Source organism: Limanda limanda, chromosome 4 (genome assembly GCF_963576545.1).
Source record: "Limanda limanda chromosome 4, fLimLim1.1, whole genome shotgun sequence".
NCBI lineage: Eukaryota > Metazoa > Chordata > Actinopteri > Pleuronectiformes > Pleuronectidae > Limanda > Limanda limanda.
In genome coordinates this window covers 28,819,398-28,891,486 of record NC_083639.1, presented here as the reverse complement: position 1 = coordinate 28,891,486, position 72,089 = coordinate 28,819,398, and the positions used below count along the sequence as shown (strand labels likewise).

Below are 72,089 nucleotides of genomic sequence, written 5' to 3'. Positions count from 1 at the left end.
AGCTTCTCCTGCATGAACATTGAAAGTGGATTCTCTCCTCTGTTGCTCTTCTTGAGGATTCTTCCATTTTTTTCCCCGTATAAAAGTATTTTTCTCGTTCAATTTAAGGGTCTGAGCAGAGATGATGTCACGACACGGTTAAAAAGACTGTAAAAAACCCTCAAGTTAAATTTGGGAATTGTGATACAGGGCTTAATGAACAAAGTCATTGTTCTTTTCTGGATTAATACCTCATGCTTAAGGGACTGCTGTTTATGAGTGAGTGTGGTGTAGATACAAATAAAAGTCCAATTCTAGTAAATGTGTGCGCTCCGTAGATCACGTCTATTCTTATTCAGAGGGACGGAGAGTTTACTGAGACACGGAAAAGATTCAAAGCTGCAGCTTCGTTACATTTTCATCTCGGCACCGAAACTGTTGAATTTGAGGAATCAGACGCTTCCAGAAAGAGACAAAGCTTTCTGTCCCCAGCCCGGATCCCACAGTGACACCTCGTCGCTCCTCACGCCCTCTGTTGACCTTTGTGGCGCTCGAGTCGTTCATCTCCTCTAAGACACATCAGCTACTCGCAGGTCAAACTCTGCCTCATCGTCAGTTTTAAAACTTGGATGAATTGTTTTTTTAAAGCGTGAGTCACTGAAGAAGTTGATTTCTTTTGTGAAGAATGTGTTTGTTGTGCCTTGTGACGCACATATCGACCGACTGTCTGATTAATGAGAACCGGTGTGCGCTCTGATACGGTAACCGATCACGTGTCAAATGACCAATCGCTCTGATATTGAATCGTCTGAGGATAAATAAGATAGATTGATGAAGTCCTTAAGATAAAAAACGTTCTGAAACCTGCGTAAAAAAAGGAAAGTTATTCAGCAAAGTTTAAAAATACACAAGAGTTTTACTGAACATCTGTTTTTTACTGCGATAGGAACGAACACAATCGGCTTTCACTCCTCAAATTAATAACAGACTCTGATTTCAAGAGATGGGAACGTAACATCCAAATTCTCTATTTTGGTTTTCTATCCACTGATTCGGACGTTATGGTGCGTATAGAATTTTCGGGTGTCGGCATGTGTGCAGTATTTTTATTTTCCACATCTTGGGAACAGAGCGAAACAGCGTTTTTGTGTCTTCGTGTTGTGCGAGATGCAAGAAGAGCAAGACGAGGGGAGAGAGAGCTTCTCAGTTTCCTGCACGTTCAAATCGCCTTTTTTGTGGGTTCACATGCATTTAAGTGTATCCCTGCTCATTTTTATGTAAAAGAGGTTAAATGCAAAATACACTTTTCACTTGTTTTAGGGTTAGAGTTCCAAACAAGACTTTATACACAGTTTCTTGGTTTTGCATTATTCCACAGGACAGTGAAGGACCAAGTTGAATAGTGTGAATCGTTTCTTTTCCACCAGCTTGGAGAGTGAGAGGGGAGGAGAAGATGACCAATCGCTCTGATATTGAATCGTCTGAGGATAAATAAGATAGATTGATGAAGTCCTTCAGATAAAAAACGTTTCCGAAACCCTGCGTGAGAAGGAAAGTTAAAAAATACACAGAGTTTTACTGAACATCTGTTTTTAACTGCGACAGGAACGAACACAATCGTACAAAGGACTCTGATTGCAAGAGATGGGAACGTAACATACAAATTCTCTATTTTGGTATTTTCGGGTGTTGGCGTGTGTGCAGTATTTTTATTTTCCACATCTTGGGAACAGAGGGAAACAGCGCTTCTCAGTTTCCTGCACGTTCACGACAACACATTGACGTGGGAAGACTAAAAAGGAAATATCGCCTTTTTTGTGGGTTCACATGCGTTTAAGTGTATTCCTGCAAATAAAGATGTACAAGAGGTTAAATACAATTCTCAGACTTTTCACTCGTTCTCATCTTCCTGGTCTGAAAGCTCCCAAACAAGACTTTAAACACAGTTTCTTGGTTTCGCATTATTCCACGGGACAGTGAAGGAGCAAGTTGAATAGTGTGAATAGTTTATTTTCCACCAGCTTGGAGAGTGAGAGGGGAGGAGAAGGTGGGAAGTGCGATCATTTATTCCAGTGGTCCACAGAGCAGAGAGACAGGAAAAAGGAAGCGGTCTTCGTCCCTTTCAACAACAACAATAAGCGTCTTAAAAACACGATGACTCATCTCTTCAGTCGTGACTCTCGTCCTCCTCGTCCCCAGCTTGTGTTCGGGCCTCGTCAGCGCACTGGGGGGGGGGGGGGGGGGGGGGGTGAAACAATAGCAGGAGCAGAATCCCCTTAAGGGCACGCACTGACATTTACAACCACAATCCCCTCAATGATTTTAGCTTAGCTTGTTCCGCCGAAACCCGAGCGAGGGCTCATCCCTCCTTTAAAACAGATCGGAACGTTTACAGAAAGACAAAGTGGGGAAAGTGGATAACTGTACGGACAAAGAGGGAAAGTGAAAATCCTCCACTTTGTTTACAGTGTCGCCTAATCTGTTAAGCGCGTGGCTATTGTCTGGCTATCATCGAAAGAGGATGGCATGGTTGTCTCCTCCCCTCTTCACCCTATGCTGCTCTTATTTAGCGCCACAAAGGAGCTTAGCCTAAGCAGTTAAAGAGGCCGCGCTAAGCCGTAAAGTGTGTCTTCATACGATGTCGTTAAAGGGATATTGTGTCAGTGAAGTGTCCGACGCGCTCAGGGACGGCTGACCCAAAAACACTCCTATTGTGTTAAGCCGTATTTAACCTCGTCCGCTGAGGCCGGAGTGAGTCCGCTCAAGTTTGTGTGTGTGTGTGTGCTGTTGTCTGAAAGTGAAACTCAAGTTTGAAGACTTTCCGTGCACACTGGTTCTCACGCAGGCTTGTGTGAACTTTAATCTTCTCGGCACGTGTGATTCTATCACAGCCTGCATCCTGGGGTTGATTTCAAGTATTTGTGTGCTTGCGCTAGGTGCTCGCAGCTTCGAGCCTTGTTATGACCATGATTGTGTTTATGTGTCGCGTCTAAGCTTTCTCCCGTCGCTGCAGCACTCTTCCTTAAGAGCTGAGAGTGGCCCATTTGTCACCTCACCCAGTGTGTGAGGAGCAGATTGCTGCTGAAATGGTTTCAGCGTCTGGCAGAGATAGCTCTGTGGGGCACGGCGGCTGCTTCAGGAGGCCGCGAGCTGAGAGAGAAAAAGGGAATGTGAGGGACCAGGAATGTTTTCAGCTTTAAAAACACACGCTGTAATCTCAGAGTGGTGAAGTAGACCTGATAGAAAACAGTCTACGCGCAACAGAATGTACTCACATGTCGAACCAGTGTCATGCGTCGCTCTGTGATTTGGTTTGCGTCTCATAAATCAAGACTCATAAGAGTATCACTTGTTTCTAATGGGACACATATTCCCCAACATGAATTATAGAATAAAGCTCTAAATAACTTAATATATAGCGTTAAAAGTAGACCTCTCTCGACACGTCAAACCAGTGTTTCCAGTTAACTACTGTATATAGACTGGGATGCCCCGTCATATATGATGTCATGAATTTTTATACTCCTCATAATTTCATCATAACAACAGAGATCTCTAACTTTGTGTTTTGTGTTTTGCTGCCTCTGTAGCTGAGCATGTTCGCTTGCGCAATCAAAGTTTTTACACTTTTAAAAGTTTTTACTGTCCACGCAGACAGTCCTTAAAGTTCAAGCTGCAGTTGTGCTCTCACTCTTTAGTCATGCACCTCTCACTCGGAATTTGTTGCATGTGAGAGCGATGATCTAGTGAATCCCCTCTAAATAGATTGAATGAATTCAAACAAGTTCCTGCATTTCTTTTCTTTATTCTGTTTGATATTAGTTTTCATGGACAAACCTTCCCCCAAAATCTCTCTTTTAAAATGCACCAAAACAAACGGGTCCGATCTGTCGGGGCCAAAGTGAGACATTAGCAAAACATTGCTGGTTTTGCTGTAATTGGCGGCGATACATCACAATCAGAGCAGAATGGATGGCTTGTTGAGGAGAACACACAGATCTCACCCGACTAAAGAGACCTTTAGTAATGAGAGCGCTTTGATTTTATTATTCCTCTGCTCTTTCTCCTCACCTCTGTCCTGCTTGTTTTATCCTGCAGAGGGAAAAAAAGGGATATCCGGGGGAGGAAAAAGTGAGAGGAGGGGTGAGGGGAGATAAAGAGAGGTTCAGCTGAAGGGAGAGGGAGTGAAGAATGGAGGGATCAGGACAATAAGGTGTGAGCAGTGCAATTCTCTTACTGGGTCCGGTCACGCTAAAGCCACACTATGATACGTTTGCCGAGCAACAGCGCCCTCTGCAGCCAAACATGATTAATGCTGTTGGGCTCCGTGCTCAGGGTGGAGCTCTGACTGTGTCGTCCCGCTGACAACTGACCGCTGGATATTACCCATGATGATATTACCCATGATCCTCTGCTTCATGAACCAGAGGAGCTGCGGCTGCAACAAATCCACCAAACTCTGTTTAGATTCTTCATATTTTACGAGTGTCCTGGTGAATATTGGCGATGAACTCTGGTTCTTAATTACTTTAAATCATCTACAGTTCAGCCTTCTCGATCTTGATCTTTCACATCTTCCTCGTTTGGTCCGGATCAAACTTCTCTGTAAAAGTGTTAAATGAACATTAAAAAAGGAAAGAGTGCTTTTCTTAGCAATCTATTCAGAAAAGTTAATGAGTACCAAAGCCCAGGAGACAAGACGTCAGACGCTCGCCCCTCTGCAAACCGAAGCTGCTGTTGTTAAGCCTAGTGTTGCTTTATTTAGAAAGCAAATATCCCAAGTCTATCAAAGATCACATAAACATCTGGTGCATTTGTTCTGTGTGTTGCTACATCGTCTATAAAACGACATCTGATCTCAGGCTTCTTACATCTGTCGTACATCTGTTGTTTTCCTTCTCTCTGCTCTGCCTGTGCTGCGCCTGGACTCGTAATATGCAGAAGGAGCTGGTGCAGGCGTCTACAGACACGATGATGATGGGGGCTGATGATGCTCCGTCGGCTCTGAATGGCTCAACTGTAGCTTCATCGCGAGGCTTGCTGGAGAACAAGGGGAAGTTAGGACCTTCACATGAGGGTCTGGCTGCTCAGATCGTTTCAGTGGAGATTCACGGCTGAATCCACGAGCATTAACGTGTTCACAGGTAAAACATCCAGATGCAGGTCTCACATTAACACCAGGTTAAATACGTATAAAGAAAGAGAGCAGCACTCATTAGAGCACAAACCCCCATCGAGGAGTAATAATCCCACATGTCACTACACAGCACCACAGTAGCTCCTAAAATAGACAAAAAGATCAGCTATGAACATAGATAACAACATTTAACAGGTCTTTCTCTGACCCTTTCAATTGTATTTGTGCGATCTTGCTTACGATCAAACAAACCAGCTGAAAAACAAACGTACAGGGGTTCAAACATAACCTCCCTGGCAAAGGAAACACGAAACACCTCAGTGTAAGAAACTACAGAATCTTGCTCCTTTGTTTAGAAAGAAACAACGAGAAAGAAAAACGAGAAAGAAGCCATAATAAAACTCTTTATATATATATAAAGAGTTTTATTATGGGTTATATATATATATAAAGAGTTTTATTATGGGATATTACTTGTTCTTTCTCGAGCCGATGCTCCAACAAGTTTGGTGGAAATTGGTTTGGTGGTTTTCCATTAATCCCGTTGACAACAAACCAACAGACAGATGAGAAAACACTTGTCACATTAACCATTTCAAGCCGATCCACCAGACTCCACCAGAGCCTCATTGTTTCTCACCATTTGTAAAAGCAGCCATTTCCTTTTCATTCTAATGCTTCAATCAGACATGATGAAATCCACGTGAAACGCCGCTCCGAAGCCGCTCTCACTGATTAACGACCGCCGGCCGCACCTGGAGACCGAGGACGATTTCACACGGTGTGAACGCAGTCTTCAAAGAGCGTGGCCGTCTTTTTAAAATACCTCGTATATTTGTTTTGATGTTTTTGTAAATAGAGACTTTAGCTGTAAGTTGCTGCTAATACTCAGCACATTCTGTTGAATCCCTGGTGGGATGAATATCAACCGACAGATTTCAAGGAGCAAAACCTTTTCCCTGGCTGAATACGAGCCTTTGAAAGGATGTCATTAATTCTTTAAACTCAACACACGGAAAGGAGAGAAATGGGGTTTTGGGGTGAGGATATATGAAGGGAGGGAGGGAGGGAGGGAGGGAGGGAGGGAGGGAGGGAGGGAGGGAGGGAGGGAGGGAGGGAGGGAGGGAGGGAGGGAGGGAGGGAGGGAGGGAGAGAGGGAAGTGACGGCAAACATTTGTGAAAGTGATGATATTTGAAGCTCAGTTCATTACCAAGAAAAGGGAAAGAAGCAGATTTGAAGAATGATGCATGTTACCAGTGCACATTTGTCTTTGTTATGCCAATGACACGGACCTAGATTACACACGTAGTGTTTGAGGCCGAGCCAAAGAAAGTGTGGAGGCACAAAGACGCCAGATTCTCATTCACACACACGCACACACACACACACACACACACACACACAGAAAGTGTTGGCAGTCGCTCATTCTGGCTCAGATCCTCTTAGAGGGGAAGAAATAAGCCAAACCTTTCATCTTAGTAAACATTTGCTATTTTCAAAGTCAGCTATTTGCATACTGTGCGTACGTGTGTGTGTGCGTCTGTGCGTGCGTGTGTGTGTGTGTGTGTGTGTGTATTAGAGAGCATATTGTGTCAGGAGGTTTCAAGAGAATGATATTCGAGGTGGAAAAGTTAATCCCAACCTCAACTGTATTAGACACACTCCTTGCGTTTCACACACACAACCACACACACAACCACACACACGTGCAAACACACACAACCACAGAGGGCTTTGCTCAGGTGACTCTTTGTTGCCCCCTCCCGATCAGCTCGGTGCGGCCTCACAATGCTGCAGTCTGTCAGGGAGCTCGCTGCTCCGGCTGGAAAGCTCCTCCCCCTTTGTCTCTCTTAGTGCGCCGACATCCTCATTAAACAAGCTGCAGCCACCAGAGGAGCAAGTTGTCATTAAAACCAAATTAAAGACACAGAATTTTGGGCACGTTGGTTGACATGTATCCTCCTTTCGGCCCCAGAGCGCTGATGTGAGGTCTGCCAAGCTTTGAAAAGCTGGAATTCTCTGGTGCACACAAAATATTCAACCCTTCGACTTGTGAAAAGACATCAAATACTTTGATCGTGGCTGTGAGCAGCTGAGATGTTTCTCCATGAAAGAGAAAACAAATGGACTCAGTGATGGAGACCCTGGTTTCTGCACGGTGGGGATGAGGAGCTTGTAGCGATAATGAAACGTTTTCTTGACAGTACAAGACGTAGAGGCACATTATGCTTCCTCTAAGTGATTGGTGTCTTGGCCTTGTACCTGACACATCTCCTCCTTCCAGCTGGGGTCTGTTCACCGTGATAGATGGAGCCGCACATCAGCCTCGGCTTCGGGGGACGTGGAGGATTAAGTCCTCAGGAAGACGGAGTCTCTGTAGATTCTGCTGCTGCAGAAGCGTTGGGTGCTGACGGAGGAGATGAGTTTATCTGTGGTGGGACGTCTCCTTTATTTAACCTGTGGCCTGCAACAAGCTTTGTTTGTCCGTTCAGAGCGACTGGATCCACAAGAGGAGCAGACGTACGGTTGCAATTTCAATTTGTGCTTTTATAGACTTGCCCGTGTGACTAAACTCTTCATTATTCTGCAGAAACTTAATTGAATTTGCAGGAAACTAATTATTTAGCACGTTGAGGTATTTGCACACGGCTCGACATTGTGGTGTTTGCTCTGTGCAAACTTTGGGAAATATAACTTACCCAATTTTGCTTCTTGACTTTCAAGCTGCCTCCTGAGAATTAATTTTTTTGTCACATTTCTCTAAAGCACCTCGAACCACCTCTGGTATTCTGACGTCTTCAAAACATGATTTTCTCTGGTTGGGAAACATTTTGTCCATATTCTCAGTTTCTCAGTTGGTCTTTTGCATTTGTTTTTTGTTTTTTTTAATTGTGGATTCTAAAATGCTGAGTATTCAATTATTAATATACTTGATAGAGAGATTTTGATGATTTTAAACTGCATCATCATGCACGGATTGAACCTTTGAGATAAATAAAACCAGACGGTGCGGCACAGTCACATCTCCTAATTTTCATTTACAGTTTTTCACAATTGTTAACACACGTTTTTCAAAACAATAACGGCTTTCTCAAAAATGCACAGAGAAAACTCAAAACCTCACACACAAAATCCTAAACCTGACACTCCCTTTGCAAGATGACTCTTTGCCATCAAAATGGAACTCGTGTTTTCATTTGGTACACACAGCCATATTTTCAAATGACACACACATACCATTTATTGAGTGCACACAACTAAGCATTTGCTTGCACACTTCCAAGCATTTACAGCACACTGAAGTGCAAAATTGAAAACACAATCATCAAAATGGAACACACCATATGAATGACAATGACTGGAGAATTAGCCATTTCTCCTTTTGTAAACTGTTTCAGTGTAGGCCTACTTTTTTCATAGTTAAACATAAAACAGCACACAAATATGCATCAAAAAAGGTTTATTTCGGTACACACAGAGAACAGTTCAGTGCTGACACAGACAGCATGAGAATGCAAGTTCAACACAGTGGGCTACAGTGAGACCCTGTAGAAAAGGAACAATATTGGATTACAGGTACAATACATGCATGTGTCAGTGCTGAATGTTTGGTACTAACAAGCACAAACTCTCTCACTAACTCCTTGATGCGTCTGTGTTCTGTCCGAATGGGACCCTGTTCACTTGTTTCATCCGCATGGCATTCCTATGAAGAATACGGTCCAATGTAGAGAGGATGGCGGTCTGGACGTTTCTAAATGTAGCATGGTCAACCAGGATCCTAGTTTTTATTTGTCTTAGTGTGATAGAGTTGTTCTCACAAACTATATCTACAATTTCAGTCTCCTGTTCGGCTGTGAACATGCGTGTTCTTCCTCCACGGTGTGGTTCTCTTTCAGTCCTGCAAAATATAAATACTGAGAGCACATTGTATTCTATTCTATTCCATTGTTCATCAAACAAAACAGAGGCTGAAGGCACTTTTATGCTGCAATCCTGATTGCAAATTGCTCAACAGACCTGAATGTTTAGAGATTTGAGTATTTGTGTGTTGTAGGTTGATGCTTTGAGATTTTAGGGTGAGAAGTGTGTGCAACAACTGAACATTGTGTGTAGTGTTTTGACAACAAGGTGATGTGTAATTTACATCAGAGTGTAAAGAAGGAAAGTCAGAGTCTAATGCGGTAAGGGAGTGTGAAGTAGTGCCCTTTTTGTGTGTTAACAACTGAGAAAAACTGTAAACATGAAGTGCTTTAAGACGGTTTAGTTCAAATACTTTGAGATTTGCATAAAGTGCAAGTTTCAACACATATGAAACAAACATGTATATTAATAGGTCAGTTGTTTGTGAGAGTTTTCACAGGTCAAATTATCTGAACGCCACCTCTCTCTCTCTCTATCTCTCACACACACACACACACATACACACACACACACACACACACTGCCATCTGTAGAAAACAGCCAAGAAACTGAGTTATGACCCCATTAAAGGCCAAACAGGCCAATAAACACACACAAATAGTCAAACAGATGCGCACACATACGCACACTATATATATATATATATATATATATATATATAACTACCACAGATAAAAACCTTTATTCTCATTGCTTGTGCGGTGCTGTAGGTGTGAACAATTATTTATTAGGGGATAACCTGGTTATGGCAAAAAATAACCCAGTGTTTGCTACCATGTAACAACAGACACACACACACACACACACACACACACACGAAAGCAGTGTTAAACACTAAACGTTCTATCATCTCTGTTATTGTCCCGATATGTTCCTGTCAAAGTGCAGCTGTTGTGTCACATATTTGTGTTAATGTTGTTAGATGAGAGCAGGATTGCGTGTTGTCAGTCTCATGCAGATGTTGCACATCAGAGACACGACAGATGAAGTCCTGATGGTTATTATTCACAGAGACATGTGCAGCCATAATTATTTAACGAGTACGAGAGAGACAAGATGATCATTGTCCTCTTTTTAAAGGATGCGCAGGCATGAGGAGGGACATCGTGTCCAGGACTAAAAATAAAGATGGACGACGTGACAGCTCCCCAAAACGTACAAAGACAAAAGACAAAGTTCACAAGGTGCAGGGAGGAAGAGGGGAATTGTTTGGTCACTTAATATTTATTGTTCCTTAGTTTATCTACCTCTGTTTTTGATATAAATAACAATGTCAATATGTGTATATTTTTCATTTTGGTTATGTACTTGTATGAGTTTGTATATATGTATTTATGTATATAAATATATATCACCTTATTTTTTTATAATTTAAATTGTCGTTATTATTACAAACAATATAGAGGACAGGGAAATTACATATTTATAGATATAAAGTAAGCTGGTTAGGTATAAGATCATTATGACTTGTATCAGATTTAATCAGTTTATGTAGATTAAAATATTCAACGTTGGATTTTCTCTTTGTTTATAATACTATTTTCTGTTTATTTTTCTTTCTCTTGTTTCTTTCCAAAATTTGTCTTTTTTATATAAATTTTCTAAATAAATAAAAATAAATGCAACACATTCGCTCAACAATCATCTGCTTCCTTTTACAGCCGACAATAAGCAGGCGGCCACATCAATTAGCTCCTTTTAGCACAGAGGCCGTCAGGGAAAGCAACAATGGCCGGTGCTGGGAGATTAGTGCTTTTTCCGGCTTAGCTTCCTCAGTCGATTCTGTTGGGGAGATGCTAACTGGACACTAAAAGGCAGCTAACCCCAGAAGGCTGATCATACCAGGGTGATGCGAGCCCCATTACAGTAATCCAAATGCTAAGACTATTGTGGTCATGCAGCAAAGGACAGGCCATAAGAGAGAGGGAGCTTGGAGAAAATGCAAAGAGAGGAGAAGTTGGAAACGGGACAGAAAAAGAACGAGAGGCAAAAGTGAAAATGGTCAAGGGAAGAAGGGAATGATTGAAAACAAGAGACCGGGTGAAAAGAAAACAAGATGCAGAATGATAACAAAAAGGAGCAGTTGGAAATGGTGGTGATGAGAAAATAGAAATTTAACAGGGAAAGATGAGAGGAGAAGGCCGAGGCTGAAAAGAGGTCAGGAAAAAGAAGACTGAAAGAAAATGTAATAGAGGAGAGATGGTCAAAAGACGGGAATAAAAAACAAACAAGTTAATATGAAAGAACAGGATATTTGGAATAAGAGAATAAGAAATCACATCGCTGCCCCTTTGCTTGGCTTTAAACTCTTTTCTTCCTTCCGTAAAAACTCCTGGATATGATTTAAATATTTACTTTGTGTAACAATTCTTCAGTAAAATGTCTATAAACCAACAGACCTATGTTATATACTTTGTTGACTTGTGTTCTCTGACAATCCAGAAAGTTTCCAACAACGTTCAAACCCAGACAACAAGTTCTATGATCCCCTGCTGCTTTACGACATCATCAACCTAGGTCTTGCCCCATAGCAGCTGAAGTTAAATATTGTGTATTTTAATAAAGACTTAAAGGTCTTTACAATATTCAAATGATGACACTCTAATGGTGATTCCTGATTTTAGTGTAAAAGGCCTATTGGCTCTGTTCTAGCTGATGGACAATGGGATGGAAATTGTTGCACAACTTGGCTTTTCGTCGGCTCCAAAAAGAAGAGGAAGGTAAGATTAGAACAGTATCCATAGTCGAACAACTTCAAACCGCTTTCCTGTGTTTACCAGCTCATACATGATCAGTTTACACATTACATTTTTAGAATTTTAGAAGGATATATGTGACAAAAAAATCCTTTCGGCCAGAACATCCTTAGCAGAGATGGCAATGAAAACCACATCGAGAGCAGGAGACGGCAGGAGCTCAGAAACAAATCCTTAAAAAACTTGTATGGGGGGTAGAGAAGGTTGACGGTAAAACATAATGTCACTGGAATTGCATTTCCTCCTACATGTATCTACTGTACGATTAGAGGATTGTTGCACATGAAAGTCATTTGCAGGAGCTTTGATTGATGGTGATGAAATATAATCAGGACGATTAAGGATTAAACTGAAAAGCTTCATACGTGTTTTCTTCAATCTCATTCCTATTGGTCCAATTGCAGCATTTCCCCTGGAAGGTCATTGACATTTCCTCTTACCTGAGTGATAATGCGTCTTAGTGCGGGGTGAACTCAACCGACGACCTTCAGGGCTGAAGATCCCACTCGGCTGGTTGTCTCCGCCATGGACAACAACACAGGTTTTCACTGATGAGAAAAAAAAAGGAAAGGTACAACAAAAATTTGAAATTGGGCTAATATTTAATCAGACTTCCAAATTTGTAGTTAGTACTTTTATGAGACTTAATCAATAAATTGGCTATCTTTCCCCCTCCTTTGAAGGGCGGTGCCTCGAGGTAACTTTAATCAATTAGGTTAATATTTAATATTAATATTCGTGATATTATTATTTGATATTTTATTTTGATAACCAAATTTATTGAATACCGAAAGGCACACCATTTTATGGTATCACGTTTAATGCATTATTGCACAACAAACTTCTCTCCTGCACAGAAAACACTGACGCCCCTGAAACACCTCCAGGAGTAAGTCATTAGTAGTTTTAAAAATGGAGGTAGACTCCTCTTGAACCAGAGAATGAAGAGAATGCGCAGGTGCCTGAAACCAATATTCTCTGGAACGACCAGCAGAGGGCGTCTCAACTTGATTTATAACTTCAGGAAGGATTTGGTCAATACAGCATTATGCTGTTAATTTAGTAAATGATGGTGCTAATTGATTGATTGACCATAAAGCACTGCATATATATTTGGGGCATGGACACTGTGTGATTTACAGATTGGAGAGTCCATTGACTGCAGGTTGCAGATGTAGGTGGGCATAAAGTGTCACAGCCAGGCTCCACCCCCCACTCCTCCAACTATGGTAACTACTTGTTAGGACCAGGTTTTCCACCTCTGTGTTGTGCTCTGTGTTTCCCCAACAAGTCCTTAACATAGGAACAATGGATTCATAATGCTCTTTTTATGTATTCATGTATTGTAATGATGTGTATGGGTTGTGTGTGACCAGGGGCGTCGTTAGGCCTGTTTTAGGGGGGCCCCCCCAAATAATTATTGGGATTAAAAAAAAATTAAAAAAAAAAAATTAAAAAAAAGAAATAAACTATTGTTTTACACATGGACAAGTTATTTATTTTTCTGGTTTGTATTTTTTCTCCCCCTTCAAATTACAATCCAATAGCCTCTCATCATACTTAACAATAAAAGACCGGGCACTAGGACCTTGGGGAGTCTGTATCGCTGCTGCGCTGGCTTTCTCACTCTGTCAAGTAACGTCTCTCATCAAGACAGCAGGATTACAGCCAAGGAGTTTAGCTCATAGTAAATGATGCACGGAGTGAAATTGTAAGTACAGGTGGTTACAGAATGTGGCTATCTGTAGTTTCTAACGTTTGTTACCTGCTTGAATTTAGGTTTACTTGAGGCAAATGAAAGGGAATATTGTAATGAGCTATGTTAACACTAAGCTAGCTAGCTAGCTATTTTGTTAGAAAATGTCTCCAGTGAGCAAGAGTGTGAACGAGCAAATTTGAAATGTAAGAAATAACTATCGACAGCTCTTTATTCTTTGCATTAATATCTATCTCTAGTATTTTAAAACAATAATATCAGTGCCTATAGAATGTTGATGTTTATAATCAGTTAATGCTAGTCAAAACTAGTATATCCGTCCTTCCTTAACAAGCAGGAAAATTATTTCTCTCTATTTGAGAAAAGTTCATATTTGTGTTGTCAAATTTCACAATGACCCTGAAATTCTGTCTCTTCTGTTATCTTATACTGAATGAATGCAAGCAAAGATACAGACAAAAAAAAAATCACAGTCTTTCTGATTGAACCAATCTATGAACTGTCTGAAACAATGGATATCCGCAGCCCCAAATGAGCTCAAAAAAAATTGGCGCGAGCTGTGAGCGCAAACATTCAACATCCTTAGGGGCTAAGCCCCCCCTTTCTTTCAATCCTAGAAACGCCCCTGTGTGTGACTACTGTTTACAAACCAAATAGTCGGGAACAGTAAAGACGACCTTAACCTTAACTTAACCTTTATTCTACTTTGTTAGTTTTTCATTCTTCTATGAGAGGGTTTGATTTTGTTATTTTTGCAGGTTCTTCTTTATTTGTTCTGAGATGTGCTTTATAAATAAAGATGTGATTTATTATTATTATTAAATGCATCTATTTGTGTGAGTGAATAGGCCGCTGTTAAATGCAGTAAAACCTGAAAAGAAAAAAACCTTCTTCCTCAAACTCAACCAGCTCCTCCCAGTCAGGACATGTCTGTGTCTCCTCCCTTCACAGGCGTGTCAGTGTAAGGACCAGTGAACAACATGCTGTGAACTGTGGGAGATGAGTCACTGCAGGAAATGAACGAGAGGGGGAGGGGCAGAGATCTGTTTCTGCTCAGAGGGAGTGACTCTGTTGTTCAGTCTCTGGCAGCAGCTGAAATGGCGCAGCAGGCAAATCAACTGGACAGACAAAGATTCTCCTGTCCAATCTGTCTGGAACTACTGAAGGATCCGGTGACTACTGGCTGTGGACACAGCTACTGTAAGAGCTGTATTAACAGCCACTGGGACGAAGAGGAGGAGAGAGGAAGCTACAGCTGTCCTCAGTGTAGACAGACCTTCAAACCGAGGCCTGTGCTGGTGAAAAGCACTATGTTAGCTGATTTAGTGGAGGAGCTGAAGAAGACTGGACTCCAAGCTGCTGAACATAAAGACCACGACACAGTGTCAGCTGTAGCAGAAAGGACTAAGAGGCAGACAGAGCTCGGGCTGAGGAGACAAACAATCCAGCACAGAGTCAAGGACACAGAGAACGACGTGAAGCTGCTTCAACAGGAGGAGGAGGCCCTCAATTGCTCTGCTGATAAAGCAGTGAAGGACAGTGAGAAGATCTTCACTGAGCTGATCCATCTTCTGGAGAAAAGAAGCTCTGATGTGAAGCAGCAGATCAGATCCCAGCAGGACACTGAAGTGAGTCGAGTCAGAGAGCTTCAGGAGAAACTGGAGCAGGAGATCACTGAGCTGAAGAGGAAAGACCATGAACTGCAGCAGCTCTCAGACACAGAGGACCACAACCAGTTTCTACACGACTACCCTTCACTGCCACCACTCAGTGAATCTACACACTCATCCAGCATCAGGATCCGTCCTCTGAGGAACTTTGAGGATGTGACAGCAGCTGTGACACAGGTCAGAGGTCGACTACTTGACATTCTGAATGAGACAGGGACAGAGGTTTTACAGATTGTGTCTCAAGTGGATGTCTTACTGCAACAACCAGAGCCAGAGACCAGAGCTGACTTCTTAAAATATTCACAGGAAATCAGATTGGATCCAAACACAGCACACAGACGTCTGTTATTATCTGAGGGAAACAGAAAAGTATCACATATGAGAGAAGATCAGTCTTCTTCTGATCACCCAGACAGATTCACTGGTTGGTATCAGGTCCTGAGTAGAGAGAGTTTGACTCGACGTTGTTACTGGGAGATGGAGCTGGAGGTGGGGGTAAGGGTGAAAGGAGGAGTTGGTGTAGCAGTCACATACAAGAATATTAGCAGAGCAGTGAAATCACGTGAGTGTGAATTTGGATCAAATGATAAATCTTGGTCATTATATTGTTATGAAAACAGATATGAATTTTATTACAACAGCATCATGACTCCAGTGTCAGGTACTGTGTCCTCCAGAGTAGGAGTGTACCTGGATCACAGTGCAGGTGTTCTGTCCTTCTACAGCGTCTCTGACACCATGACTCTCCTCCACAGAGTCCAGACCACATTCACTCAGCCTCTCTATGCTGGAGTTAGGGTTTATAATAGATCCACAGCCAAGTTGTGTCAACTCAGCTGTCAATGTATAAACTGAACAGACATTGCTGATGAAATGATCAATGACCTCAGAGCGTCCACATGTCCAACAGGTCAACTTCACTCTGGTTGGAAGCACAGAGCATCAGTGTTATGGGATCTTTGGTCACATTGTAATTGTGGAACCTGATTTGTTTTCATCTAGGCTCATCTCTGTAAAGTGTGAATCCACTCGTCCTCATTGTATTTACATATTTAGTAAAGGGGCATATTTATCTGCTGCTACGTAGGTTTCTGTTCTTTTTGAATTTCATGATCTGAACTAGCAGTTCCATTGGAGATTGTCCTGATCGAGTCCCTCTGAGGGTTTGTTCTGCAGCTCTCATCACATGTGTATCTTTTACATGTGTATATACATTTAAATCTCTTATATATGTATACAACATAACAACAATGTAACGTGTGATGGAGCTGAAAGATGAAATAAAGAATAAATCCAGTCTGTTTTTTTGTCTTTATTTCCAGGAAATTTATTCACCTTAAGGTTGTTTTTGTTTGCTGTTTTTTCATTAATGTTGCATATGTGAATTTTGCCAACATCTACACTGTCAAGAACTCTATATCCTTCAACTAAGCTAACTATCTAGATGGTAATTTTGATTATAGTTATTAATTTGATTGTTATTAATCAGAGTTCCAAATTTGTTGTTAGTACTTGTATGAGACTTAATCAATAAATAGGCTATCTTTCCCCATCCTTTGAAGGGTGGTGACCTGAGGTAACTTTAAAGTTATTATTTAATATTAAAATTTGTGAATGCCGACAGAAACACAATTTTATGGTATCCAAGGACTAATGGAATGTTAGTGTTCTTTTTAAGTATTCATGTATAGTTATGATGTGTATGGGTTGTGTGTGACTACTGTTTACAAACCTAATGGCCCCTCTGTAGCGGTAAAGACGACCTTAACCTTAACTTAACCTTTAATCTACTTTGTTAGTTTTTCATTATTTTATGAGAGGGTATGATTTCGTTATTTTTGCGAGTTTTTCTTTATTTTTTCTGAGATGTGCTTTATAAATAAAGATGTGATTCATTATTATTAAATGCATCTAATTGATTTGACTTTAATTGTTCCTGTATGTTGTGAATGAAGGAAAACACACTCTGCCTCTCACTGAAAGCTGCTCATAACACCAAGTGTGAATAGGCCGCTGTTAAATGCAGTAAAACCTGAAAAGAAAAAAACCTTCTTCCTCAAACACAACCAGCTCCTCCCAGTCAGGACATGTATGTGTCTCCTCCCTTCACAGGCGTGTCAGTGTAAGGACCAGTGAACAACATGCTGTGAACTGTGGGAGATGAGTCACTGCAGGAAATGAACGAGAGGGGGAGGGGCAGAGATCTGTTTCTGCTCAGAGGGAGTGACTCTGTTGTTCAGTCTCTGGCAGCAGCTGAAATGGCGCAGCAGGCAAATCAACTGGACAGACAAAGATTCTCCTGTCCAATCTGTCTGGAACTACTGAAGGATCCGGTGACTACTGGCTGTGGACACAGCTACTGTAAGAGCTGTATTAACAGCCACTGGGACGAAGAGGAGGAGAGAGGAAGCTACAGCTGTCCTCAGTGTAGACAGACCTTCAAACCGAGGCCTGTGCTGGTGAAAAGCACTATGTTAGCTGATTTAGTGGAGGAGCTGAAGAAGACTGGACTCCAAGCTGCTGAACATAAAGACCACGACACAGTGTCAGCTGTAGCAGAAAGGACTAAGAGGCAGACAGAGCTCGGGCTGAGGAGACAAACAATCCAGCACAGAGTCAAGGACACAGAGAACGACGTGAAGCTGCTTCAACAGGAGGAGGAGGCCCTCAATTGCTCTGCTGATAAAGCAGTGAAGGACAGTGAGAAGATCTTCACTGAGCTGATCCATCTTCTGGAGAAAAGAAGCTCTGATGTGAAGCAGCAGATCAGATCCCAGCAGGACACTGAAGTGAGTCGAGTCAGAGAGCTTCAGGAGAAACTGGAGCAGGAGATCACTGAGCTGAAGAGGAAAGACCATGAACTGCAGCAGCTCTCAGACACAGAGGACCACAACCAGTTTCTACACGACTACCCTTCACTGCCACCACTCAGTGAATCTACACACTCATCCAGCATCAGGATCCGTCCTCTGAGGAACTTTGAGGATGTGACAGCAGCTGTGTCACAGGTCAGAGGTCGACTACAGGACATTCTGAATGAGACAGGGACAGAGGTTTTACAGATTGTGTCTCAAGTGGATGTCTTACTGCAACAACCAGAGCCAGAGACCAGAGCTGACTTCTTAAAATATTCACAGGAAATCAGATTGGATCCAAACACAGCACACAGACGTCTGTTATTATCTGAGGGAAACAGAAAAGTATCACATATGAGAGAAGATCAGTCTTCTTCTGATCACCCAGACAGATTCACTGGTTGGTATCAGGTCCTGAGTAGAGAGAGTTTGACTCGACGTTGTTACTGGGAGATGGAGCTGGAGGTGGGGGTAAGGGTGAAAGGAGGAGTTGGTGTAGCAGTCACATACAAGAATATCAGCAGAGCAGTGAAATCACGTGAGTGTGAATTTGGATCAAATGATATATCTTGGTCATTATATTGTTATGAAAACAGATATGAATTTTATTACAACAGCATCATGACTCCAGTGTCAGGTACTGTGTCCTCCAGAGTAGGAGTGTACCTGGATCACAGTGCAGGTGTTCTGTCCTTCTACAGCGTCTCTGACACCATGACTCTCCTCCACAGAGTCCAGACCACATTCACTCAGCCTCTCTATGCTGGAGTTAGGGTTTATAATGGATCCACAGCCAAGTTGTGTCAACTCAGGTGTCAATGTATAAACTGAACAGACATTGCTGATGAAATGATCAATGACCTCAGAGCGTCCACATGTCCAACAGGTCAACTTCACTCTGGTTGGAAGCACAGAGCATCAGTGTTATGGGATCTTTGGTCACATTGTAATTGTGGAACCTGATTTGTTTTCATCTAGGCTCATCTCTGTAAAGTGTGAATCCATTCGTCCTCATTGTATTTACATATTTAGTAAAGGGGCATATTTATCTGCTGCTACGTAGGTTTCTGTTCTTTTTGATTTTCATGATCTGAACTAGCAGTTCCATTTGAGATTGTCCTGATCGAGTCCCTCTGAGGGTTTGTTCTGCAGCTCTCATCACATGTGTATCTTATACATGTGTATATACATTTAAATCTCTTATATATGTATACAACATAACAACAATGTAACGTGTGATGGAGCTGAAAGATGAAATAAAGAATAAATCCAGTCTGTTTTTTTGTCTTTATTTCCAGGAAATTTATTCACCTTAAGGTTGTTTTTGTTTGCTGTTTTTTCATTAATGTTGCATATGTGAATGTTGCCAAAATCTACACTGTCAAGAACTCTATATCCTTCAGCTAAGCTAACTATCTAGATGGTAATTTTGATTATAGTTATTAATTTGATTGTTATTAATCAGAGTTCCAAATTTGTTGTTAGTACTTGTATGAGACTTAATCAATAAATTGGCTATCTTTCCCCTTCCTTTGAAGGGTGGTGACCTGAGGTAACTTTAAAGTTATTATTTAATATTAAAATTCGTGATAATAATATTCAATATTTTCTTTTGATAACCAAATTTATTGAATGCCGACAGAAACACCATTTTATGGTATCCAAGGACTAATGGAATGTTAGTGCTCTTTTTAAGTATTCATGTATTATGTGTATGGGTTGTGTGTGACTACTGTTTACAAACCTAATGGCCCCTCTGTAGCGGTAAAGGCGACCTCAACCTTAACTTAATCTTTAATCTACTTTGTTAGTTTTTCATTCTTTTATGAGAGGGTTTGATTTAGTTATTTTTGCGAGTTTTTCTTTATTTGTTCTGAGATGTGCTTTATAAATAAAGATTCGATTCATTATTATTATTAAATGCATCTATTTGATTTGACTTTAATTGTTCCTGTATGTTGTGAATGAAGGAAACACACTCTGCCTCTCACTGAAAGCTCCTCTTAACACCAAGTGTGAATAGGCCGCTGTTAAATGCAGTAAAACCTGAAAAGAAAAAAAAACTTCTTCCTGAAACACAACCAGCTCCTCCCAGTCAGGACATGTCTGTGTCTCCTCCCTTTACAGGCGTGTCAGTGTAAGAACCAGTGAACAACAAGCTGTGAACTGTGGGAGCTGAGTCACTGCAGGAAGTGAACGAGAGGGGGAGGGGCAGAGATCTCTTTCTGCTCAGAAGAAGTGAATCTGTTCTTTAGTCTCTGGCAGCAGCTGAAATGGCACAGCAAGAAATTAAAGTGGACAGAGAAAGATTCTGCTGTTCTATCTGTGTGGATCTACTGAAGGATCCGGTGACTACTGGCTGTGGACACAGCTACTGTAAGAGCTGTATTAACACCCACTGGGACAATGGGGAGGAGAGAGGAAGCTACAGCTGCCCTCAGTGTAAACAGACCTTCACACCGAGGCCTGTCCTGGGGACAAACACCATGTTATCTGATATAGTGGAGGAGCTGAAGAAGACTGGACTCCAAGCTGCTCCTGCTGATCACTGCTATGCTGGACCTGAAGATGTGGCCTGTGATTCCTGCACTGGGAGAAAACGGAAAGCTCGTAAGTCCTGTTTGGATTGTTTGGTCTCTTATTGTGAGAAACACCTCCAGCCTCATCTTCAGTCATCTCCATTTAAGAAGCACAAGCTGGTGGAGCTGGAGAAGCTCCAGGAGAACATCTGCTCTCGTCACGACGAGGTGATGAAGATGTTCTGCCGCACTGATCAGCAGTGTATCTGTTATCTCTGCTCTGTGGATGAACATAAAGACCACGACACAGTGTCAGCTGCAGCAGAAAGGACTGAGAGGCAGAGAGAGCTCGGGCTGAGGAGACAAACAATCCAGCAGAGAGTCCAGGACACAGAGAAAGATGTGAAGCTGCTTCAACAGGAGGAGGAGGCCCTCAACGGCTCTGCTGATAAAGCAGTGGAGGACAGTGAGAAGATCTTCACTGAGCTGATCCATCTGCTGGAGAAAATAAGTTCTGATGTGAAGCAGCAGATCAGATCCCAGCAGGAAACTGAAGAGAGTCGAGTCAGAGAGCTTTTGGAGAGACTGGAGCAGGAGATCACTGAGCTGAAGAGGAAAGACCATGAACTAAAGCAGCTCGCAGACACAGAGGACCACAACCAGTTTCTACACAACTACCTCTCACTGTCACCACTCAGTGGATCTACACACTCATCCAGCATCAGGATCCGTCCTCTGAGGTACTTTGAGGACGTGACAGCAGCTGTGTCAAAGTTCAGAGGTCGACTACAGACAGAGATTTTACAGATTGTGTCTCAAGTGGAAGTTTTACTGCCACAACCAGAGCCCAAGACCAGAGCTGACTTCTTAAGATATTCACAGGAAATCACACTGGATCCAAACACAGCAAACAAACATCTGTTATTATCTGAGGGAGACAGAAAAGTAAAACGTATGAGAGAAGAACAGTCATATTCTGATCACCCAGACAGATTCACATATCATTATCAGGTCCTGAGTAAAGAGATTCTGACTGGACGTTCTTACTGGGAGGTGGAGGTGGAGGTGGGGGTGATGAGAAGAGCAGTTGGTGTAATGGTCACAACCAAGAATATCAGCAGAGGAGAAGAACCAAAAAGTATATTTGGACTAAATTATGAATATTGGATGTTAGCTTGTGATCGAGAGGGATATTTCATTCATCACAACAGAATCGGGCGTCCAGCGCCAGGTCCTGTGTCCTCCAGAGTCGGAGTGTACTTGGATCACAGTGCAGGTGTTCTGTCCTTCTACAGCGTCTCTGACACCATGACTCTCCTCCACAGAATCAAGACCAAAGTCACTGAGCCTCTCTATGCTGGAGTTAGGGTTTGTTATTTTAAAGACACAGCTGAGTTCTGTAAACTCAAATAGACTTGAATCATTAAAAGCAGTGATTCAGATCCTGTGTTTAAATCTTTAACTTTTTTGTTCCATGTTTGTTGATCAAAGTCTGTTGTGGTGATGTTTCTGCTCCGCACAGAGATCAGCTGTCAATCAAACACTGACCTTCCTTTATCACACATATTTAGTTCTCACTTTGTAAAGACAGAAATCTATAATTACACTGACATGAATGTGTTTGAAATAACTAATGTTGCTGTTGTTTTGATTTTCTGATTATTTCTTCTTTTCTTTTCCACATGTGAGATGGAGGTGAAACAAACTGATTGTGTGTCCATGAACTCACTGAACAAGAGTCACTGAACAGACTTTACTGATGAAATGATCAATGTCTTCCGAGCGTCAACATGTCCAATAGATCAACTACACTTTATTTCAGGCATTAATATGTTTATTAATCTAATTAATACATTGTAACAGTAGTAAAGTGTAATGTACCTTCAAGACCTTCTGTGTTGTCCAGATACCAAAGACCATTATAACCTTAAGTCATTTGTAAAGCATGGACCGTGCAGGAGTACTCCAAACTCATGAGTGACTGTTCAGGTGCCAGTGGCCTCTGATGGATTCATGTATGACAGGATAGTCTCCGTTCAGTCGGGCATTAACGTTGGAGCGTATGTTAGCAACAAAACGAGGGTCGTAGGAAACGTCCATCTACTGTGTGTATGAGTGTCTGCTGGTCAACATGTTCCACGTGCTCCACCTCCATCCACACAGACCCTGAACTGAAGATAAATCACTAATCATTGTATTAATCCACCTGTGGGTGTGAGAGGATAACGTTGGGGGTCGGTGTCCGAATATTACACATGTCATAACTTTAGATTTAATGGATAATATCATAAACATATTGAGGATTGCTTTGTATTTCATTTGTTTTGAGTTCATCATTAAGGATTTAAATCCCTTTCCTTTATTGTTTTTGTTTTCATTTTAATTTTGTTGCGATTTTAATAAAGTTATAAAAAAAATCTGTGTTTTTAATTATTTTGTGTGCTCAGAGTATTTAAACATTTCATTCACACGGTACATGACACTTCTTTAAATATTGTGTTACTCTGCAAACAACTTTTTAAATTTCATAATAAAACCAGCTGATGTATTTAGGTGAATAATTAGAGCAACAGTCTTTTTATTTGTCTCTATAGAAAAGTGAGGAGCCTCCTCAGACAGAACAGAACTCTGCTGTCAGGATTCTAACCAGATTCAACAGGTTGGAACACATCAGCCTGGTTTTAGCCTCTTTACACTGACTCTCAGTTTCTTACGAGTGGAAGCTTCTTTAAATGACTTTTAAAACTCTCAATGCTCTGACTGCTCAGTTTATCACAGATCTTTAATCCTTGAGATCCTCTGGCAGGAGACTTTGAACTGATCCAGATTCTCAGCTAAACACTAAGACACAGTTTTAGAAATAAGGTTCAGAGACTGTGGAACAACCTGCCTGAGGAAAAGCAGTCCGTGTCGGTAACTTCCTTTAAATCAAAACCTAAAACCTACTTCTATCGAACCTGTTGGGATTTAAAATTTAAGCTCCTCTGTGTGTGTGTGTCTGTGAAGATGTTTATAGAACTGTTCTGTTGTTTGGGTCACTATGAAGCAAATCGATTGTTAATTCTAAGCTTGCAGTTTGAGATGCGCATACGATCTTTTCACTTTCAAATAGGATTATTATCGTGCTGGGTGTGGTCTTTTCAGAGTGAGGCTGCACATTTAATGGCCTTTCACTTTCAAAAGGACATGTTCATGTGCTGGGTGTGGTCTTTTCAGAGTGAAGCTGCACATATGCTATCCCTTTTAGAGTTAAACTGGCCATTTGCTATAGCTAATTATCAGTTTGTTTTGAGCCATTTTTTACGTGGTACTTTAAATCTGTACAGAATGACTACATGACTGACGAGGACGAAGAGGGGGGATGTCAGGCAGAGGATCAGATTGAAGTCTTTCCCAACATGCAAGCAGGAGAGGAACATGAAAGCAGCCAGTCTTCAGTAAATGTCTATCCAATACGACCGTACTGTTACAGCAGTGTTGTAAAGTCTCTGAAATCACTTGTTAAAAGACCTGGATGTGAAGAGAGATGTGACGAATGGTGAAAGCGTAACATACCTGAGGGTGTGTTAGTACACACCCTCAGATGTTTATGATGGACAAGTATGGCAGGCGATGACTCAACCGATATGCTTTATGTGAAGCAGTGTTTTTGGTGTCAGCAGAAAGACTTCTTTTTAGGAAACTGTATTAACATATTATCTTGGATGAGCTTGACAGGCATGCAATGTTATCAATATATCATCAGATGTATCCTGAAAACTCTATCACGGACGTTAACTGTTTTGCCATGACATTTAAAAGGGTAACACATTTTAATGTAACATACTCAATAGATAGAACTAGATCGGAAAGGTCAGCATATGGTGACAACCCCTTCCAACCTCAACTGGACACTAGGTGTCCCTGTTCTTCCTTCCCCAGAGCTGTAGGTGGAGTGGGCGTCAGCGTCAATCAGAGCACACCTCACACTAACTTTTTCATTCTTTTATGAGTGAGTTTGTATTGATTATTTTTTACTAGTTTTCCTTATTTGTTCTGAGATGTGCTTTATGAATAAAGATGTGATTTATTATTATTAAATGCATCTATTTGATTTGACTTTAATTGTTACTGTATGTTGTGAATGAAGGATAACACACTCTGCTTCTTACTGATAGCTCCTCATAACACCAAGTGTGAATAGGCCGCTGTGAAATGCAGTAGATCCTGAAACACCAACAACTTCTTCCTCAAACACAGCCAACTACCAGTCAGGATATGTCTGTATCTCCTGCCTTCACAGGTGTGTAAGTGCGAGAACCAGTGAACAACATGTCATTAACAGGCAGTGATTCCGATTCTGTGTTTAAATCTTTAACTTTTTTGTTCCATGTTTGTTGATCAAAGTTCGTCGTGGTGCAATTCTGCTCCGCACAAAGATCAGCTGTCAATCAAACACTGACCTTGCTTTATCACACATATTTAGTTCTCACTTTGTCAAGACAGAAATCTATAATTACACTGACATGATTGTGTTTGCTGTTGTTTTCTAAATCAATGTAGAAATCAGGTTGTGTGATGTTTTAGAACCTGTGTTGATCCTGATCCTCATCAATGAGCTGATTATTTCTTCTTTTCTTTTCCACATGTGAGCTGGAGGTGAAACAAACTGATGTGTGTCCATGAAATCACTGAACAAGAGTCACTGAACAGACTTTACTGATATAATGATCAATGACCTCAGAGCCTCAGCATGTCCAACAGATCAACTACACTTTATTTCAGGCATTAATATGTTTATTAATCTAATTAATTAATTGTAACAGTAGTAAAGTGTAATGTACCTTCAAGACCTTCTGTGTTGTCCAGATCCCAAAGACCATTATAACCTTAAGTCATTTGTAAAGCATGGACCGTGCAGGAGCTTCTCCAAACTCATGAGTGACTGTTCAGGTCCCAGTGGCCTCTGATGGATTCATATATGACAGGATAGTCTCCGTTCAGCCAGGCGTTAACGTTGGAGCGTATGTTAGCAAAAAAACTGAAGATAAATCACTAATCATTGTATTAATCCACCTGTGGGTGTGAGAGGATAACGTTGTGGGTCGGTGTCCGAATATTACACATGTAATCAGTTAAGATTTAATGGATAATATCATAATCATATTGAGGATTGCTTTGTCTTTCATTTTTTTGAATTCATCATTAAGGATTTAAATCCCTTTCCTTTATTGTTTTTGTTTTTATTTTAATTTTGTTGCGATTTTAATAAAGTTCTAAAAAAAAAATTCTGTGTTTTTAATTATTTTGTGTGTTCACAGTATTAAAAGATTTCATTCACACATTACATGACACTTTAAATATTGTGTTACTCTGCAAACAACTTTTTAAACTTCATAATATATATATATATATAAACTTTAATACAGGCTCAAGGCCCACAGAGAAAAACAACAACAATACATAGAATCAATACATTACATAAAAATATACAGGGAAAGAAAGGCTAAAAAACGCACTCATGCCAGTGTTCCCAGATCTTGGATGTGTATTTTACAGAGCTGCGGCCAGGGACTGTCATAAGATCAATTATTAGATTTGTCGAGCGGTCCAGCCGACTCATAAACTGAAACGCTAGGTTCCTCAGCAAGGCCATGAAGGTGGTTAGACCCATATTACAAAACAACTCACTGGCTCTAGTACTCCTGGGTTTCTTCAGGAGTATCCTAAGACAGTCATTATAGGCTACTTTCAACCTACGCAAGCTCTCCTACTTGTAATTCACCCAGAGTGGAGCTGTATAGAGAGGGGTGCAGTAGGCTCTAAACAAATTAATCTTAACATCATCTGTACAGTGGTGGAATTTTCTGACCAACATGTTAGCTTTGACATAGAGCAATCCCCTCTGTCTGCACATGTCGGCATCATCCTCCAACGTGTCTGTAATAATGTGCCCTAAGTATTTGGTACTATTGGACACCCCCAGAGTTTGCCCAGAAAGATGAAAGGCAGGGAACTTAATATCCATGTCATTCTTAGTTCTACAGACCATTACCGAACTCTTATTGGACTTATATATAACATCAAAATCAACCCCATATTTAGGTGAATAATTAGAGCAACAGTCTTTTTATTTGTCTCTATAGAAAAGTGAGGAGCCTCCTCAGACAGAACAGAACTCGGCTGCCAGGATTCTAACTAGAGTCAACAGGTTGGAACACATCAGCCTGGTTTTAGCCTCTTTATACTGACTCTCAGTTTCTAATGAGTTGAAGCTTCTTTAAATGACTTGTAAAACTCTCAATGCTCTGACTGCTCAGTTTATCACAGATCTTTAATCATTGAGATCCTCTGGCAGGAGACCTTGAACTGATTCAGATTCTCAGCTAAACACTAAAGGCCGAAATATGCTACTCCGAGTCCGTTACACGCGGGACCCTTTTTCATTTATGGTTCTCCGAAGGCTGTGTGTGCTGAAAACAATTCAACGCCAGAACAGTAGGTGGCACAACGATTTTGCTAAGACCCTCCCGCCTCTCCAGAGCCAGGAGGGTCAGTGAAAATGCCTTTGGAATCAAGGTGGCACGGTGGAGATTTCTTGGGAGGTCGATTGAGTTCCTGCCAGACAGGGCTCGGGATGTGGTCAAGGCTTGTGTAGTTCTCCACAACAACCTGGCCTACACAGATGAGGCGACCACACCTGAGAGCCGCTACATACCGCCCAGTTACTCGGATACAGACTCAGGGGGAACGGTACAGCCTGGTGAGAGGCGCAAAGTGTTGGCTGGCGACACCAATCTGTCACAGGTAACACAGATATCAAAGAGCTGTTCTACCAGAGACTCTACTTGGCCCCAGATCTTGACCTGATGATCTTACCTGATACGCTGGCTTTTAGAATTGTAAATACAACATCTCAACTGTCTCAAAACCTGTTTGGTATGTTATTTTTTCCGTAATTTGCATACAAACATGGTGCAAAACACAAACTATTCGAACAATACAAGAGTACTATTTACAAAGTGCAAAGAAGCAGCATAGTGTCTTGGCACATGATCAGCCCTGTTGTTTCAACAGCAGGCTGTATGAACACCTATACAGCTGCTATAGTTGTGAGAAATGATTTGATGCAATTCTTTGACTCCAGAGGGAGCGGTCCTGTGGCACTTGACCCCAGAAGACCTGATAACGACCTGATGATCCTACCTGTTACATTCAGGTGAATTTCATATATCAGACCTGAATCTCACATATCAGCTTGGCACCTGGCCTTTTGTCTATGTAGAGAGTCATCAGACATGGTTCCTGGCTTTTGTGTGTCTCAGAGCGAGAGTTATTAGAACCTGATAGTTGGCTTTTGTCTACAGCCACGACAAGATGGTTGAAGCCAAAGGTATTTGCATCCATATGGTCCTGGCCATAGCCCTGTTCAAGCCTCGAACAGCATATTCTTTCATACCTGATGACATGTTACGCTGACTTTTAGCCATGTAAATAACTATTTTCAAAATGCAAAGAAGCAGCATAGTGTCTTGGCATATGTTCAGCCCTGCTGTTTAAACTGCAGGCTGTATGTGTCAGGCCTGGACTGAAATTAGGACTCAGATTCAGAGGATATCACGTACCAGCACACTTTATTGAATTCAGAACCTCTATGAAGAGTGACAAACGATTAGGCTATGAAAAACTCACTTAATATATCAAAACCTGGCAAGAATAACTCGGGGAAAGAAAACACCCTAATAAATACAAAACACACACTAGAAAAAGGAAAAGGTTCAAAACAGAATTCAGAACAGAATTCATCATTAAGGATTCAATGATAAATCTTGGATGTTATATTGTGAGGTAAACAGTTATAGCTTGTATAACAACAGCAACAACACTTCAGCCTCTCTATGCTGGAGTTAGGGTTTGTAATTATGAAGACACAGCTGAGTTCTGTAAACTAAAATAGACTTGAGTCATTAACAGGCAGTGATTCCGATTCTGTGTTTAAATCTTTAACTTTTTTGTTCCATGTTGGTTGATCAAAGTCTGTTGTGGTGACGTTTCTGCTCCGCACAGAGATCAGCTGTCAATCAAACACTGACCTTCCTTTATCACACATATTTAGTTCTCAATTTGTCAAGACAGAAATCTATAATTACACTGACATGAATGTGTTTGAAAGAACTAATGTTGCTGTTGTTTTCTAAATCAATGTAGAAATCAGGTTGAGTGGTGTTTTAGAACCTGTGTTGATCCTGATCCTCATCAATGAGCTGATTATTTGTTCTTTTCTTTTCCACATGTGAGCTGGAGGTGAAACAAACTGATTGTGTGTCCATGAACTCACTTAACAAGAGTCACTGAACAGACTTTACTGATGAAATGATCGATGACCTCAGAGCGTCAACGTGGCCAACAGGTCAACCATACTCTATTTCAGGCATTCATTTCTTTATTAATCTAATTAATACATTGTAACAGTTGTAAAGTGTAATGTACCTTCAAGACATTCTGTGTTGCCCAGATACCAAAGGCCATTATATCCTTTAGTCATTTGTAAAGCATGGACCGTGCAGGAGCTTCTCTAAACGCATGAGTGACTGTTCAGGTGCATGTTGCCTCTGATGGATTCATGTGTGACAGGATAGTCTCTGTTCAGCCGGGCGTTAATGTTGGAGCGTTTGTTAGCAAAAAAACGAGGGTCGTAGGAAACGTCCATCTAAGTTGTTTGTGAGTGTTTGCTGGTCAACATGTTCCACGTGCTCCACCTCCATCCTCACAGACCCTGAACTGAAGATAAATCACTAATCATTGTATTAATCCACCTCTGGGTGTGAGAGGATAACATTGGGGGTCTGTGAATATTACACATGTAATCACTTTAGATTTAATGGATAATATCATTCACATATTGAGGATGCTTTGTTTATAATTTGATTGGAATTCATCATTAAGGATTAAAAGTCCTGTTCTTAATTGTTTTTGTTTTTATAATTTTGTTGGGATTTTAATAAAGTTATAAAAAAATAAATTTTCTTTGTTTTGAATAATTTTGTGTTTTCAGAGTATTTAAACATTTCGTTCACACAGTACATGACACTTCTTTAAATATTGTATTACTCTGCAAACAACTTTTTAAGCTTCATAATAAAACCAGGTGATATATTTAGGTGATTAATTAGAGCAACAGTCAAAGTGAGGAACCTCCTCAGACAGAACATAACTCTGCTGTCAGGATTCTAACCAGAGTCAACAGGTTTGAACACATCAGCCTGGTTTTAGCCTCACACTGACTCTCAGTTTCTTACGAGTTGAAGCTTCTTTAAATGACTTGTAAAACTCTCAATGCTCTGACTGCTCAGTTTATCACAGATCTTTAACCCTTGAGATCCTCTGGTGGAAGACTTTGAACTGATCCAGATTCTCAGCTAAACAGTATGACAGAGTTTTAGGAATAAGGTTCAGAGACTGCGGAACAACCTGCCTGAGGAAATGCAGCCACCTGAGTCGGTAACTTCCTTCAAATCTAAACCTAAAACCTCTTTTTGTCGGACCACATGCCATGATTTTACCTAATTCTAGTTTTATTATTGTATTGTGTGGTCATGCTTCAATTTCTTTCATCTAGATCATTGTCCCCTCAGCGGTTGGACTTTTAAACCAGCTGTAGCCCTTGTGTACGGCACACACAAATTTTAATATATTTTACAATTTAACAAAGGACTAATGGATTCTTAGTGCTCTTTTTGTGTATTTATGTATTGTTATGATGTGTATTGGTTGTGTGTGACTACTGTTTCCAAACCAAATGGCCCCTCGGGGACAGTAAAGACGACCTTAACCTTAACTTAACCTTTATTCTACTTTGTTAGTTTTTCACTCTTCTATGAGTGATTTTGTATTTGTTATTTTCGCTAGTTTATCTTTATTTGTTCTGAGATGTGCTTTACAGATAAAGATGTGATTCATTATTATTAAATCCATCTATTTTATTTGACCTTAATTTGTTACTGTATGTTGTGAATGAAGGATAACACACTCTGCCTCTCACTGAAAGCTCTTCTTAACACCAGGTGTGAACAGGCCGCTGTAAAATTCAGTAAATCCTGAATCACCAACAACTTCTTCCTCTAATAAACAACCAGCTCCTCCCAGTCAGGATAGGTCTTTGTCTCCTCCCTTCACAGACGTGTAAGTGTAGAACCAGTGATCAACAAGCTGTGAACTGTGGGAGATGAGTCACTGCAGGAAGTGAGCGAGAGGGAGGAGCAGAGATCTGTTTCTGTTTAGAGGAAGTGAACCTGTTCTGCAGTCTCTGGCAGCAGCTGTCCTTCTACAGCGTCTCTGACACCATGACTCTTCTCCACAGAGTCCAGACCACATTCACTCCGCCTCTCTATGCTGGAGTTAGGGTTTGTAATTCTGGATACACAGCTGAGTTGTGTAAACTGAACTGAGGTTGTAATCACAGAGCATCAGTGTTAGGGGATGTTTGGTCACATTGTAATTGTGGAACCTGATTTGTTTTCATCACGGCTCATCTCTGTTAAGTGTGAATCCACTCGTCCTCATTGTATTTTACATATTTAGTGAAGGCATATTTATCTGTTACTTTGTAGGATTCTGTTCTTTTTGATTTTCATGATCTGAACTAGCAGTTCCATTGGAGAGTGTTCTGATCGTGTCCCTCTGAGGGTTTGTTCTCTAGCTCTCCACATATGTGTTTCTTATACATGTCTATATACATTTGAATCTCTTTAGATGTATACAATATAACAACAATGTAACGTGTGAAGAAGCTGAAAGTTGAAATAAAGAATAAATTCAGTCTGTTCTTTTGTCTTCATTCAAGGAAGGTTGTTTTGCTGTTAGCCCATCCAGAAGCAAAAATAATTATTAAACCTAAACGGGCTGTAAATTGTATGTTGCTGGTTGTTCTTAGGAGCTGAGGAAAGGGGAGACTCATGTATCATGTTGCGACTGGGTTTTCTCCTGGGTGGAGTCGTAACATGACTCCACCCACTGGGGCTTGTCTATTTCCTTTTGTCGGTAAATTTATGGTTCATTCGAGAAGTGATGGCAGATAATCAGGTGTGCTTAAGGTTGCCAGTTTTTTTGGTTCATATTGATAGGATGGAGTTTCAATTGGATGATTCTGCCACAGATCCCTCTGTAAAAAAGTTGGATGAATGTAAAAAAACAGATTCATGGATCGTGGTCGATTTGTTCAAGATACAAGTACCTTTAAATGCAAAAAAAGCTGAATTTTGTTTAAAAAACTATGGATAAGGGTGTGTTACCAGAGTGTCATGTGGCTACTGGGGAAGATGTGGAGGACAAAGTGATGCCACGTTCCCCCCCTCCCATGGATCACGTGATTAAGGCTGGCATGACGGCCGAGGAGCTCCACTTGGTGCCCCGTATGAAGGAGGTGAAGCTGAGGAACAAAGAGTTGGAGAGGGAACTCCCACGTTAAAGGAACTTGCGGAGTTATTAATGGACTTGAGGATGCACACCCTGAGGCAGTCTCTATTGTTTTTGTTGACTTCAATAGGGCTAATATGAGGAAACTTCTGCCAAAATATTCTCAACATATTAACTTTCCCACCCCGGGTGACCAGACACTTGACCATTGTTACTCGCAATTACAGAACAGCTACAAACCCCTCCCCCGCCTTGTTTTGAGAAGTCGGATCACACTTTCATTATGCTCATCCCAACCTACAGACAGCGCCTAAAACAGGAAAAAACGTTTTTTTGGGCAATTCAACGCTGGAGTGCTGAATCCATTAGCACTCTCCAGGACTGCTTTAAAACAACAGATTGGCAGATGTTCTATGTTGCAGCTGATAGGGACATTAACGAATACACAGACACTGTCTCTGCATATCTCTTTAAATGCATCGATGATGTCGTCCCTAGGGACAGTGTTAGGACTTTCCCAAACCAAAAGCCCTGGGTAAATGGTAATGTCCGTGCTATGCTCAGAGCACGGTCCTCAGCCTATAACTCTGGTGACCCGGAGGCTTTGACGAAGTCCAGATGTGACCTACGGAGGGCCATCAGAGATGGAAAAAGAGACTACAGGGACAAGCTGGAATCCAACTTCCTCAGCTCTGACCCCCAACGCTTGTGGGTTGGCCTGCGACACATCACAGGCTATAAAGGGAGAAATAGCAGTGATGATCAGCCTGCCGCCTCTCAACCTGATGACCTCAACACCTTCTACGCACAGTTTGAGGCAACCAACACCCTTCCATCCGCGAGACTGGCCGAGGACTGAGACGACTGCACTCTATCCGTGGCTGACGTGAGACTAGAGCTTCAAAGAGTGAAGCCTCGAAAGTCATCTGGGCCCGATGCCTCAGGGGGTGCGCCGACCAGCTAGCATAGGTATTCACCTCCATATTCAACCCCTACCTACAACTGTCAACAGTCCCCACCTGCTTCAAGCAGGCCACCATCATCCCCATACCTAAGAAACCATCCATCACCAGTTTAAATGAATACCGCCCTGTAGCACTGACCTCCACCATCATGAAGTGCTTGGTGCGTCTGGTCAAAACACACATCTGCTCTACCCTTCCGAACACCCTTGACCCCTTACAGTTCGCATACCGCCCAACCGGTCTACGGATGATGCTATCGCCCTGACAACACACACCACCCTCTCACACCTGGAAAAGGCTTACACATATGTGAGGATGCTGTTCGTGGATTACAGCTCAGCGCCCCACCTGATTGTGACTGCCAAGCTCGTCCCCAAGCTCAGGAGCCTGGGTCTTAAAACCCCCCTGACGAGCAGACGCCAGGTGGTGAGAATGGGCAACCACATATCCTCCTCACTGACCCTGAGCACCGGGGGGCCCTCAGGGCTGCGTGCTCAGTCCCCTCCTGTACTCCCTGTACACCCAGGACTATGTGGCAACACACAGTTCCAACATCATCCTCAAATTTACAGACGACACTACCATCCTGACCATCCAACACAGAGTTCAAGCAGATGCCCCAGCTTCGTTATTTTGTTTGGAGGATGCGCATGTTTACACAAACAGAACATACAGCCGATACAGCAGGAACAGGATATTCTTTACTCCAATGAACATCAACACCGACCAACATGAAGGGAAGATTTTGCCCAGCAGCCATCAGAGGAGGAGCGAAACGGGGCGGCTCCTGTCATTTCCTGATTCCAGTGCCAAGTGGCTGGTACTACGCCTGCTCACCATCAAGGAAGAACCAAGTCTAAACCACAGCAACCCCCGCTCGTTATTGACCAATCCTTTTCTACCAACTGTTATAAATATTATAACCGCCGTCCGTGCGGTGCAACTCTTTACTGCAGTCTCTGGCAGCAGCTGAAATGGCGCAGCAAGAAAATCAACTGGACAGACAAATACTCTCCTGTTCGATCTGTCTGGATCTACTGAAGGATCCGGTGACTACTGACTGTGGACACAGCTACTGTAGGAGCTGTATTAACACCCACTGGGACAATGGGGAGGAGAGAGGAAGCTACAGCTGCCCTCAGTGTAGACAGACCTTCACAACGAGGCCTGTCCTGGGGAAAAACACCATGTTAGCTGATTTAGTCGAAGAGCTGAAGAAGACTGGACTCCAAGCTGCTCCTGTTGATCACTGCTATGCTGGACCTGAAGATGTGGCCTGTGATTTCTGCACTGGAAGAAAACTGAAAGCTCTCAAGTCCTGTTTGAATTGTTTGGCCTCTTATTGTGAAAAACACCTCCAGCCTCATTTTCAGTCAGCTCCATTGAAGAAGCACAAGCTGGTGAAGCCCTCGGAGAAGCTCCAGGATAACATCTGCTCTCGTCACGACGAGGTGATGAAGATGTTCTGCCGCACTGATCAGCAGTGTATCTGTTATCTCTGCTCTGTGGATGAACACAAAGACCACGACACAGTGTCAGCTGCAGCAGAAAGGACTGAGAGGCAGAGAGAGCTCGGACTGAGGAGACAAACAATCCAGCAGAGAGTCCAAGACAAAGAGAAAGACGTGAAGCTGCTTCAACAGGAGGAGGAGGCCGTCAACTGCTCTGCTGATAAAGCAGTGGATGACAGTGAGGAGATCTTCACTGAGCTGATCTGTCTGCTGCTGAAAAGAAAATCTGACGTGAAGCAGCAGATCAGATCCCAGCAGGAAACTGAAGTGAGTCGAGTCAGAGAGCTTCAGGAGAGACTGGAGCAGGAGATCACTGAGCTGAAGAGGAAAGACCATGAACTGAAGCAGCTCTCAGACACAGAGGACCACAACCAGTTTCTACACAACTACCCCTCACTGTCACCACTCAGTGAATCTACACACTCATCCAGCATCAGGATCCGTCCTCTGAGGTACTTTGACGACGTGACAGCAGCTGTGTCCAAGGTCAGAGGTCGACTACAGGACATTCTGAGTGAGTCAGAGAGAAAGATTTTACAGATTGTGTATCAAGTGGATGTTTTACTGCCACAACCAGAGCCAGAGACCAGAGCTGACTTCTTAAGATATTCACAGGAAATCACACTGGATCCAAACACAGCATACAGACGTCTGTTATTATCTGAGGGAGACAGAAAAGTATCATATATGAGAGTAGATCAGTCTTATTCTAATCACCCAGACAGATTCACTTATTGGGATCAGGTCCTGACTAGAGAGAGTCTGACTGGACGTTGTTACTGGGAGATGGAGGTGGGGGGGAGAGCAGTTGGTGTAGCAGTCACATTCAAGAATATCAGCAGATCAGGGAACTCACATGAATGTAGATTTGGATTCAATGATAAATCTTGGATGTTGTATTGTGAGGTAAACAGTTATAGCTTGTATAACAACAGCATCAAGACTCCAGTGCCAGGTCCTGTGTCCTCCAGAGTAGGAGTGTACCTGGATCCCAGTGCAGGTGTTCTGTCCTTCTACAGCGTCTCTGACACCATGACTCTCCTCCACCGAGTCCAGACCACATTCACTCAGCCTCTCTGTGCTGGAGTTAGGGTTTGTAATTATGGAGACACAGCTGAGTTCTGTAAACTCAAATAGACCTGAGTCATTGAAAGCAGTGTTTCAGATTCTGTGTCTAAATCTTTAACTTCTTTTGTCTCCATGTTTGTTGATCAATGCCGTCGTGGTGACGTTTCTGCTCCGCACAGAGATCAGCTGTCAAGCAAACACTGACCTTCCTTAATCACACATATTTAGTTCTCACTTTGTAAAGACAGAAATCTATAATTACACTGACATGAATGTGTTTGAATGAACTAATGTTGCTGTTGTTTTCTTAATCAATGTAGAAATCAGGTTGTGTGATGTTTTAGAAACTATGTTGATCCTGATCCTCATCAATGAGCTGATTATTTGTTCTTTTCTTTTCCACATGTGAGATAGAGGTGAAACAAACTGATTGTGTGTCCATGAACTCACTGAACAAGAGTCACGGAACAGACTTTACTGATGAAATGATCAATGACCTCAGAGCGTCAACATGTCCATTAGATCAACTTCACTTTATTTCAGGCATTAATATGTTTATTAATCTAATTAATTCATTGTAACAGTTTTAAAGTGTAATTTACCTTCAAGACATTCTGTGTTGCCCAGATACCAAAGACCTTTATATCCTTAAGTCATTTGTAAAGCATGGACCGTGCAGGAGCTTCTCCAAACTCATGAGTGACTGTTCAGGTGCCAGTGGCCTCTGATGGATTCATGTATGACAGGATAGTCTCTGTTCAGCCGGGCGTTAACGTTGGAACGTATGTTAGCAAAAAAAAATGGGTCGTAGTAAACGTGCATCTACTTTGTGTATGAGTGTTTGCTGGTCACCATGTTCCACATGCTCCACCTCCACCTACACAGACCCTGAACTGAAGATAAATCACTAATCATTGTATTAATCCACCTGTGGGTGTGAGAAGATAACGTTGGGGGTCGGTGTCTGAATATTACACATGTAATCACTTTAGATTTAATGGATAATATCATTAACATATGGAGGATTGCTTGGTTTTTCATTTGATTGGAATTCATCATTAAGGATTTACATTCCATTTGTTCCTTGTTTTTTTTTGTATTTTAATTTTGTCGGGATTTTAATAAAGTTATAAAGAAATTCATTTTCTGTGTTTTTAATTATTTCATTTGTTCAGAGTATTTAAACATTTCATTCATACAGTACATGACACTTCCTTAAATATTGTGTTACTCTGCAAACAACTTTCAAAACTTCATAACAAAACCAGGTGATGTATTTAGCTGAATAATTAGAGCAACAGTCTTTTTATTTGTGTATAGAAAAGTGAGGAGCCTCCTCAGACAGAACAAAACTCTGCTGCCAGGATTCTAACTAGAGTCAACAGGTTGGAACACATCAGCCTGGTTTTAGCCTCTTTACACTGACTCTCAGTTTCTAACAAGTCGAAGCTTCTTTAAATGACTTGGAAAACTCTCAATGCTCTGACTGCTCAGTTTATCACAGATCTTTAATCCTTGAGATCTGTCGTTGCATGTTCGTTTATCCTAAATATGAGATGAGCCGGTCTGGTCTAATTCAAGTATTTATTTAGAAGCAATGAAGGTATTAAAAGTTACAGCAAAGCAATGGGCACCCAAAGCACAGACCTGGCACTCTAGCAGCACCGAACAGTCACAAGTCGCATCAAACAGACGGCGTCTGTAATATTTTATAACAGTAGGTACAACAGGATTGGTCAATAACGAGGGGAAGTCTTACTTGGATCTTCCTCGATAGTGTGCAGGCGTAGTCCACCCTCTTGGTATTGGAATCAGGAAGTGATGAGCAGCTCCGTTTCGCTCCTCCTCTGATTGTTGCTAGGCTAAATTTTCCCTCCATGACAGGCCTTGACACAGCTGACCCCTTGTGGGTCGATGTTGTTGTTCATTGGAGTAAAGAATATTGTGTTCCTGCTCTATCGGCTGTATGTTCTGTTTGTGTAAACATTCGGATCCTCGAAACCAAAACAACGGCACTCTGTCTGTCCCCCAGAACCTGGGGCAGCTGCTTGAACTCTGTGTGATGTTGAATGAATGTAATGGAGTTATGCTTTAATACAAAAAGTTGAGTATGAGAACAAGTTAAAGTACAGTGTATAGTCAATCACAGATTTATCCCACAACAGGCAGCGGCTCTTATCAGACCTTTAATCAAGACAGGTGTGAGACTGACCAGCGTTGTGACACACACACATTTCTAGCTAATTTCAAGATTAATACCAAGCAGCAAAGGTTATTATAAATAATTCGTGTGAAGGCCCAATTTCTTCTCCAAACTGCTCCTGCTTTATTGTTTAGAGCAGAGGTCTTCAACAGGGGGTCTGCGGAGGTAATGCAGGGGGTCGCGAAATGTTTTGGTTGATTAGACAATTTTTTATATTTTTTTAAATGTTTTATTTATTTCAAACCAATTATCTTCCCACAAATGTAAATGTCTTTAAATACACATTAACACACATCGAACATATTGTGAGGCTGATTTGACCCTCTGCCTGACAACCTCCATCCGTCCAAGATGAGATAAGTTGTGTGCTTCCCATCAGGGTCCGACATCTCACTAATGTGGGAGTATGTGTGCCATCCACAGATAGCTTGAGGATTCACTGTCTCTTCTCCACTATGTTTAAAATAAAAACATGAATCTGTGAATTACTTTAATAGCTCAGTGTTGTATGGAAGATGTATGTTTATAAATGGCAGTGGCATGGACACCCTGTACCTTGCACATGTTTAAATTAAAAACATGAATATATGAACCTATGTGATATTTGAATAGCTTAGTATTGAATGCACAATAACAGGGTAGATATGTTCATACATGTCACTAGGCCCAGTTTAATATAAAACACAATTGTATACAATATATATAGTAGGGGGTCCCTTTTTTTATTTTTTTTATTTGACCTTTATTTAACGAGGAAAGTCCCATTTAGATGAAAAACCTCTTTTTCGAGGGAGTCCTGGCCAAAAGGCAGCAACAAATAACATATGTACACTCACAATATTACACTCACAACATATAAACAGAAATTAAAATGATAAAAAACAGTTACAAATAAATTAAAATTCATAAAAAACATCTGCAAGTAAAAGAAGTGGTCTGAAATGATCTCATCGTAGATTTAAAAGCATTCAAAGAAATAATTTCGGTTAATTTAAAATCTTTTTGCAGCTTTTGCAGGAGCAGTCCCTGCTCCATCTCTCCACCAGTTTGGGGGTCCTTGTCCTGAAAAATGTTGAAGACCCCTGGTTTAGAGTACAGTTACATAAACATCTTCACAGACACACAGACCAGCTAAAATATAAAATCCCAACAGATTCTCTGGCAGGAGACTTTGAACTGATCCAGATTATCAGCTAAACACTAAGACAGAGTTTTAGAAATAAGATTCAGAGACTGTGGAACAACCTGCCTGAGGAAATGCAGCCGGCTGAGTTGATAACTTCCTTTAAATCAAAACCTAAAAAAACCTTAACCTTAACTTAACCTTTATTTAACTTTTTAAGTTTTTCAGTCTTCTATGAGTGAGTTTGTAATTGTAATTTTCATGAGTTTTTCTTCATTTGCTTTTAGACATGCTTTATAAATAAAGATGTGATTTATTATTATTAAATGCATCCTATTTGATTTGACTTTAATAGTTACTGTGTGTTGTGAATGAAGTAAAACACACTCTGCCTCTCACTGAAAGCTCCTCATAACACCAAGTGTGACCAGGCCGCTGTGAAATGCAGTAAAACCTGTAACACCAACAACTTCTTCCTCAAACACAACCAGCTCCTCCCAGTCAGGATACAAATGTGTCTCCTCCCTTCACAGGTGTTTAAGTGTAAGGGCTTTTGGTTTGGGAAAGTCCTAACACTGTCCCTAGGGACGACATCATCGATGCATTTAGAGAGATATGCAGAACAGTGTCTGTGTATTCGTTAATGTCTCAATCAGCTGCAACACAGAACATCTGCCAATCTGTTGTTTTAAAGCAGTAAGTGGTAATGTCCGTGCTATGCTCAGAGCACGGTCCTCTGCCTATAACTCTGGAGACCCTGAGGCTTTGACGAAGTCCAGATGTGACCTATGGAGGGCCATCAGAGATGGAAAAAGAGACTACAGGGACAAGCTGGAATCCAACTACCTCAGCTCTGACCCCCGACGCTTGTGGGGTGGCCTGCGACACATCACAGGCTACAAAGGGAGAAATAGCAGTGATGATCAGCCCGCCGCCTCTCTACCTGATGACCTCAACACCTTCTACGCACAGTTTGAGGCAACCAACACCCTTCCATCCGCGAGACTGGCCGAGGACTGAGACGACTGCACTCTGTCCGTGGCTGATGTGAGGCGAGAGCTTCAAAGAGTGAAGCCTCGAAAGTCATCTGGGCCCGATGGAGTTCAAGGCCGTGTCCTCAGGGGGTGCGCCGACCAGCTTGCGTAGGTATTCACCTCCATATTCAACCTCTCCCTACGACTGTCAACAGTCCCCACCTGCTTCAAGCCGGCCACCATCATCCCCATACCTAAGAAACCATCCATCACCTGTTTAAATGACTACCGCCCTGTAGCACTGACCTCCACCATCATGAAGTGCTTCGAGCGGCTGGTCAAGACACACATCTGCTCTACCCTTCCGAACACCCTTGACCCCTTCCAGTTGGCATACCGCCCAACCGGTCTACAGATGATGCTATCGCCCTGACAACACACACCACCCTCTCCCACATGAAAAAGGCTAACACATATGTGAGGATGCTGTTCGTGGATTACAGCTCAGCGTTCAGCACGATTGTGACTGCCAAGCTCGTCCCTAAGCTCAGGAGCCTGGATCTTCAAATCCCACTGTGCAACTGGATCTTGGACTTCTTGACGAGTAGACCCCAGGTGGTGAGAATGAGCAACCACACATCCTCCTCACTGACCCTGAGCACCGGGGGCCCTCAGGGCTGGGTGCTCAGTCCCCTCCTCTACTCCCTGTACACGCAGGACTATGTGGCAACACACAGTTCCAACATCATCCTCAAATTTGCAGACGACACTACCATCCTGGGCCACATCTCTAACAACGATGAGACCTCCTATAGAGATGAGGTAAGGGGCTTGGCAACATGGTGCCATGAGAACAACCTGTCTCTCAACGTCTGCAAGACCAAGGAGATGATCGTGGACTTCAGGAAGCTGCAGAGGGGGGAATCACAATCCGATACACATCCGTGGAGCTGTGGTGGAAAGAGTCTCTGAGTTCAAATTCCGCGGTGTGCTCATCATGGATGACCTTACCTGGTCCAAACAAGCGGCCTCGGTGGTCAAAACTGCACAAAAGCGCCTTTACTTCCTGAGGAGACTCAAGAAGTTTGGCATGGCTTCAAAAACACTAACAAACTTTAAAAGATGCACCATTAAGAGCATCCTCTCAGGCTGCACTACTGCCTGGTATGATAGCTGCTCTGCTGCTGATCGCAAGGCCCTGCAAAGGGTGGCGAAGACTGCTAAACTGCTCCTTCATTTTACTATGTTTTTTGTTATGTGTACGAGGTTATATTTTATGTACAAGGTTATATGTTTTATGGTATTTAATTTGTTGTAAAGCCCGTCTACTGCGTAGATGTTGCCTGCCAGGTCACAAGAATTTCACTGCTCCGATGACGCTGTCATTGGTGCATGTGACAATAAACTTTGATTTGATTTGATTTGATCTTGAAGTTAGAGTGTGTGTGTGTGCGTCACATCACTGTACAATCTCACACCTGTCTTGATAAGAGGTCTGATAAGAGCCGCTGCCTGTTGTGGAGACTGTTAATCTGTGGCATACAATACACTGTACTTTAACTTGTTCTCATACCTAACTTTTCTGTGTTAAAGCATTACTCCCTTAGCTTTAGTCAACATAACACAGAGTTCAAGCAGATGTCACAGCTTCGTTGTTTTGTTTGGAGGATGCGCATGTTTACACAAACAGAACATACAGCCGATAGAGCAGGAACACGATATTCTTTACTCCAATGAACATCAACACCGACCCACATGAAGTGAAGATTTTGCCCAGCAACCATCAGAGGAGAAGCGAACAAGGGCTGCTCCTTTCATTTCCTGATTCTAGTGCCAAGAGGCTGCTACTACGCCTGCTCACCATCAAGGAAGAACCAAGTCTAAACCACAGCAACCCCCGCTCGTTATTGACCAATCCTGTTCTACCAACTGTTATAAATATTATAACCGCCGTCCTTGCAACTCTCGTGGCTGCGGCGGCAGGGGCGGCGACAGTAACAAAAAAAAAAAGTGGATACGCGGAGCGTCCACGTGACTGCCTCTTGTCCAGTTGTGCGATCGACCCACACTGCCTTCGCGATCGATCGACGTATTGGGCACCCCTGGTTTAGAGAAACAGAGGTGGATTCCTACCATTGTGCATTTGATTAACACCATGTGTGACCAGGCCACTGTGAAATGCAGTAAAACCTGAAACACCAACAACTTCTTCCTCAAACACAACCAGCTCCTCCCAGTCAGGATATGTCTGTGTCTCCTCCCTTCACAGGTGTGTCAGTGTAAGGACCAGTGAACAACAAGCTGAGAACTGTGGGAGATGAGTCACTGCAGGAAGTGAACGAGAGGGAGGAGCAGAGATCTGTTTCTGCTCAGTGGAGGTGAACCTGTTCTGCAGTCTCTGGCAGCAGCTGAAATGGCGCAGCAAGAAAATCAACTGGACAGACAAATACTCTCCTGTTCGATCTGTCTGGATCTACTGAAGGATCCGGTGACTACTGACTGTGGACACAGCTACTGTAGGAGCTGTATTAACACCCACTGGGACAATGGGGAGGAGAGAGGAGGCTACAACTGCCCTCAGTGTAGACAGACCTTCACACCGAGACCTGTCCTGGGGAAAAACACCATGTTAGCTGATTTAGCGGAGGAGCTGAAGAAGACTGGACTCCAAGCTGCTCCTGCTGATCCCTGCTATGCTGGACCTGCAGATGTGGCCTGTGATTTCTGCACTGGGAGAAAACTGAAAGCTCTCAAGTCCTGTTTGAATTGTTTGGCCTCTTATTGTGAAAAACACCTCCAGCCTCATTTTCAGTCAGCTCCATTGAAGAAGCACAAGCTGGTGAAGCCCTCGGAGAAGCTCCAGGAGAACATCTGCCCTCGTCACGACGAGGTGATGAAGATGTTCTGCCGCACTGATCAGCAGTGTATCTGTTATCTCTGCTCTGTGGATGAACACAAAGACCACGACACAGTGTCAGCTGCAGCAGAAAGGACTGAGAGGCAGAGAGAGCTAGGGCTGAGGAGACAAACAATCCAGCAGAGAGTCCAGGACACAGAGAAAGATGTGAAGCTGCTTCAACAGGAGGAGGAGGCCCTCAACGTCTCTGCTGATAAAGCAGTGGAGGACAGTGGGAAAATCTTCAGTGAGCTGATCCTTCTGCTGCTGAAAAGAAGCTCTGATGTGATGCAGCAGATCAGATCCCAGCAGGAAACTGAAGTGAGTCGAGTCAGAGAGCTTCAGGAGAGACTGGAGCAGGAGATCACTGAGCTGAAGAGGAAAGACCATGAACTGCAGCAGCTCTCAGACACAGAGGACCACAACCAGTTTCTACACAACTACCCCTCACTGTCACCACTCAGTGAATCTACACACTCATCCAGCATCAGGATCCGTCCTCTGAGGTACTTTGACGACGTGACAGCAGCTGTGTCCAAGGTCAGAGGTCGACTACAGGACATTCTGAGTGAGTCAGAGAGAAAGATTTTACAGATTGTGTATCAAGTGGATGTTTTACTGCCACAACCAGAGCCAGAGACCAGAGCTGACTTCTTAAGATATTCACAGGAAATCACACTGGATCCAAACACAGCATACAGACGTCTGTTATTATCTGAGGGAGACAGAAAAGTATCATATATGAGAGTAGATCAGTCTTATTCTAATCACCCAGACAGATTCACTTATTGGGATCAGGTCCTGACTAGAGAGAGTCTGACTGGACGTTGTTACTGGGAGATGGAGGTGGGGGGGAGAGCAGTTGGTGTAACAGTCACATACAAGAATATCAGCAGATCAGGGAACTCACATGAATGTAGATTTGGATTCAATGATAAATCTTGGATGTTGTATTGTGAGGTAAACAGTTATAGCTTGTATAACAACAGCATCAAGACTCCAGTGCCAGGTCCTGTGTCCTCCAGAGTAGGAGTGTACCTGGATCCCAGTGCAGGTGTTCTGTCCTTCTACAGCGTCTCTGACACCATGACTCTCCTCCACCGAGTCCAGACCACATTCACTCAGCCTCTCTGTGCTGGAGTTAGGGTTTGTAATTATGGAGACACAGCTGAGTTCTGTAAACTCAAATAGACCTGAGTCATTGAAAGCAGTGTTTCAGATTCTGTGTCTAAATCTTTAACTTCTTTTGTCTCCATGTTTGTTGATCAATGCCGTCGTGGTGACGTTTCTGCTCCGCACAGAGATCAGCTGTCAAGCAAACACTGACCTTCCTTAATCACACATATTTAGTTCTCACTTTGTAAAGACAGAAATCTATAATTACACTGACATGAATGTGTTTGAATGAACTAATGTTGCTGTTGTTTTCTTAATCAATGTAGAAATCAGGTTGTGTGATGTTTTAGAAACTATGTTGATCCTGATCCTCATCAATGAGCTGATTATTTGTTCTTTTCTTTTCCACATGTGAGATAGAGGTGAAACAAACTGATTGTGTGTCCATGAACTCACTGAACAAGAGTCACGGAACAGACTTTACTGATGAAATGATCAATGACCTCAGAGCGTCAACATGTCCATTAGATCAACTTCACTTTATTTCAGGCATTAATATGTTTATTAATCTAATTAATTCATTGTAACAGTTTTAAAGTGTAATTTACCTTCAAGACATTCTGTGTTGCCCAGATACCAAAGACCTTTATATCCTTAAGTCATTTGTAAAGCATGGACCGTGCAGGAGCTTCTCCAAACTCATGAGTGACTGTTCAGGTGCCAGTGGCCTCTGATGAATTCATGTATGACAGGATAGTCTCTGTTCAGCCGGGCGTTAACGTTGGAACGTATGTTAGCAAAAAAAAATGGGTCGTAGTAAACGTGCATCTACTTTGTGTATGAGTGTTTGCTGGTCACCATGTTCCACATGCTCCACCTCCACCTACACAGACCCTGAACTGAAGATAAATCACTAATCATTGTATTAATCCACCTGTGGGTGTGAGAAGATAACGTTGGGGGTCGGTGTCTGAATATTACACATGTAATCACTTTAGATTTAATGGATAATATCATTAACATATGGAGGATTGCTTGGTTTTTCATTTGATTCGAATTCATCATTAAGGATTTACATTCCATTTGTTCCTTGTTTTTTTTTGTATTTTAATTTTGTCGGGATTTTAATAAAGTTATAAAGAAATTCATTTTCTGTGTTTTTAATTATTTCATTTGTTCAGAGTATTTAAACATTTCATTCATACAGTACATGACACTTCCTTAAATATTGTGTTACTCTGCAAACAACTTTCAAAACTTCATAACAAAACCAGGTGATGTATTTAGCTGAATAATTAGAGCAACAGTCTTTTTATTTGTGTATAGAAAAGTGAGGAGCCTCCTCAGACAGAACAAAACTCTGCTGCCAGGATTCTAACTAGAGTCAACAGGTTGGAACACATCAGCCTGGTTTTAACCTCTTTACACTGACTCTCAGTTTCTAACAAGTCGAAGCTTCTTTAAATGACTTGGAAAACTCTCAATGCTCTGACTGCTCAGTTTATCACAGATCTTTAATCCTTGAGATCTGTCGTTGCATGTTCGTTTATCCTAAATATGAGATGAGCCGGTCTGGTCTAATTCAAGTATTTATTTAGAAGCAATGAAGGTATTAAAAGTTACAGCAAAGCAATGGGCATCCAAAGCACAGACCTGGCACTCTGGCAGCACCGAACAGTCACAAGTCGCATCAAACAGACGGCGTCTGTAATATTTTATAACAGTAGGTACAACAGGATTGGTCAATAACGAGGGGAAGTCTTACTTGGATCTTCCTCGATAGTGTGCAGGCGTAGTCCACCCTCTTGGTATTGGAATCAGGAAGTGATGAGCAGCTCCGTTTCGCTCCTCCTCTGATTGTTGCTAGGCTAAATTTTCCCTCCATGACAGGCCTTGACACAGCTGACCCCTTGTGGGTCGTCGTTGTTGTTGATTGGAGTAAAGAATATTGTGTTCCTGCTCTATCGGCTGTATGTTCTGTTTGTGTAAACATTCGGATCCTCGAAACCAAAACAACGGCACTCTGTCTGTCTCCCAGAACCTGGGGCAGCTGCTTGAACTCTGTGTGATGTTGAATGAATGTAATGGAGTTATGCTTTAATACAAAAAGTTAAGTATGAGAACAAGTTAAAGTACAGTGTATAGTCTATCACAGATTTATCCCACAACAGGCAGCGGCTCTTATCAGACCTTTAATCAAGACAGGTGTGAGACTGACCAGCGTTGTGACACACACACATTTCTAGCTAATTTCAAGATTAATACCAAGCAGCAAAGGTTATTATAAATAATTCGTGTGAAGGCCCAATTTCTTCTCCAAACTGCTCCTGCTTTATTGTTTAGAGCAGAGGTCTTCAACAGGGGGTCTGCGGAGGTAATGCAGGGGGTCGCGAAATGTTTTGGTTGATTAGACAATTTTTTATATTTTTTTAAATGTTTTATTTATTTCAAACCAATTGTTTTCCCACAAATGTAAATGTCTTTAAATACACATTAACACACATCGAACATATTGTGAGGCTGATTTGACCCTCTGCCTGACAACCTCCATCCGTCCAAGATGAGATAAGTTGTGTGCTTCCCATCAGGGTCCGACATCTCACTAATGTAGGAGTATGTGCGCCATCCACAGATAGCTTGAGGATTCACTGTCTCTTCTCCACTATGTTTAAAATAAAAACATGAATATGTGAATTACTTTAATAGCTCAGTGTTGTATGGAAGATGTATGTTTATAAATGGCAGTGGCATGGAAACCCTGTACCTTGCACATGTTTAAATTAAAAACATGAATATATGAACCTATGTGATATTTGAATAGCTTAGTATTGAATGCACAATAACAGGGTAGCTATGTTCATACATGGCACTAGGCCCAGTTTAATATAAAACACAATTGTATACAATATATATAGTAGGGGGTCCCTTTTTTTATTTTTTTTATTTGACCTTTATTTAACCAGGAAAGTCCCATTTAGATTAAAAACCTCTTTTTCGAGGGAGTCCTGGCCAAAAGGCAGCAACAAATAACATATGTACACTCACAATATTACACTCAAAAACATATAAACAGAAATTAAAATGATAAAAAACAGTTACAAATAAATTAAAATTCATAAAAAACATCTGCAAGTAAAATAAGTGGTCTGAAATGATCTCATCGTAGATTTAAAAGCGTTCAAAGAAATAATTTCGGTTAATTTAAAATCTTTTTGCAGCTTTTGCAGGAGCAGTCCCTGCTCCATCTCTCCACCAGTTTGGGGGTCCTTGTCCTGAAAAATGTTGAAGACCCCTGGTTTAGAGTACAGTTACATAAACATCTTCACAGACACACAGACCAGCTAAAATATAAAATCCCAACAGATTCTCTGGCAGGAGACTTTGAACTGATCCAGATTATCAGCTAAACACTAAGACAGAGTTTTAGAAATAAGATTCAGAGACTGTGGAACAACCTGCCTGAGGAAATGCAGCCGGCTGAGTTGATAACTTCCTTTAAATCAAAACCTAAAAAAACCTTAACCTTAACTTAACCTTTATTTAACTTTTTAAGTTTTTCAGTCTTCTATGAGTGAGTTTGTAATTGTAATTTTCACGAGTTTTTCTTCATTTGCTTTTAGATGTGCTTTATAAATAAAGATGTGATTTATTATTATTAAATGCATCCTATTTGATTTGACTTTAATAGTTACTGTGTGTTGTGAATGAAGTAAAACACACTCTGCCTCTCACTGAAAGCTCCTCATAACACCAAGTGTGACCAGGCCGCTGTGAAATGCAGTAAAACCTGTAACACCAACAACTTCTTCCTCAAACACAACCAGCTCCTCCCAGTCAGGATACATATGTGTCTCCTCCCTTCACAGGTGTTTAAGTGTAAGGGCTTTTGGTTTGGGAAAGTCCTACCACTGTCCCTAGGGACGACATCATCGATGCATTTAGAGAGATATGCAGAACAGTGTCTGTGTATTCGTTAATGTCACAATCAGCTGCAACACAGAACATCTGCCAATCTGTTGTTTTAAAGCAGTAAGTGGTAATGTCCGTGCTATGCTCAGAGCACGGTCCTCTGCCTATAACTCTGGAGACCCTGAAGCTTTGACGAAGTCCAGATGTGACCTATGGAGGGCCATCAGAGATGGAAAAAGAGACTACAGGGACAAGCTGGAATCCAACTTCCTCAGCTCTGACCCCCGACGCTTGTGGGGTGGCCTGCGACACATCACAGGCTACAAAGGGAGAAATAGCAGTGATGATCAGCCCGCCGCCTCTCTACCTGATGACCTCAACACTTTCTACGCACAGTTTGAGGCAACCAACACCCTTCCATCCGCGAGACTGGCCGAGGACTGAGACGACTGCACTCTGTCCGTGGCTGATGTGAGGCGAGAGCTTCAAAGAGTGAAGCCTCGAAAGTCATCTGGGCCCGATGGAGTTCAAGGCCGTGTCCTCAGGGGGTGCGCCGACCAGCTTGCGTAGGTATTCACCTCCATATTCAACCTCTCCCTACGACTGTCAACAGTCCCCACCTGCTTCAAGCCGGCCACCATCATCCCCATACCTAAGAAACCATCCATCACCTGTTTAAATGACTACCGCCCTGTAGCAATGACCTCCACCATCATGAAGTGCTTGGTGCGTCTGGTCAAAACACACATCTGCTCTACCCTTCCGAACACCCTTGACCCCTTCCAGTTCCCATACCGCCCAACCGGTCTACGGATGATGCTATCGCCCTGACAACACACACCACCCTCTCACACCTGGAAAAGGCTTACACATATGTGAGGATGCTGTTCGTGGATTACAGCTCAGCGTCCCCAAGCTCAGGAGCCTGGGTCTTAAAACCCCCCTGACGAGCAGACGCCAGGTGGTGAGAATGGGCAACCACATATCCTCCTCACTGACCCTGAGCACCGGGGGCCCTCAGGGCTGCGTGCTCAGTCCCCTCCTGTACTCCCTGTACACCCAGGACTATGTGGCAACACACAGTTCCAACATCATCCTCAAATTTACAGACGACACTACCATCCAACCATCCAACACAGAGTTCAAGCAGATGCCCCAGCTTCGTTATTTTGTTTGGAGGATGCGCATGTTTACACAAACAGAACATACAGCCGATACAGCAGGAACAGGATATTCTTTACTCCAATGAACATCAACACCGACCAACATGAAGGGAAGATTTTGCCCAGCAACCATCAGAGGAGGAGCGAAACGGGGCGGCTCCTGTCATTTCCTGATTCCAGTGCCAAGTGGCTGGTACTACCCTACCAACTGTTATAAATATTATAACCGCCGTCCGTGCGGTGCAACTCTTTACTGTCCGGTGCTGCTAGAGGGCTGGGGCTGTGAGTTGGGTGCCCATTTCTCAGCTGTAACTCTTCATACCTTTTCATTGCATCTTAATAAATACTTGATTGAACAAAACCGAGACCAGCTCTTCTCATATTTGGGTTAAAAGAACACGTCAGCAGACATGTGGCACTTTTTCCTTTGTTTAGAAAAACAAAGGTTGATTCCCACTTTTGTGCATTTGATTAACACCATGTGTGACTAGGCCGCTGTGAAATGCAGTTAATCCTGAAACACCAACAACTTCTTCCTCAAACACAACCAGCTCCTCCCAGTCAGGACATGTCTTTGTCTCCTCCCTTCACAGGTGTGTCAGTGTAAGAACCAGTGAACAACAAGCTGAGAACTGTGGGAGATGAGTCACTGCAGGAAGTGAACAAGAGGGAGGAGCAGAGATCTGTTTCTGCTCAGAGGAGGTGAACCTGTTCTGCAGTCTCTGGCAGCAGCTGAAATGGCGCAGCAAGAAAATCAACTGGACAGACAAATACTCTCCTGTTCGATCTGTCTGGATCTACTGAAGGATCCGGTGACTACTGACTGTGGACACAGCTACTGTAGGAGCTGTATTAACACCCACTGGGACGAAGAGGAGAGAGGAAGCCACAGCTGTCCCCACTGTAGACAGACTTTCACACCGAGACCTGTCCTGGGGAAAAACACCATGTTAGCTGATTTAGTCGAAGAGCTGAAGAAGACTGGACTCCAAGCTGCTACTGCTGATCACTGCTATGCTGGACCTGAAGATGTGGCCTGTGATTTCTGCACTGGAAGAAAACTGAAAGCTCTCAAGTCCTGTTTGAATTGTTTGGCCTCTTATTGTGAAAAACACCTCCAGCCTCATTTTCAGTCAGCTCCATTGAAGAAGCACAAGCTGGTGAAGCCCTCGGAGGAGCTCCAGGAGAACATCTGCTCTCGTCACGACGAGGTGATGAAGATGTTCTGCCGCACTGATCAGCAGTGTATCTGTTATCTCTGCTCTGTGGATGAACACAAAGACCACGACACAGTGTCAGCTGCAGCAGAAAGGACTGAGAAGCAGAGAGAGCTCGGGCTGAGGAGACAAACAATCCAGCAGAGAGTCCAGGACACAGAGACAGATGTGAAGCTGCTTCAACAGGAGGAGAAGGCCATCAATGGCTCTGCTGATAAAGCAGTGGAGGACAGTAAGGAGATCTTCACTGGGCTGATCCTTCTGCTTCTGAAAAGAAGCTCTGATGTGATGCAGCAGATCAGATCCAAGCAGAAAACTGAAGTGAGTCGAGTCAGAGAGCTTCAGGAGAGACTGGAGCAGGAGATCACTGAGCTGAAGAGGAAAGACCATGAACTGAAGCAGCTCTTAGACACAGAGGATCACTACCAGTTTCTACACAACTATCCCTCACTGTCACCACTCAGTGAATCTACACACTCATCCAGCATCAGGATCCGTCCTCTGAGGTACTTTGAGGACGTGACAGCAGCTGTGTCACAGGTCGGAGGTCGACTACAGGACATTCTGAGTGAGACAGAGAGAAAGGTTTTACAGATTGTGTCTCAAGTGGATGTTTTACTGCCACAACCAGAGCCAGAGACCCGAGCTGACTTCTTAAAATATTCACAGGAAATCACACTGGATCAAAACACAGCATACAGACGTCTGTTATTATCTGAGGGAGACAGAAAAGTATCATATATGAGAGTAGATCAGTCTTATTCTAATCACCTAGACAGATTCACTTATTGGGATCAGGTCCTGAGTAGAGAGAGTCTGACTGGACGTTGTTACTGGGAGGTGGAGGTGGAGGTGGTGGGGAGGGTGAGAGGAGGAGTTGGTGTAGCAGTCACATACAAGAATATCAGCAGATCAGGTAACTCACATGAGTGTAGATTTGGATTCAATGATCAATCTTGGATGTTATTTTGTAAGGTAAGCAGATATACGTTTTTTAACAACAGGATCAAGACTTCAGTGCCAGGTCCTGTGTCCTCCAGAGTAGGAGTGTACCTGGATCACAGTGCAGGTGTTCTGTCCTTCTACAGCGTCTCTGACACCATGACTCTCCTCCACAGAGTCCAGACCACATTCACTCAGCCTCTCTATGCTGGAGTTAGGGTTTGTAATTATGAAGACACAGCTGAGTTCTCTAAACTCAAATAGACTCCAGTCATTACAAGCAGTGATTCAGATTTTGTGTCTAAATCTTTAACTTCTTTTGTCTCCATGTTTGTTGATCAAAGTTCATCGTGGTGACGTTTCTGCTCCGCACAGAGATCAGCTGTCAATCAAACACTGACCTTCCTTTATCACACATATTTAGATCTCACTTTGTAAAGACAGAAATCTATAATTACACTGACATGAATGTGTTTGAAATAACTAATGTTGCTGTTGTTTTGATTTTCTGATTATTTCTTCTTTTCTTTTCCACATGTGAGATGGAGGTGAAACAAACTGATTGTGTGTCCATGAACTCACTGAACAAGAGTCACTGAACAGACTTTACTGATGAAAAGATCAATGACTTCAGAGCGTCAACATGTCCAATAGATCAACTACACTTTATTTCAGGCATTAATATGTTTATTCATCTAATTAATTCATTGTAACAGTTGTAAAGTGTAATTTACCTTCAAGACATTCTGTGTTGCCCAGATACCAAAGACCTTTATATCCTTAAGTCATTTGTAAAGCATGGACCGTGCAGGAGCTTCTCCAAACTCATGAGTGACTTTTCAGGTGCCAGTGGCCTCTGATGGATTAATTTGTGACAGGATAGTCTCCGTTCAGCCGGGCGTTAACGTTGGAGCGTATGTAAAAACGAGGGTCGTAGGAAACGTGCATCTACGTTGTGTGTGAGTGTTTGTTGGTCAACATGTTCCACGTGCTCCACCTCCACCTACACGGACCCTGAACTGAAGATAAATCACTAATCATTGTATAAATCCACCTGTGGGTGTGAGAAGATAATGTTGGGGGTCGGTGTCCGAATATTACACGTCATCACTTTAGATTTAATGGATAATATCATAAACATATTGAGGATTGCTTTGTCTTTCATTTGTTTTGAATTCATCATTAAGGATTTAAATCCCTTTCCTTTATTGTTTTTGTTTTCATTTTAATTTTGTTTCGATTTTAATAAAGTTATAAAAAAAAGGATCTGTGTTTTTAAGTATTTTGTGTGCTAGAGTATTTAAACATTTCATTCACACGGCACATGACACTTCTTTAAATATTGTGTTACTCTGTTTCAAATATGTTTATTGGGAAACCAATCACATAACAGAGAAATTAATAGTCGACATGTTTCATGATATGTTTCCTTTGTTTTTTTACAGAAGGTGAAAAAGTAATCCCTGACAAAAAAGCAAGCAAAGAAGCAGCATAGTGTCTTGGCATATGTTCAGCCCTGTTGTTTAAACTGCAGGCTGTATGAACTCCTGTAGGTGTGAGAAATTAATTGTTGCTTACTTTTAGCCATGTAAATAAAGAAAATCCCCAACTGTTAAATAAAGTGTTTTATTTATAACAAATATGTATACAAACAATAATAAACAAAATAAGTAATAGAACATGGTGCAAAAAAAGTAAAATAAACAAAAAATGTACAAATAAGTGATATAAAAACAAGGTGCAAAATAAGTACTATAAACAAACAAGGTGCAAATAAGTAATAAGACAACAAGGTGCAAAATACAAACTATAACTGTATACTGTACTAATTATTTACAAATTACAGTAATTTGCAACATAAGGCACATTTTCGGGCTGGTTGTAATGCATCAGGGTGTATACCTGATGCATTATTGCCCGTTGGTTTTCTTTGGGCATATTCGTGGCCATAAAACCTATGGTCTGCCCCCAGCAAGTGAATTTGTCTTGTGGTGGTGGAGATGGACCAGGTTCCACAGGCGCATAGGTCCTGTACATTTGTTGCCTCCACTCCTCGAGCTTAGAGAGCACATCGCTGACGGAGCTCTGGTCTTGCTCCATCCGTCTTCTCCTCTTCTGTGAACGAGGAGATGGCGGTACCATGGAGACTGGAGGAGTGGCAGCCAGCAAACTAGGAGAGGCCTCGGGTGCTGGGGTGGATAACCCGGGGGAGGATGGCTCTGTCTGATGTTCATAATAATAAAAGAACAGGCAGTTGCTATGTTAGCAATATAAAAATTGCATTTGACTACAATGATGAAAGTTACATAACTGCATTCATTACATCAACAATTTAAGTACTTTAAGAACAGGCAGTTGGTCTGTGTTCGGTGCATTTTGTGTCCATGACCAGAAACTGACGGAGCTGGCAGGTATTGCCGATATAGTCTCTATTCTAATAGCACTGCTAGTGAGCCAACTCGACCACAAACATTTTGGTCTTTTAGCAATTGCAAAACATCAATGCAGGCTCATTTGCTAGCATTTCTCCCGTATTCCGTTTTGCAAAATGTTGAAGCCTACAACGCCAATGTCTATCTGCAGTGTGGCTCTCCCGCTCTTACTACACAGCTAGCCCGAGCACAAAGAGGCTGTTCAACAATAAATATTTATTTTGGGTGCAGGAAGAGCTCTCAGAGGAAATGCAGTCAGCTGAGTCGGTAACTTCCTTTAAAACAAAACCTAAAACCTAAAAATTTTAATATATTTTAACAAAGGACTAATGGATTCTTAATGCTCTTTTTATGTATTTATATATTGTTATGCTGTCTATGGGTTGTGTGTGACAACTGTTTACAAACCAAATGGCCCCTTCATCAAGACAGGTGTGAGACTGAGCAGCGATGTGACGCACACACATTTTGACTTCAAGATTAACACCAAGCAGCAACAGCTAATACAAATCATTGTGAGAAGGCCGTATATTTGGCTCAAACGGCTCCTGCCCCCATCCTCCTCTCTGTTTAGAGTTCAGTTCCATAAACTTATTCACACACACAGAGAGAAGCTTACATTTAAAATCTCAACAGGTTCGATAAAAGTAGGTTTTAGGTTTTGATTTAAAGGAAGTTACCAACTCAGCTGGCTGCATTTCCTCAGGCAGGTTGTTCCACAGTCTCTCAACCTTATTTCTAGAATTCTATCCTAGTGTTTAACTTAGAATCTGGATCAGTTCAAAGTCTCCTGTCAGAGGATCTCAATGATTAAAGATCTGTGATAAACTGAGCAGTCAGAGCATTGAGAGTTTTACAAGTCATTTAAAGAAGCTTCAACTCGTTAGAAACTGAGAGTCAGTCAGTACGTTTACATGATGGCAGAATCACTGAAACCCGATTTCGGCCGAAATCGGGTTTCTCTATCCATGGGGGGTTAACTGCTCTATCTCAGGGTACATGGCACTGAGAAATCCGACTCTTGTCCGAAAGCATTTCATACCCCGCTACGATAGGTGGCGCTGTTTTCATTACAGCTAGTGGTGATCCAGCCATTTCCGCTTGACCTCGTCACCACTAGCAACACAAAAACAACAACAGCCTTCAACTCAGCATGCGAGAAAGATGACGAACGGAGAGCAAGGTGAAGCTACGTCCCTCTACATGATGTTGTGCATGTTTACTCTAGGAGTACTGCGAATGCGAACGGCGCATTTGATTAGAATGGTAATGGCGAGTGCCGGCCGGCACCGGGCAGCGACATTTTATCTACGTGTCGACTTCCGGGTCACGACCAGGGAGGGAGGGGGGGGCAGGATCTCAAGCATGCGCAAAGACGTCTTCTCCAGTTGTTGTCTAGCTTCCAGAGTTACATGCGCGCATTGTCCGATATACAGCCAGATCCGATCTACTTATCTGGGGGTGGTTATCCGACTTCAGTCGGACACAAGAAATCTAGATTTGTGGAGTTACATGACATGGATCTTCGATTGAAACCGGACAACGCCAGAAATCGGGTTTCAATCGGACACATGTAACCGCAGTGAGTGTAAAGAGGCTAAAATCAGGCTGATGTGTTCCAACCTGTTGACTCTAGTTAGAATCCTGGCAGCAGAGTTCTGTTCTGTCTGAGGAGGCTCCTCACTTTTCTATAGAGACATATAAAAAGACCGTTGCTCTAATTATTCACCAAAATACATCACCTGGTTTAATTATGAGGTTTAAAAAGTTGTTTGCAGAGTAACACAATATTTAAAGAAGTGTCATGTACTGGGTGAATGAAATGTTTAAATACTGTAAACACACGTAATAATTAAAAACATAGAAAACAATTTTCTTTATAACTTTATTAAAATCCCAACAAAATTAAGATAAAAACAAAAACAATTAAGGAAAGGAATTTAAGTCATTAATGATGAATTCAAAACAAATGAAAAACAAAGCAATCCTCAATATGCTTATGATATTATCCATTAAATCTAAAGTGATGACATGTGTAATATTCAGACACCGACCCCCAACGTTATCCTCTCACAGACACAGGTGGATTAATACAATGATTAGTGATTTATCTTCAGTTCAGGGTCCGTGGAGGTGGAGCACGTGGAACATGGTGACCAGCAAACACTCACACACAAAGTAGATGCACGTTTCCTACGACCCATTTTTTTTGCTAACATACGCTCCAACGTTAACGCCCGGCTGAACGGAGACTATCCTGTCACACATGAATCCATCAGAGGCCACTGGCACCTGAAAAGTCACTCATGAGTTTGGAGAAGCTCCTGCACGGTCCATGCTTTACAAATGACTTAAGGATATAAAGGTCTTTGGTATCTGGACAACACAGAAGGTCTTGAAGGTAAATTACACTTTATAACTGTTAGAATGTATTAATTAGATTAATAAACATATTAATACCTGAAATAAAGTGTAGTTGATCTATTGGACATGTTGATGCTCTGCGGTTATTGATCATTTCATCAGTAAAGTATGTTCAGTGACTCTTGTTCAGTGAGTTCATGGACACACAATCAGTTTGTTTCACCTCCATCTCACATGTGGAAAAGTAAAGAACAAATAATCAGCTCATTGATGAGAATCAGGATTAACACAGGTTCTAAAACATCACACAACCTGATTTCTACTGTGATTTAGAAAACAACAGCAACATTAGTTCTTTCAAACACATTCATGCCAATGTAATTATAGATTTCTGTCTTTACAAAGTGAGAACTAAATATGTGTGATAAAGGAAGGTCAGTGTTTGATTGACAGCTGATCTCTGTGCGGAGCCGAAAAGTCACCACGACGAACTTTGATCAACAAACATGGAGACAAAAGAAGTTAAAGATTTAAACACAGAATCTAAATCACTGCTTTTAATGACTCAGGTCTATTTGAGGTTACAGAACTCAGCTGTGGATCGATTAATATAAAACCTAACTCCAGCATAGAGAGGCTGAGTGAATGTGGTCTGGATTCTGTGGAGGAGAGTCATGGTGTCAGAGACGCTGTAGAAGGACAGAACACCTGCACTGTGATCCAGGTACACTCCTACTCTGGAGGACACAGGACCTGACACTGGAGTCTTGGTCCTGTTGTAATGAAACAGATAACTCTCTCGTTTACAATCTAACATCCAAGATTTATCATTGACTCCAAATCTGCTTTCTGGGTCTTTTCCTCTGCATATATTCTGGTATGTGACTGCTACACCAACTGATCCTGTCCATCTCCTCCCCAACCCCACCTCCACCTCCCAGTAACAATGTCCAGTCAGACTCTCTCTACTCAGAACCTGATACCAAACAGTGAATCTGTCTGGGTGATCAGAATAAGACTGTTCTTCTCTCATACATGTTACTTTTCTGTTTCCCTCAGATAATAACATTTGTTTGTGTGCTGTGTTTGGATCCAGTGTGATTTCCTGTGAATATTTTAAGAAGTCAGCTCTGGTCTCTGGCTCTGGTTGTGGCAGTAAAACATCCACTCGAGACACAATCTGTAAAATCTTTGTCTCTGTCTCACTCAGAATGTCCTGTAGTCGACCTCTGACCTGAGAAACAGCTGCTGTCACGTCGTCAAAGTACCTCAGAGGACGGATCCTGATGTTGGATGAGTGTGTAAATCCACTGAGTGGTGACAGTGAGGGGTAGTTGTGTAGAAACTGGTAGTGATCTTCTGTGTCTGAGAGCTGCTGCAGTTCATGGTCTTTCCTCTTCAGCTCAGTGATCTCCTGCTCCAGTCTCTCCTGAAGCTCTCTGACTCGACTCACTTCAGTTTCCTGCTGGGATCTGATCTGCTGCTTCACATCAGAGCTTCTTTTCTCCAGCAGACGGATCAGCTCAGTGAAGATCTTCTCACTGTCCTCCACTGCTTTATCAGCAGAGCCATTGACGGCCTCTTCCTCCTGTTGAAGCAGCTTCAAGTCTTTCTCTGTGACCTTGACTCTGTGCTGGATTGTTAGTCTCCTCACCTCAAGCTCCCTCTGCCTCTCAGTCCTTTCTGCTACAGCTGACACTATGTTGTGGTGTTTATGTTTCTCCACAGAGCAGAGATAACAGATACACTGCTGATCAGTGCGGCAGAACATCTTCATCACCTCGTCGTGATGAGAGCAGATGTTCTCCTGGAGCTTCTCCGAGGGCTCAACCAGCTTGTGCTTCTTAAATGGAGCTGACTGAAAATGAGGCTGGAGGTGTTTTTCACAGTAAGAGACCAAACAATCCAAACAGGACTTACAGGCTTTCCGTTTTCTCCCAGTGCAGAAATCACAGGCCACATCTTCAGGTCCAGCATAGCAGTGATCAGGAGGAGCAGCTTGGAGTCCAGTCTTCTTCAGCTCCTCCACTAAATCAGCTAACATAGTGTTTTTCCACAGGACAGGCCTCGGTGTGAAGGTCTGTCTACACTGAGGGCAGCTGTAGCTTCCTCTCTCCTCCCCATTGTCCCAGTGGTTGTTAATACAGCTCTTACAGTAGCTGTGTCCACAGCCAGTTGTCACCGGATCCTTCAGTAGATCCAGACAGATCGAACAGCAGAATCTTTCTCTGTACAGTTGAATTTCTTGCTCAGCCATTTCAGCTGCTGCCAGAGACTGTAGAAAAGATTCACTTCCTCTGAGCAGAAACAGATCTCTGCTGCTCCCTCTCTAGTTGGCTTCCTGCAGTGACTCATCTCCCACAGTTCAAAGCTTGTTGTTCAGTGGTCCTTACACTTACACGTCTGTGAAGGGAGGAGACACAGATGTGTCCTGACTGGGAGGAGCTGGTCGTGTTTGAGGAAGAAGTTGTTGGTGTTTCAGGTTTTGCTGCATTCCACAGCGGCCTGTTTACACTTGGTGTTAAGAGGAGCTTTCACTTAGAGGCAGAGTGTATTATCCTTCATTCACAACATACAGTGATAATTAAAGTCAAATCAAATAGATGCATTCAATAATAACAATAAATCTCATCTATATTCATAAAGCACATCTCAGAACAAATAAAGAAAACTCGTAAAAATAATAACTTCAAACTCACTCACAGTAGAATGAGAAACTAAAAAAGTTGAATAAGTTAAGTTAAGGTTAAGGTTTTTTTTAGGTTTTGATTTAAAGGAAGTTACCGACTCAGCCGGCTGCATTTCCTCAGGCAGGTTGTTCCACAGTCTCTGAACTTATCTCTAAAACTCTGGCTTAAGGCTCTTATATACCTCTACGTTCTCCGTTTCTCGGAGAGGGCTCCACGGGGGGCAATGGTCTTTTTGATTTTTACTAATCCGACCACTGTACGTCGAAAAAAATTCACCGCCAAACCCATAGGTGGCGCAACGGAAGACGAGCTCAGAGAAGCCTACCCCATTTGGGAAGAAGAAGTCCACTTGTCTTTGTTTACATGTTAGCTTGCGTCCCACACACTGAACCATGGCAACTAACAGAACTAAATAAAGTGACACCCAGCGGGTCAAAATGCTGATGTAATCGTTTCTTAGCGCAGCGGTTCCCCGGTCTTGTTTCCGAACTGTGTTGCTGATTCCACAGCTTGAATCTGCTTGAGGCTACATGTAGCTAGAAGCTACACGGACCTAGCTCCCCCCCAGCTTCCACACACAGTCAGCAGGGACTCCCGGCACTAACTACTACTATCCAGTGTTTGCTTCTAACCTGACGGTATTATAGAAACAGTGTCATGATAGAAGTGGAATTAAAGTCGTGACGGCGGGTTCTTGCACTGTTTCCACCGCAGTTAGCATGGTGGCTATCCTAGCCCGCTAGCCTAGCCTGCTAGCGCCGTTTTGAAAGCTCGTTATAACCGTCTGTGACCGTGCACACATGCCCTCAGTGCTCGAACGAGCCACCGTCAGCCGGACAACTCCGCTGGCTTAACACACACGTCACATTAATCGTAGAATCATAGGTGTGTTTGGGTTAGCTGTCAAGCAGGACGTTTGAGGCCGGAAATGACGTCGAACAGAAATGACGTCGTACGGAAATGATGTCGTTCGCGGACCAATCACAGCCAAGAGCTGTCCGTCGGGTCTCCAACATGAAGACGGAGAGTCAGAAAAATCAGACGTGTACGTAAAGCTCTCCGACGCGCTCGGAGAGGGCGTTCCACGACGGATAGGGCGGTCTTATCTATCCGTTTTACAAAATACGCAAAAGCATAAATTGGCCTTTAGTGTTTAGCTGAGATTCTGGATCAGTTCAAAGTCTCCTACCAGAGGATCTGTTGGGATTTCAAATTTTAGCTGGTCTGTGTGTCTGCTTGGTTTTAATCTTGAAATTAGCTCGAAATGTGTGTGTGTCACAACGCTGGTCAGTCTCACATCTGTCTTGATAAAAGGTCTGATAAGTCCTGTTGTGGGAGAAAGAGGGGGGGGTCTGGAGAAGAAAGGGAGAGAGCCACGGGGGGGGGTTGAAGCCACAGAGCGAAGGTGTGACCTAATTAGCATAAGAATCCAAGTGAAGCTGCTGGTGGCTGAGCAGTTAGCAAAATGGCTTCTTTTAGCTTAACACTTACACAAGCTTGGGACACTGCGTCCGTCTTTTCATTTTGGCTCCGGCCCACTGGGACGGAAACCCCCCAGGGCAGTTAGCCGCTCGTCCACGGAAGCTTGGCCTGCGGTGACGACTTGTGCTAAATCGACCAGCCTCTGAACAGTCATCTGGCGAGACAAACCATTCATCGCAGCCAAGAGTATCCTGTCCTTGGGGGCAGGACTGTCTGAAACACTTCGGTCACCATGCTCTCCCTGGTTCAGTGGTGTTTCTTGCGAGGTAAAGTTAAGGCGACGCCGGTCATCGTGAATATTACGTTTGAGGTAATAATCTTGCTGTGGGCTAAAAGCAGGTACAGAGTGGATACGAGAGCAATATTGCCGGAAATATGAGTCCGGAATGCATCTCTGTTAACGGTTTATATGCTCTTGTCTCGCAAGGTCTTCCACGTGGAACATAAAAAAAAGTGTACAGAATGTTGTTTGGGTCACTATGAAGCAAATCGTTTGTAGATTCTAAGCTTGCTGTTTGAGAGGCACATAGGATCTTTTCACTTTCAAATAGGATTATTAACGTGCTGGGTGTGGTCTTTTCAGAGTGAGGCTGCACATTTTATGGCCTTTTCACTTTCAAATAGGATTGTTAATGTGCTGGGGTTTGGTCTTTTCCAAGTGCAACTGCACATATGATATCCCTTTTAGAGTGAAACTGGCCATTTGCTATAGCTAATTACCTGTTTGTTTTGAGCCATTTTTTAAGTTGTACTTTAAATGAGTACAGGATGATTAAATGACTACACATCAGGCAGAGGATCAGAGTGAAGTCTATCACATTCAAGCTGGAGAGGAACATGAAAGCAGTCAGTCTTCAGAAAGAAGAATGAAAATTCTATGACGATTTTGTCATGGCAAGCAACCTTCCAGATTTCTGACAATGCCAACAAATCCCTCAAACAATATGCCAAAGACCTTATTCTCTTTGAGGGGCTGGACAGGCATCCTTCATGAAATTATTTACTATATGTGATTGTGCAAAATGTATGACAGTATACAGTCCAACAGAAACCTATGAGCTCAGATCGGATGGTACAAGGATGTGCAAAACTTGTCACTACATCCCATTCTACAAACACCCACATAAGAGGTCTGCACTAAGGAAGAAATGTGCCTTGCTAAGAAAAGCAAAATATTCCAGCGGTAAAGAGTATGTCTATCCAATACGACGGTACTGTTACAACTGTGTTGTAAAGTCTCTGGAATCACTTGTTAAAATACCTGGGTTTGAAGAGAGATGTGACGAATGGTGAAAACTGAACATACCTGAGGGTGTGTTAGTACATACCCTTAGATGTTTATGATGGACAAGTATGGCAGGATTACCAGTATGTGAATGGAGAGCCATTTTTAGCAGAGCAAAATAATTTGGCCTTGATGATGAATGTGGACTTGTTCCACCCTTTCAAACATGCACCATATTCAGTGGGAGCCATTTAATTGGTCATTTTTAAATCTACCTCTTGAAGACGGTTTTAAGGAAGAAAATATGATTCTTGTTGGACTAATACCTGGCCCAAAGGAGCCATCGCTTAACACAAATGCTTTCTTAGAGCCCTTGGTTGATGAGCTCAAAGAACTTTGGCATGGCATAATTTTGGTAGACAGCTCTTTCACAGGACGTCAGGTTTACAAAGCAGCCCTGCTTTGCCTGTCATCAGGAATACTGGGAAAGTTGAGGAACAACATTAGGACTATTGAAGTTCAAATTATGAGACAATTTCAGCAGAGTCAACAGCTTAGTATGCCGTGGACATGTGAATATGGTGCTGAGATTGATAGTTATTTGGAAGGACAAAGGGTTGGAACTTTGACAAGCGATGACACAACCGATATGCTTTATGTGAAGCACAGTGTTTTGGTGTCAGCAGAAAGACTTCTTTTAGGAAACTGTACAGTGATGCCACTCTCTCCATTTCAACATATTATCTTGGATGAGCTTGACAGGCATTGTTACTTTTAAAATCAAGTACTCTGTAAAGTAACTAAGTTACTTTTTCAAAGTAACTGTGGCAACACTGCTCAATAGATAGAACTAGATCGGAAAGGTCAGCATATGGTGACAACCCCTTCCACCCTCAACTGGACACTAGGTGTCCCTGTTCTTCCTTCCCTAGAGCTGTAGGCGGAGTGGGCGTCAGCGTCAGTCAGAGCACACCTCACACTAACTTTTTTAGTTTTTCATTCTATTATGAGTGAGTTTGCATTTATTATTTTGAACTAGTTTTCTTTATTTGTTCTGAGATGTGCTTTATAAATAAAGATTCGATTCATTATTATTATTAAATGCATCTATTTGATTTGACTTTAATTGTTCCTGTATGTTGTGAATGAAGGAAACACACTCTGCCTCTCACTGAAAGCTCCTCTTAACACCAAGTGTGAACAGGCCGCTGTGGAATGCGGTAAAACCTGAAACACCAACAACTTCTTCCTCAAACACAACCAGCTCCTCCCAGTCAGGACATGTATTTGTCTCCTCCCTTCACAGACGTGTAGGTGTAAGGACCACTGAACAACAAGCTGTGAACTGTGGGAGCTGAGTCAATGCAGGAAGTGAACGAGAGGGTGAGGAGACGAGATCTGTATCTGCTCAGAGGAAGTGAACCTGTTCTACATTCACTGGCAGCAGCTGAAATGGAGCAGCAAGAAATTAAACTGGACAGTGAAAGATTCTGCTGTTCTATCTGTCTGGATCTGCTGAAGGATCCTGTGACTACTGGCTGTGGACACAGCTACTGTAAGAGCTGTATTAACACCCACTGGGACAATGGGGAGGAGAGAGGAAGCTACAACTGCCCTCAGTGTAGAGAGACCTTCACACCGAGGCCTGTCCTGGAGAAAAACACCATGTTAGCTGATTTAGTGGAGGAGCTGAAGAAGACTGGACTCCAACCTGCTCCTGCTGCTCACTGCTATTCTGGACCTGAAGATGTGGCCTGTGATTTCTGCACTGGGAGAAAACGGAAAGCTCGCAAGTCCTGTTTGGATAGTTTGGTCTCTTATTGTGAAAAACACCTCCAGCCTCATTTTCAGTCAGCTCCATTTAAGAAGCACAAGCTTGTGGAGCCCTCAGAGAAGCTCCAGGAGAACATCTGCCCTCGTCACGACAAGGTGATGAAGATGTTCTGCCGCAATGAACAGCAGTGTATCTGTTATCTCTGCTCTGTGGAGGAACATAAAGGCCACGACACAGTGTCAGCTGCAGCAGAATGGACTGTGAGGCAGAGAGAGCTCGGGCTGAGGAGACAAACAATCCAGCAGAGAGTCCAGGACACAGAGACAGATGTGAAGCTGCTTCCACAGGAGGAGGAGGCCATCAATGGCTCTGCTGAAAAAGCAGTGGAGTACAGTGAGGAGATCTTCACTGAGCTGATCCGTCTGCTGGAGAAAAGATGCTCTGATGTGAAGCAGCAGATCAGATCCCAGCAGGAAACTGAAGTGAGTCGAGTCAGAGAGCTTCAGGACGGACTGGAGCAGGAGATCACTGAGCTGAAGAGGAAAGACCATGAACTGAAGCAGCTCTCAGACACAGAGGACCACAACCAGTTTCTACACAACTACCTCTCACTGTCACCACTCAGTGAATCTACACACTCATCCAGCATCAGGATCCGTCCTCTGAGGTACTTTGAGGACGTGACAGCAGCTGTGTCACAGGTCAGAGGTCGACTACAGGACATTCTGAGTGAGACAGACATTTTACAGATTGTGTCTCAAGTGGATGTTTTACTGCCACAACCAGAGCAAGAGAACAGAGCTGACTTCTTAAAATATTCACAGGAAATCACACTGGATCCAAACACAGCAAACACAGCGCTGTTATTATCTGAGGGAAACAGAAAAGTAACATGGATGAGACAAGAATCAGAATCAGAATCAGATTCAGAACAGTCTTATTCTGATCACCCAGACAGATTCACTGAATGGCCTCAGGTCCTGAGTGGAGAGAGTCTGACTGGACGTTGTTACTGGGAGGTGGAGGTGAGAGGAGAAATTGAGGTAGCAGTCACCTACAAGAATATCAGAAGAGCAGGAGACTCAGATGAATGTGAATTTGGATACAATAATAAATCTTGGGTGTTAGTTTGTCTTAGAAACAGTTATAAATTGTATTACAACAGTATCATGACTCCAGTGTCAGGTCCTGTGTCCTCCAGAGTAGGAGTGTACCTGGATCACAGTGCAGGTGTTCTGTCCTTCTACAGCGTCTCTGACACCATGACTCTCCTCCACAGAGTCCAGAGCACATTCACTCAGCCTCTCTATGCTGGAGTTAGGGTTTGTAATTATGAAGACACAGCTGAGTTCTGTAAACTCAAATAGACTCCAGTCATTAAAGGCAGTGATTTAGATTCTGTGTTTAAATCTTTAACTTCTTTTGTCTCCATGTTTGTTGATCAAAGTTCGTCGTGGTGACGTTTCTGCTCCGCACAGACATCAGCTGTCAAACAAACACTGACCTTCCTTTATCACACATATTTAGTTCTCACTTTGTAAAGACAGAAATCTATAATTACACTGACATGAATGTGTTTGAAATAATTAATGTTGCTGTTGTTTTCTAAATCAATGTAGAAATCAGGTTGTGTGATGTTTTAGAACCTGTGTTGATCCTGATCCTCATCAATGAGCTGATTATTTGTTCTTTTCTTTTCCACATGTGAGATGGAGGTGAGACAAACTGATTGTGTGTTTATGAACTCACTGAACAAGAGTCACTGAACAGACTTTACTGATGAAATGATCAATGACCTCAGAGCGTCAACATGTCCAACAGATCAACTACACTTTATTTCAGGCATTAATATGTTTAATAATCTAATTAATACATTGTAATAGAAGTAAAGTGTAACGTACCTTCAAGACCTTCTGAGTTGCCCAGACACCAAAGACCTTTATATCCTTAAGTAATTTGTAAAGCATGGACCGTGCAGGAGCTTCTCCAAACTCATGAGTGACTGTTCAGGAGCCAGTGGCCTCTGATGGATTCATCTATAACAGGATTGTCTCCGTTCAGCTGGGCGTTAACGTTGGAGCGTATGTTAGCAAAAAAACGAGTGTCGTAGGAAACGTCCATCTTCGTTGTGTATGAGTATTTGCTGGTCACCATGTTCCACGTGCTCCAACTCCACCTACACAGACCCTGAACTGAAGATAAATCACTAATCATTGTATTAATCCACCTGTGGGTGTGAGAGAATAACATTAGGGGTCGGTGTCCGAATATTACACATGTAATCACATTCGATTTTATCGATAATATCATAAACATATTGAGGATTGCTATGTTTTTCATTTGTTTCAAATTCATCATTAAGGATTTAAATTCCTGTCCTTACTTGTTTTTATCTTAATTTTGTTGGGATTTTAATAAAGTTATCAAAAATTCATTTTCTGTCTTTTTAATTATGTTGTTTGTTCAGAGTATTTAAACATTTCATTCACCCAGTACATGACACTTCTTTAAATATTGTGTTACTCTGCAAACAACTGTTTAAACCTCATAATAAAACCAGGTGATGTATATAGGTGAATAATTAGAGAAACGGTCTTTTTATATGTCTCTATAGAAAAGTGAGGAGCCTCCTCAGACAGAACAGAACTCTGCTGTCAGGATTCTAACCAGATTCAACAGGTTGGAACACATCAGCCTGGTTGTAGCCTCTTTACCCTGACTCTCAGTTTCTAACGAGTTGAAGCTTCTTTAAATGACTTGTAAAACTCTCAACGCTCTGACTGCTCAGTTTATCACAGATCTTTAATCCTAGAGATCCTCTGGCAAGAGACTTTGAACTGATCCAGATTCTAAGCTAAACACTAAGACAGAATTTGAGAAATAAGGTTCAGAGACTGTGGAACAACCTGCCTGAGGAAATGCGGCCGGCTGAGTTGGTAACTTCCTTTAAATCAAAAACCTAAAACCTACTGTTATTGGACCACATGCCATGATTTTACCTAATTCTAGTTTTATTATTGTATTGTGTGGTCATGCTTCAATTTCTGTCATCTAGATCAAGATCATTGTCCCCTCAGCGGTCGGACTTTTAAAGCAGATGTAGCCTGGTGTATGGCACACACACATTTTTTTATATATTTTAGTATTAACAAAGGACTAATGGATTCTTAGTGCTTTTTTTATGTATTCATGTATTGGTATAATTTGTATGGGTAGTGTGTGACAACTGTTTACAAACCAAATGGCCCCTCGGGGGCAGTAAAGACGACCTTAACCTTACCTTTACCTTTAATTTACTTTTTTAGTTTGTCATTCTGCTATGAGTGAGTTTGTATTGGTAATTTTCACGAGTTTTTATTTATTTATTTTGAGATGTGCTTCATGAATAAAGATTTGATTCATTATTATTAAATGCATCTATTTGATTTGACTTTAATTGTTACTGTTTGTTGTGAGTGAAGGAAACACACTCTGCTTCTCACTGAAAGCTCCTCTTACCACCAAGTGCGAATAGGCCGCTGTGAAATGCAGTAAATCCTGAAACACCAACAACTTCTTCCTCTAATAAACAACCAGCTCCTCCCAGTCAGGATATGTCTTTGTCTCCTCCCTTCACAGAAGTGTAAGGACGAGTGGACAACAAGCTGTGAACTGTGGGAGCTGAGTCACGGCAGGAAGTGAACGAGAGGGAGGAGCAGAGATCTGTTTCTGCCAGAGAAAGTGAAACTATTCTACCTTCTCTGGCAGCAGCTGATATGGCGCAGCAAGAAATTCAACTGGATAGAGAAAGATTCTACTGTTCGATCTGTCTGGAACTGCTGAAGGATCCAGTGATTACTGACTGTGGACACAGCTACTGTAAGAGCTGTATTAACACCCACTGGGACAATAGGGAGGAGAGAGGAAGCTACAGCTGCCCTCAGTCACTGCGGTTACATGTGTCCGATTGAAACCCGATTTCTGGCGTTGTCGGGTTTTAATCGAAGATCCATTTCATGTAACTCCACAAATCTAGATTTCTTGTGTCCGACTGAAGTCGGATAACAACCCCCAGATAAGTAGATCGGATTTGGCTGTATATCGGACAAAGCGCGCATGTAACTCTGGAAGCTAGACAACAACTGGAGATGACGTCTTTGCGCACGCTTGAGATCCTGCCCCCCCCCCCCCCCCCCCTCCCTCCCTGGCCGTGATCCGGACCATTCTAATCAAATGCGCCGTTCGCATTCGCAGTACTCCTAGAGTAAACATGCACAACATCATGTAGAGGGACGTAGCTTCACCTTGCTCTCCGTTCGTCATCTTTCTCGCATGCTGAGTTGAAGGCTGTTGTTGTTTTTTGTTGGTAGTCACCACTAGCTGTAATGAAAACAGCGCCACCTATCGTAGCGGGGTATGAAATGCTTTCGGACAAGAGTCGGATTTCTCAGTGCCATGTACCCTGAGATAGAGCAGTTAACCCCCCATGGATAGAGAAACCGGGCTTCAGCCGAAATCGGGTTTATGCCATCATGTAAACGTAGTGAGTGTAGACAGACCTTCACACCGCGGCCTGTCCTGGAGAAAAACACCATGTTAGCTGATTTGGTGGAGGAGCTGAAGAGGACTGGACTCCAAGCTGCTCCTGCTGTAACTGCTATGCTGGACCTGAAGATGTGGTCTGTGATGTCTGCACTGGGAGAAAACTGAAAGCTCTCAAGTCCTGTTTGAATTGTTTGGCCTCTTACTGTGAAAAACACATCCAGCCTCATCTTCAGTCAGCTCCATTGAAGAAGCACAAGCTGGTGGATCCCTCGGAGAAGCTACAAGAGAACATCTGCTCTCGTCACGACGAGGTGATGAAGATGTTCTGCCGCACTGATCAGCAGTGTATCTGTTATCTCTGCTCTGTGGATGAACACAAATACCACAACACAGTGTCAGCTGTAGCAGAAAGGACTGAGAGGCAAAGAGAGCTCGGGCTGAGGAGACAAACAATCCAGCAGAGAGTCCAGGACACAGAGAAAGATGTGAAGCTGCTTCAACAGGAGGAGGAGGCCGTCAACTGCTCTGCTGATAAAGCAGTGGAGGACAGTGAGAGGATCTTCACTGAGCTGATCCGTCTGCTGGAGAAAAGAAGCTCTGATGTGGAGCAGCAGATCAGATCCCAGCAGAAAACTGAAGTGAGTCGAGTCAGAGAGCTTCAGGAGAGACTGGAGCAGGAGATCACTGAGCTGAAGAGGAAAGACCATGAACTGAAGCAGCTCTCAGACACAAAGGATCACAACCAGAGTCTACACAACTACCCCTCACTGTCACTCAGTGAATCTACACACTCATCCAGCATCAGGATCCGTCCTCTGAGGTACTTTGAGGATGTGACAGCAGCTGTGTCACAGGTCAGAGGTCGACTACAGGACATTCTGAATGAGACAGAGACAGAGAATTTACAGATTGTGTCTCAAGTGGTTGTTTTAGCGCCACAACCAGAGCCCGAGACAAGAGTTGACTTCTTAAAATATTCACAGGAAATCACACTGGATCCAAACACAGCACACAGATGTCTGTTGTTATCTCAGGGAAACAGAAAAGTAACAGTAATGAGTGTAGAAAAAACTTATTCTAATCACCCAGACAGATTCACTGGTTGGTGTCAGGCCCTGAGTAGAGAGAGTCTGACTGGATGTTGTTACTGGGAGGTGGAGGTGGGGGTGAGGGTGAGAGGAGGAGTTGGTGTAGCAGTCACATACAAGAATATCAGCAGAGCAGTGAACTCACGTGAATTTGGATTCAATGATACATCTTGGATGCTACATTGTGATGGAGAGAGTTGTTTCATTACAACAACATCAAGACTCCAGTGTCAGGTCCTGTGTCCTCCAGAGTAGGAGTGTACCTGGATCACAGTGCAGGTGTTCTGTCCTTCTACAGCGTCTCTGACACCATGACTCTCCTCCACAGAGTCAAGACCACATTCACTCAGCCTCTCTATGCTGGAGTTAGGGTTCATTGGTATGGAGACACAGCTGAGTTGTGTAAACTCAAATAGATGTGATTTAGATTCTGTGTTTAATTCTTTAACTTCTTTTGTCTCCAGGTTTGTTGATCAAAGTTCGGGTGGGTCCGGGAAGGTCTGAGAAGCACCGGGTAGCGCCGGGTAGTACTATATAAATGATCAAATCAGCATTCCCATACTTTTGATTTTCCCGCTGTTCTCCTCGAGTTTCAATTTCTCCAACTTTTGCCCCGACATGATGAAATTTCGCCATCTTTAATTATGTACTTAATCCATATATTTGTCAGTTGACAGACACACACAAGCACTCAATCTCTTGTTGGGGGTGGCGGCTACAGGCTTGAGTAGTTCAGTCACCTGTGAAGACCATCATCATTTACCCCCGAACCGGCGTGGAGAAAAGCGCTTCCTGTGTGATCAGCCAGGCGGCGACTCACGCGAGAATTGCAAATCTTTTATGTTTTTGTCAACATGAATAGCTAGCTAGCAGTCAGTACAGCAGATTTCAGACTCTTTGTATATTTTGTATTATATACTTGTATTTGTGTGTGTGTGCGTGTGTGGGGGGGGGGGTGAAACAAACTGATTGTGTGTCCATGAAATCACTGAACAAGAGTCACTGAACAGACTTTACTGATGAAATGATCTATGAACTCAGAGCATCAACATGTTCAACAGATCAACTTCACTCTGGTTGGAATCACAGAGCATTATTGTTATTGGATGTTTGGTCACATTGTTAATGTGGAACCTGGTTTGCTTTTATCATGGATCATTATTGTAAAGTGTGAATCCACTCGTCCTCATTGTATTTACATATTTAGTGAACAGGCATTTTGATCTGCTGCTGCGTAGGTCCTGATCGAGTCCCTCTGAGGGTTTGTTCTGCAGCTCTCATCACATGGGTTTCTTATACGTGTCTATATACATTTTAAATCTCTTATATATGTATATAGTAATAAAAATGTAATGTGTGAAGAAGCTGAAATTTGAAATAAAGAAAAAATCCAGACTGTTCTTTTGTCTTCACTCCAGGATCTCATTCAAAGCTGATGGGGACAAAGTTAAACTCATGTGAGAGAATAACTGAGGCAGTTTTCCTCCTGAAACTCCAAAAACCTCAGTGTTTATGTTCATGTCTTTGTCTTTTCAGGGCAGATCACAAAAATACTCATGTTCTAATAAAAGTGCTAAGTTCACCTTAATCTGCTCCGGCATCATCCTGCTGTGTTTGTGTTCTGCACTTTGTGTTCGCAAGAAACAGATCATAACACTACTGGTTTCCAAAAACAGTAACACTGGACAAAATGCCAAACTCCAAAATGGCAGCTCAAGGACCCATCTGCAACATCAGACCTCCTAATGAGGGAACCAGTTGACCAATCACAACAGAGCAGACCAGCTGGCCAATCAAGGCAGACTGAGCTTTAACCAAGTGTTTGAGACAGAGGCTGAAAAGAGGAGCTGCAGCGACGGATAGTCTGAGGAAAGTGATGTGTTTGATGAACCTTTTCAAATGATAACACTTATTAAATATCATGAGTAATATCATGGATAGAATTCGGAAAACATCTGAGAAGATAGAAATGAAAACAGACTATTTTTTGCTCCTATAGTGGAAAACGGATATAATGACCCTGGATGTATAAGCTACGCAATTTGGTTATAGCGATCAACATCACGTTTGTCCCGGGCCACGTTGATAACTATAGAACGACCACCCAAACTAATCAGTGTTGATATAAAGCAAGTTTGTGAGTTTAAACGTGTCTATACTCACACTTCTCTGGGTGGATGTAGTTCTTTTCCTCCTTCATTTAAGGCGAACGCAGCAGCTGAACACTGTTTGACTAACAGTGGAAGGACGGAGGCGGAGAAAAGAGAAAATGAGGCCCCTTTTCTTCTCGGGATAGAAAAATGTACGTTGCACCGATTAGACGCAGACAGATGTGAACAATCAGTGAGACGAATCAGGAAGAATCTGCCCCGAGAGCCATCTTTCACTTAACAGACACACACACACACACACACACACACCATCTCTTCATTTTAATTTTGCACAGTGTTAAGCCGCCGTTTTCATCCAGAGTCAAACGAGTAACTCTCAACATCTTGACATTTCGTGAACATCTGTTAAAACTTTTTCTGTTACAGAACGGTTGATAAAAACCTAAGATGCTGAACTTTAAAAAAAACAAAAACGTTTTATTTATCTTCCAAACACACGGTTTCACAGTTCTGTTCTCACCCGTCTCTGGGATAACTGATGGAGAAATGAGAAACGAGTGAGCGTGTTGATAATGAACATATGTTTCGTCTCTTCCTAATCATCTTCCGAGTTCCGCTCCACTTCACCGAGAAGAAAGAAAACTTGTCGGGGCGAATGCAAATGTTCACTTTCAAGACAAAATCACTTTTGGAAGTCGGACAAAACGGCAAATTAAGATTTTCTGGTTATTCTTGTAAAGTCGCTGCCACGACACTGAACAAAGCTGCTTCTGGAATAGGCTGCACGAGGAAGATAAGGAATCAAAAGTAAGGATGAAATCACAGAAAGTAAAAAATCATGACAGAGAAGTCTTTTGTGGTTTTTATATAATGTTAATTGTACTTTTTACAAAACAGGTTTTAAACTCAATGATTCCTGGAGAAGCGGAGAAATTAGATCTGAGTAGACATCACTGTTAATGTATAAAAAAAAAACATGCACATGAATCCAGAACAGTGTCATATAGGATTTATTTAACATATTCTCTGGTCCTTAAACAGAGAACTGGGATATTTACACTGAAAACTCTTTTCTTGACAGAGTTTAAATCTAAAAATCTAAGTTTAAAACTCTCTCTTCAGCTTTTGAATGGTATATAGAAATTTCTGTACTTGTACTTATTAAGCACTTGATAACTTATTATGTTTTATACTCATATGTTCTGTCTACTTGTATGTTTACACAGAGAGAGACTGAAATCCTGTACAGAATTATCATTATACTTGACTTTGACATGATCTTATTTTATCTCTGATAAGATGCGATATATTTGTATTGCTACTGTAGCTTTTATTGATTTGACTGTATTTTCTTCTCAGC

The 72,089-nt window shown here is 42.3% G+C and overlaps 6 protein-coding genes and 1 pseudogene across 6 annotated transcripts; 6 read left to right on the top strand and 1 right to left on the bottom strand.

Moving 5' to 3' along the window:
- Positions 1-14,571: 14,571 nt before the first annotated feature.
- On the top strand, positions 14,572-16,448 carry LOC133000010 (tripartite motif-containing protein 16-like protein). The gene has a single exon (XM_061069850.1). It carries the CDS (start codon positions 14,612-14,614, stop codon positions 16,037-16,039), a length of 1,428 nt encoding a protein of 475 aa, XP_060925833.1. The 5' UTR covers positions 14,572-14,611; the 3' UTR covers positions 16,040-16,448.
- A 954-nt stretch (positions 16,449-17,402) lies between these two features.
- On the top strand, positions 17,403-19,312 carry LOC133000450 (tripartite motif-containing protein 16-like protein). The gene has a single exon (XM_061070391.1). The coding sequence runs from the start codon at positions 17,443-17,445 to the stop codon at positions 18,868-18,870; it is 1,428 nt and encodes a 475-aa protein (XP_060926374.1). The 5' UTR covers positions 17,403-17,442; the 3' UTR covers positions 18,871-19,312.
- Positions 19,313-20,255: 943 nt separating this feature from the next.
- On the top strand, positions 20,256-22,945 carry LOC133000449 (tripartite motif-containing protein 16-like). Its single transcript, XM_061070390.1, has one exon. The coding sequence runs from the start codon at positions 20,313-20,315 to the stop codon at positions 21,969-21,971; it is 1,659 nt and encodes a 552-aa protein (XP_060926373.1). The 5' UTR covers positions 20,256-20,312; the 3' UTR covers positions 21,972-22,945.
- A 10,946-nt stretch (positions 22,946-33,891) lies between these two features.
- LOC133000652 (tripartite motif-containing protein 16-like) lies at positions 33,892-35,565 on the top strand. The gene has a single exon (XM_061070602.1). The coding sequence runs from the start codon at positions 33,892-33,894 to the stop codon at positions 35,563-35,565; it is 1,674 nt and encodes a 557-aa protein (XP_060926585.1).
- Positions 35,566-42,209: 6,644 nt separating this feature from the next.
- On the top strand, positions 42,210-51,303 carry LOC133000643 (tripartite motif-containing protein 16-like). The gene is made up of 2 exons (XM_061070595.1): positions 42,210-43,701; positions 51,122-51,303. The coding sequence occupies exons 1-2, from the start codon at positions 42,210-42,212 to the stop codon at positions 51,301-51,303; spliced, it is 1,674 nt and encodes a 557-aa protein (XP_060926578.1).
- A 5,103-nt stretch (positions 51,304-56,406) lies between these two features.
- LOC133000642 (tripartite motif-containing protein 16-like) lies at positions 56,407-58,092 on the bottom strand. The gene has a single exon (XM_061070594.1). It carries the CDS (start codon positions 58,090-58,092, stop codon positions 56,407-56,409), a length of 1,686 nt encoding a protein of 561 aa, XP_060926577.1.
- A 4,592-nt stretch (positions 58,093-62,684) lies between these two features.
- LOC133000148 (E3 ubiquitin/ISG15 ligase TRIM25-like) lies at positions 62,685-69,034 on the top strand (annotated as a pseudogene).
- Positions 69,035-72,089: the final 3,055 nt, after the last annotated feature.

Excerpts from the sequence above, each read along its gene's own strand:
- LOC133000449 (XM_061070390.1), top strand. The coding sequence starts at position 20,313 with ATGGCACAGCAAGAAATTAAAGTGGACAGAGAAAGATTCTGCTGTTCT.
- LOC133000642 (XM_061070594.1), bottom strand. The coding sequence starts at position 58,092 with ATGGCTGAGCAAGAAATTCAACTGTACAGAGAAAGATTCTGCTGTTCG.
- LOC133000450 (XM_061070391.1), top strand. The coding sequence starts at position 17,443 with ATGGCGCAGCAGGCAAATCAACTGGACAGACAAAGATTCTCCTGTCCA.
- LOC133000652 (XM_061070602.1), top strand. The coding sequence starts at position 33,892 with ATGGCGCAGCAAGAAAATCAACTGGACAGACAAATACTCTCCTGTTCG.
- LOC133000643 (XM_061070595.1), top strand. The coding sequence starts at position 42,210 with ATGGCGCAGCAAGAAAATCAACTGGACAGACAAATACTCTCCTGTTCG. Across the intron at positions 43,702-51,121 it reads CATCAAGACTCCAGTGCCAG|GTCCTGTGTCCTCCAGAGTA; the intron begins GTCCTGTGTCCT and ends CTTCAGTGCCAG.
- LOC133000010 (XM_061069850.1), top strand. The coding sequence starts at position 14,612 with ATGGCGCAGCAGGCAAATCAACTGGACAGACAAAGATTCTCCTGTCCA.